The sequence below is a fragment of the Amblyomma mixtum genome, chromosome 2 (genome assembly GCF_055824585.1).
Source record: "Amblyomma mixtum isolate Tamu chromosome 2, ASM5582458v1, whole genome shotgun sequence".
Lineage (NCBI taxonomy): Eukaryota > Metazoa > Arthropoda > Arachnida > Ixodida > Ixodidae > Amblyomma > Amblyomma mixtum.
Genome location: NC_143013.1, coordinates 150,069,333 through 150,141,421, shown reverse-complemented (window position 1 = coordinate 150,141,421; position 72,089 = coordinate 150,069,333). Strand labels below are relative to the sequence as shown.

The 72,089-nt window shown below is 46.4% G+C and overlaps 2 protein-coding genes across 3 annotated transcripts; both read right to left on the bottom strand.

The window, feature by feature from the left end:
• Positions 1-12,527: 12,527 nt before the first annotated feature.
• Positions 12,528-30,233, bottom strand: LOC149361250 (uncharacterized). Of its 2 annotated transcripts, XM_089569476.1 has the most exons (4): positions 25,630-25,663; positions 20,241-20,301; positions 14,061-14,227; positions 12,528-13,047 (listed from the first exon to the last, which is right to left on the bottom strand). In XM_089569476.1, exons 3-4 carry the CDS (start codon positions 14,154-14,156, stop codon positions 12,661-12,663), a joined length of 483 nt encoding a protein of 160 aa, XP_089425602.1. In that variant the 5' UTR covers positions 14,157-14,227; positions 20,241-20,301; positions 25,630-25,663; the 3' UTR covers positions 12,528-12,660. The 2 variants fall into 2 exon arrangements, with proteins under 2 accessions (XP_089425602.1, XP_089425603.1); XM_089569477.1 differs by lacking the exons at positions 20,241-20,301; positions 25,630-25,663 and adding an exon at positions 30,003-30,233.
• Positions 30,234-49,060: 18,827 nt separating this feature from the next.
• Positions 49,061-51,320, bottom strand: LOC149361249 (uncharacterized). The gene is made up of 2 exons (XM_089568034.1): positions 51,309-51,320; positions 49,061-49,396 (listed from the first exon to the last, which is right to left on the bottom strand). Exons 1-2 carry the CDS (start codon positions 51,318-51,320, stop codon positions 49,061-49,063), a joined length of 348 nt encoding a protein of 115 aa, XP_089424160.1.
• Positions 51,321-72,089: the final 20,769 nt, after the last annotated feature.

Genomic DNA, 72,089 nt, shown 5'->3' with positions numbered 1-72,089 from the left:
GAACCACTGCATCAAACGGCAGGGATGCTAATATGCTACCTGTCACAATTATAGATGAAAGAAAATTGGATATGCTGATGGGGTCCTTTCGCTGGGCACAATTAACTGAAGGCGAACCGGTGGAGATAGTATACACAAAGCTGTGTAATAAACTTGACCAGCTGAAAGAAACGTGTACTCGGAAACTAGTGCGTAAAAAAAGGCGCAATCACAACTGGTTAAACCCCGAAATTATGCGGCCAATCGCAAATCGTGATTGGGTTTGGAAACGCTCTAAACGTGTTCCTAAAAATAATGACCTTCGTTCTGAATACAGAACCGCCAGGACCAGGGTTGTGGCCCTTATCCGATGCGCACGACGGCTGTACTTTCAGCAGCAGTTCCAACGATCCTATAAAAATCCTGCAAAAATGTGGTCTCTCATTAAACACCTTCAGGGAAATGATAGGAACCTGTCTTGTTCGGACGTTTTGGTAGACGAACTTGTGTCAAAAGGTGATGATCTGGATAAGTATTTCACGCTAGCGGCCGAAATGGCAGCAGCACGGCAAGGCTTGAAATGTACACTAAAAAATTCTTTATCAGCTTCCGCATATCTTCCAAGGCTATCAAGGACGATCTTGCCAGGCTAGTGTTTAGCTTCCGACGAAACAAGCCCGCCGGAATAGATGGTATATCGGATGCGCTGGTACAGCGGAATTTTCACGCTCTTTCGGACATACTGCTCTTCTTGATTAACGGGTTTCTGTTAAAACGCCGTAATACCTGAAGATTTGAAAACTGCTATCGTAAGGCCGCTATTCAAGGGAGGACAAAAGAACGCTATCGGGAACTACAGACCGATCTCTATCCTGCCAATTTTATCACAGATTCTAGAGAAATTCCTATTTGAATGTATGACTTCCTTCTTAGACAAATTCGGTGTTATTTCAAACCGTCAATACGGATTCATTAAGGGAAGAGGTACTACTTTATTGCTTGAGGAATCTGCTGATGAGTTGTATGCTGCTTTCGATGAAAGCTCGTTTAGCTGTGCTCTTTTTCTAGACGTTAAGAAAGCGTTTGACACTGTTAATCATGCTATTTTATTAGAAAAACTGTACTTTCTGGGCTTTCGAGGTCTTTTCTATGCTATTGTAAAGAGTTTCTTATGTGGACGTTCACAAGTGGTCAAAATTAACAGCCAAATGGAGCACAGTGCAAAGCTCGCTGTGAAAGCAGGTGTACCACAGGGATTCATTCTATCTCCATTGCTGTTTAATATATTCACAAATGATCCCAGCTCAGTAATATCTAAGAGCTTGATTTTTCAGTACGCGGACGACACAGTTCTGCTCACGAAGCATATTAACTACGAGACGGCAGTGAATGTGTTGCAGGAAAACATTAATTATGTCATGAAATGGTTTTCCGAGAATGGAATCTCGGTGAACATAAACAAAACCAAAATGATATATTTCAGAATTCCTTTAAAGATGCTACTTATAGACAGACAAGTATTCTTGCATGATCATGATTCCCTTCCTTGTGGTTGCAAGCCAATAGAATATGTAAACTCGATCAAATATCTTGGTGTTGTTTTTGACAGCAGCTAATCTTGGCATGACCACTTGGCATATCTGTGTGCTAAGCTACGGAAGGTTACATAGTTACTCTTCAATATGAAGTCTTTGGCGCCGATGTCAGTGAAAAAAACTATAATTCATGCACTTGTGTACATTGTTGTCAGATACGGCTTAACTGCATTTGCGCCATGTCCTTCACGCTGGCATTGCCGTATTGATAGTATACTAAAAAACATGTTGAAGAGCATTGTGTACAATTGTCGCATGCCATCCGGCACGGACGTCTTTCAGTTCCTAGGTCTTCCGTCATTTCATTCTCTTTTTGTGCAGACAGTTGTCCAGCGGCATTTTTGGAATTCAGACTTTTTAATTATTAATACTCCTAAACGGAAATTAAGGAAAACATTTCGTTATTATGTACCGCGGAGTGTAACTAGATACGGAAAAGTAAGGCGCTGTGCTTATGTACCTGAAATCTTTAATGAATTACCGGATAAAATTTTTGCTGTAACTTCTAGGCGTGACCTGAAAATGCATCTGAAAGCCCTGTGTTGATCTTGGTGTTCTTCTGTTAGAGTGAAGTTATGCTTAAAATATTCGTTATTTCATTTATTTTTATTTTTATTTTGACGTATACTCTGGGTTTAGAGTTGAATTTCTGAATACTTGAGCTGTTAACCTGTGTTTTCCAAGTTTTTTTTTTTGCTCTCCTTTGGGTGTAACGAGAAGCGTTACTGTATCTATTGCCTTTTTTGCAGTCCTGGCCGTAACTGCCGGGCCCAGTCACTCAAGCCTCTTGTTGGCTTTGACGGGCCTGAACCTTATTGTATTATCTACAAAGTGGCAATAAACATTATTATTATTTTTATTATTTTTTTTATTGGAAAATCTGCTTCTGAATCTCATGTCATTTTCAGAGAGGCTGTAACCAACCGTGACTGGGAGACAGACAGACATGAACGAGCGCTACTTCACACTGATTTATTGAGTGAAAACCACGCGCGCTTTACGCGTAACCTTAAGCACTCGAATGACAATAGCAGCAAGAATAAATATGAAAGATTACTAACTCACTCTATGGCATGCTATGAAAGGCCAGCTCTTTTCTGGTTAGTAAACTTAACGATGAAGTGACGATGTTACTTCTAAGTTGAGCTATATTTTGTGCTTCAGTGTTCTTTCGAGTTGGTTGATTTCGACTTCTTGCAATGATACGGCACTCGTCTCCCCTTTCTGCGTCATTCGTGAAGTTTGCGCTGTTTTCCTTGTGATGGAAAACCAACTAGCTCGTAATACGTTGTCTTCAGGTTCTGTGAACCGGTCTGAACAATAGGGATCCGCCACTCTTATTTTCACCAGTTGCCAGAGGATGCTTGACTTAACTACCTCAAGGGTGTCTAAGAATTCGTTCTGCTACTGAAACCAGTAGTGAAACAGGGTAGTCTACTTTTCCAACCGTTTTACCTAGTTAGAAAAATTTGGTTGGATGCAATGATGACAACATTTTCCTAGAGAAGTTTTAAAGCAAAGTGCGATTATGACTCGGTTTATTAACTTAGAGTGGACGAAGCGAAAAGCTAGTGAGGCTTGTTGGTACGGGGTTCATAAAACCAGCAAACATTGCTGCCCCTTAACTAGAACTTCATGTCTAGAAAGAGCATATCGCTGTCGCTGGTAGTTGCTGGTTTAGTAATAAAGGACGGGGGTGACCTTGAAAGGCTTCTAAACTCCCGCTAGCTTCGTGTTGAAGGGCTTTCTGCTCACACAAATAAATGATAAAAAATCATCAACGATTCTGAAAATCACAAAGTCCCTTGAACCCTCAAAGTGACGCAGCCGGCTTCTGTCAAAGTTGCTTAAAAAACTCGTTAAAAACAAGCGCTGAAGAGGAGCCAATTCAAACTCCTTCCTTTTGTAGGTAGAGCTTGTCATTACAGGCTATAAAGTTGTTTTCCAATAAAACTGTAGCACCAAAAACCAGCGCAGGCAATACCTGGTCATTTTTGGAACACTGGGACACCAAAGCGATGAATGCTGTCTTCAACACGAGCTACCAGGGAGTCATGCGGCAGAGAAATATAGAACTCATTGACATCGACTGAGAAAGCTTGAAGGCTGTCGTCGGAATGGCACGTACAAATTCCAAGCCTTGCTCAGAGTTTTTAGCTAGAAAAGGTTCCTCTATGCTGAGCAGCCTCAGCTTTTTTTCAAGAAACAATGCGACATACTTTGCAAAGCCCTATTTTCATGAATAATCACCCTCAGGAACACGTCAGTTTCCTACGTTTCCGTTATAAAAAATACTTGCAGGTCGTTTCGCGAACTATCCTGGATGTCCTTGGTCAACATACCTGAACTAAGCTTATTACATAGTTTCTTTATATGGGCCCTGTGCTTGGAAAGCGAGATCTCACTGCGACACTTGAAACTTGTGGAGACGGCATCTAGTGCTTTGGCGTTGAGCATACCGTGGGAGAAAACAGCAAAAGCCAGCTTCCTCAGCAGATGGTATGAAGCACAAACAGAACTCAGACAGAAAGGCCGCGGCGAATTTCAGGGGAAGCTTGGAAGGGGTTCGGACTCGGGGGATTCAGGTCGTCTACGCTGTCCAATGTATAGCCATCAGAACGCTTAACACGAAGGACAGAAATGACGGGAGCGGCTTGCACTGACGCCAGCGCCGCGAAGTGTTGCGCGCTGTTGCCGAGATAATAACTCGGTATGTTTGCGGCAGGGTGTCGAACCGGAATTTTTTTGGGTTCGGTTCAGGTTCGGGTTCACGCCTTTCGGGTTCAGCTCCGGGTTCGCCTCCGGAGCGACATTCCGTTCCGGTTCGAACCGCTCCGGATAGCGTCGAACCGGTTCAAACGGGTTCAGACTATAAAAAATTCTGAACGAGGCTTTTATTCAACCTTGTTTTGTTGTTTACTTTTCTTTGTGGTAGTCACCACTACGTAGTCACCACTGCAGTCACCACTACGTGACAATATAAAACAGCACTGCAAAATTTGCCCAATGCGAGATGTTTTACTGTCCGCGGCAAAAAGATTTCAATTTACACAAGAGCCGCGAAATCAAATGAACTCAGAATTAGTGTACACCGGCTATGTATGTTAGACTCTATCTGATGAGATACATGAAAAGAAAAGCTGATGGATTTTTCATTTACAAAACCTTTCAGCTTCAGCAGTTTCGGAGTCCCCGTCAGGCGAGTAATAGGTCTTTCTTGAAGGTAGTGCCAATCGGGAATTTCTCCGGCGCAAAATGCTTAAGCGGGCGCCGTCAGGACCGCTGCATGCGCCCACTTTGAGCGGAAGTTACCTTGTATTTGCAGGTATATACACCCAAGACATCTTTCTGTCACCCCAAAAGCGGCTTGCTTGTCACCCCCCCCCCCCCCCCCCCCCCCCGCTCTGGAACACCTGACGCATACATCTAGAGAGTTTACCAAAAATGGTTTATTTTCATCACCTGCTCTACATCGCTTTTGTAACTCGCATTATAGATCTCGACCACCTATAGCTCAGTTTCTTCAAAACCACAGGTAATCATGGCTTGTCGCTAGTACAGTGTAAAATTATGACTTTAGCCTATGCTGATGTCGTCTCAGTCTCTTGCTCTGATGAAAAGAATATAATAAAAACGCGGGCTTGCCTTGGTTGGGGGCACTTCGTGTCTGTACGAACAAAAACTTGCGACGTCTTCGATGCGACGTTGCGTTGTGAAAATGTTGCAATTGGTGCATTACAAGAGGAGGACGGTAAATTCGTTAAATAGAATTTTTGCGACCTTTCTGGGGAGCTTTAAAAGGGAGCCCATACGTGGACAGAATTTCATGCTACCTTGACACAGTACGGTGAGTCTTTCGTGCAGTTTTTGTACACTAACCTGTTTCATGATTTTCATTTTTCGAAACCGAAAACCACCGCTTCCTGGCAGCAGTGCTTATTAGGTGACTAAATGGTCATCTGTATTTTATGTATATAGTCGTGAGGGGGTTTTGTGCTGACACACTCGATTTTCTAAATATTCGTTTTTCCTGAGAATACCTGCACGACTTCTCCAGAAGACACCTGACACAGATTCTGCTCAGTCAGTACTTCCTCTACGTGCCGCCTTACCTTGCCTTTCTTTGCGGCCTTATATTAAGGCGAGTTCAGAGGATGTACATTCAATAGGCCCAAAAACCTTTCTTAGACTTCAAACGTCGACCTTACGCGTTAGGACATGCCATCGAGCCAAGCGGACGTTTGTGCCATGATCAGTTAATTTCTACATCTGCAAGCAAGGAGGAACTATTAAACAACGAAATTATTTGTGACGCTATGTTCGATTGAGGCATAGCTCACCTCATCAGTCTCTTAAAAAGGACATTGAGGTCATGCCTTAAACTTTAAGATTTGTGCTAGTAATGAAGGACACCGGAATTCCGTGTGAACTTTTCCTGTTAATAAGACTGCTTAGCATGTGAAGAAGCCACATGATTGATAAACACGCACAATCGCCACTTTCGGCGAGGTCACTGTTCAGAGAACAGTTAATTTTAGCTGAGAACGTATATGCTGCGAAAGTTCAACCTCCTGACTGATCGCCCTTTCTTGACGTGTGCGCCTTCAGGAATTTTTATGCGCGGGCAGAGCAAGGGAGTGATAGTGGCATGAGACGGTATGCTGAGGTCGCGGATTTTGATCCAGGCAAGTAAGGCAAGACGAGGTCAGGGAGGTTCCTGATATTCCATGCTGCAACAATAAAAAGAATCTTCGAAGATGGCCGAGTAGAATAATAAGGCATCAGTAAACGAAGCTTCTCTGTTGCGCCCACCGCCACTGGCTCGATTCCCCCTCAGGGTTAGAGTATTGAGTTGGTTTCTTTACTGCTTTAGCAGTTTAGTCTCCTTTCTCAAAAACTGAAGAATTTCCGTGACGCTGCCTATCATGCTGAAGATATGTTTGTGTCATGGACGGTAAATTTCCGCCTGCGCAATGCGCCAAAGACCGTTGACCATTGTTTTATTCTGTGCAATGATGCTACGTTCTTCTAGGATATAATTATGGCGAACGTACACTCGAGAAGGACATTGAAATCACAAGGATTAGTATCCGTTTTTCGCCAGTGGAGAAAAACTGTTGTGTCGTGTGATCTGTTTATGTTGCGGTGACTGTGTAGTCTCCAGAACCGTATGACGGACCGCCGCCGGATAACCGCAGTCATCGAAATCTTTGTTCCGTGAGCAGTGCGCTTTGGTGAGGGGAGTATATGTCGCCCTGGACCGGTCGCCTTGCTGGCTCCCCTATCTAGATGCATGGGTGTGCCTCTCAGACTTCCGATGTTTGGGGAGGTGGGGATTTGCAGGTGTATGGTGGGCTCGTATTACACAGCCTGGTGTTTTGTGGCATGGGCTTACTCCGGTTTTCCTTTTCGGCACTATTTCCATGCAGTAACGAAAAAATCGTCGCCGTAGCTCAGTTGGTAGAGCACCAGACGCAAAATTCGGAGGTCAAGGGTTCGGATTCTATTGGTGGCATGTGTTTATTTTCAGTTTAATCAATTATCGTTAAAAATAATTGCTCTTTAAGCTCCAGTTGATGGACACCACAAATTACTTTTAAAAAAGTACATCCCCTATGCTCCTTGGTTTCCGATATTGTTGGCTTCCGTCATGTGCGGCAGCGAGACGCAGATATAAGCCGCCCGTCAGAGAACTAAAGATACAGCAGTCTGAGAACAGCGTGATGAAGCTGCCCGCTAGCGAATGGCATTTTTTTTTATATAAGCAGAACAATTTCAATGCATCGACATAACAGAAAATCACTTCATCGCAGTAACATTTCATTTCAGTAGCACCTTTCTAGGCGTTTTTCACCTCTCAGCGAGCGCATGTATTTCCGCATTGCCTCTTTTTGTAATCACTTTTTTTTTTCTAAGTATCGTACCGCTGCTACATTCCCGCCTTTCATTGCTTATATCCGTCGCGTGCAACAAAGAATGTTCGGATTCTTTAAAAAGAAAACTCATATGTATATTTCTTTGCTTTGTAATAATAGTATTATGTGTGTTCTAACGCGTCAAAGCGGCGCGGAGACTATCGGGAACGCTGTAGGGGAGGACTCCAGATTAGCGTAGACCAGCTGTGGTTACTCAGAGTGCACTCACATCCCACAGCTCACAGGCATTTTTCCATTTCGTCGCTATCAAAATGCGACCTCGCCACCGGTATCAAACCCGCGACCTTGGCATTAGCAGCCGAGCACCACAGCCAGAGCCATCGTGAGGGGGCTTATTCATTATCTGCTATCTGAGACAAGGAATGCCTCCGAAAGTAAATGTTGCATAACGTGATTGGGTCATTGCGCCTATGCTTCACATATTTATGGTACTTCACACAAAGAAAAGAAAACCATTCTCACCCAGTGCTTTACGAGTTAAAGCAGTGCTAACAATTCGATTAAAGCTGTACGTAAGCATGTGAAAGGGGGATACTATAAAATTCAACATTTCACGTAAATCTGGCCTAACATACTTCAGAATTACCAAAAGCACATTGCGGAAACGCCAATTAACTTTCTTCCTAGCCACGAGACTTCTTTCAGTTTTGTTGTTGACCTGGATGCCATTTTCGCACTCCATAGCGCCGACAGCTTTCCCTGGGTAAATCTACGCGCTGGCATATGCCATTTGGTCTGAAAAAAAAAAGAAAAAAGTACGCCGTGTAGCCCAAAATGTGCGACTGAACCGAGTCACGAACCGGTTCGGAACGGTTCCTTTGAATCGTTCCGGTTCGGGTTCAGTTCCAAGATGGCGAAAAAAAATTGGGTTCGGTTCGGTTCCAGTTCCGGGCGAAAATTCGGGTTCGGTTCCGGTTTCGGGTTCAGGTTCGGTTCCGGTTCGACACCCTGGCGGTGGCAGGCGATAGCAGGCGCGAACTCGATTTGACTACTCACCTTGTTATTTCGCTTGTATCTAGCCGGCGTTGTGAGTGCGCTCACTTGACTGTCTCGCGACTTTTCTCCACTGGCCACGGCTCACGCGCGCGCTGAAAAATACGTCGCGGTTTGCTCATCTCCAAAAAGTGTTGAAGTGGCGTGGCTTCAGATCGCTCGAGCGCTTTTCTAGGCTCTTTTTACTGCCGAAAAATGCTCCATCCTTTGTTTCTTGTTGAAACCAGGACTGGTTTGTTCCAATTTTGTGCTTGTGCTCAAACTCGGCTCGTTTCGGTTTTGTTGGCGCTTCTCGCTAATAACCAGGCATTACAATCTTAGTTTGAATGGCATCCACGTGTCTTTATTGCTAATGACACGAGCAGCTCTTACGCACCTGCACTGGATCTCCAGTGCAGCGTGGGCTAAACAGGAAACCAGACACTAACCTGCGAGAGCACAGCGACGCACGCTATCCTAGAATATGAGAAATGAAGGAGAACCTGCGCAACGATGTCACCGGATTTGAAAATTTATTGTCCAGTCTTTACAAACGCCCCAAACCCACCTTTGTTGTGCTTTTTCGAATCTTCATTTCTTTCGATCACCGGCTTCGAGGTCGACCTGGAAAAGTGCTCGAGGGGTCTGAAGCCACTCCACTTCAACGCTTTTTGGAGTAAGCAAACCGCAACCTGTTTTCTGCGCCCGCGTGAGCCGCGGCCAGTAGAGAAAAGCCCCTAAACAGTCAAGTGAGTGCACTCACCCCGCCGGCTAGATAAAAGCGAAAGAACAAGGTGAGTAGTCAAATTGAGCTGTGCTCCAGCTATCGCCAGACACCGCAAACATACCGAGATATTATCCGGAAACAGCGCGCAACACTTCGCGGTGCTGGCGTCAGTACAAGCCGCTCCCGGCCACGCTTTCCGTCATTCGTGTTAAGCGTGCTGACGGCTGTACCGCGCCTAGCCTTTTCCGCGCCTGAAGCCAACCTGTAAACATGGGTGTTGTCTGAACAACCGGCTATGTGAGAACAAACTACATAAAAAAGTTCTTCACGGGGCTTCCTGTCACTGGATGCAGAAAGTGCCACGGTTGTGTTTCGTTTATAAATAACTGCCACGTCATACAAAGAAGTCCAAGTGAATAAATATGACAGATTATCGAAGCACAATAAAGAGCATCACTTGAAAGTAACAGCGTAAGTTCACCGTCTGTTTCTATATCAGGAAAAACGAATGCGTTTCTTAACAGGGCATAGCCAACTTTCAGATGTATTCCTGCCTCAATTGTCTTTCTAGTCCTTGAGGATGCGCACAATGCCAATGTTGTTTTCACTGAATCAATCAGCTGAATCCAGCGCTAGTCCTTTTCTGTCTCTCTCTGTGCACATGTGGATTGCTTCGCTGCCAAAAATGGCGTACATGCAAGAGCAGGTCTGATCCGTGGTTCTTCTGAACCCTCTATGCTTTGGCTTTTGTCGTGCGCTACCTAAAGTAAGCTCAAATGAAGAAGCATGCAGGCGGATCATCGTCAACAGATTATCTACGTCCTGTGCATGGTAAGGGCTCCATCCATACTCCTTCTATTAAGCAGGCTCGGTTTCAGTGTGGCCACTTTATCCACAAAAACTTCCTAATCTCTGCCTCGCACCTGAAAATCTTCCGCTGCATGCTTTATTTTTCTTCTCGTGGAATAAAAGACCATCGGATATCTTCCTTTACCACTTCTCCTCTTCCTTGCCCTCATTTACTCTGCTTGACTTCAGCTCGCAGCGCTCTCCTCAAGCTCACTTCGGCCCTCTTCGCGCGGACGCAGTCACAGTTTCCCCACCTCTAATTCAAAAAATAGGGCCGAAATAAAATAACAATGGCTGGCTGCAAATGGTACCATACCAAACAAAAATAAGTAAAGAAAACATCACTCTTCAGGTTCCCGCTAATTTAGGGGCTTGAGGAAATTAAAAAGCACTCGAAGGAACCAGAGGTCGAGATAACCCTGTTTGAGAACTCTTGCTTTATTCGTAAGTTTTGCGCATTTTTTTAAGTTTCGTTCTTGGAACCTACATCATCAAAAAATTTACTTGCCGCCATGGTGGCCCAGTGCTTATAGCGCTCGCAGGCAGTCCTTAAAAGCGCGAGTTTAATCCAGGCCGAGGCGGCCGATTTTCGATGGAGGCGAAAATCTACAGGCCAGTATAGTGTCCTACGTCGGTGCATGTTAAAGAACCCCAGGTGGTCGAAATTTCCGGAGCTTTTTATTACGGCGTTCCTCATCGCCTGAATCGGTTTGGGAAGTTAAAACCGGAACAAACGCATAATTTACTTCTTCAACAAATATGTAGCAATTAAAACGCATAATTAAAGTAATCAAACTCCACTATTCATATCGGAGGCCATCAGGCCAGCGCACGGTTCACTGACACACGTGAACCTCTAGTAAGACACATATTGACCGGGTGGAGTTAGCGCACAGCGAATGGTACTCGCCATTTACTTTGCTCTTATTTAAATTTGTAGAGCACTCATTCTAAACGCGTGTTTTGCATAAAATGGCTCATTTTCGTCTGAAGGTGGTGTTCTTAAAACAAATGCCAGTGCCAAATCCAAATAGAAATGCCAAATTATTATAGAATAAGGATCTCGCATAGTTTTGATTTTGGTATTCGGCGGATTTTTAAAGAGAAAGTATTCCAACTGTTTCCGCTGTGTACTTTCGTAGCAAACATTAGGAAAACTTGCCAAGCAGCTCGCCGTGCTAATTTTGTCATCGCTCAGGTGTGTACTCGAGGAGACGGCCGAAACCCTCCCTTGTAATTAATCCTTGCTCAAGTTGGGGGCGAGTGTAGCTTCGAATGTTCTTATTGGATTTTGCCTGCTCTATACACAAACTGAAATTTTCTACTACGAACCACGGCGTCTGCGACGCCTACAATTACAGCGCTGTCTTTCTATTGCCACTTATTGTTTGAGATGTATAGCTGCCCGCCAGTTCCTTGTGTATGCTGTGAGCGCATGTCTGTGTTCCTGTGAGTTAAATCGAGCCGCGGTAATCATTCAGCTCAAGGTGTGCTCCTAAGCCGCACTAGGAGCAAAGAGATGATGAAATGAGTTAGACAACGCAGAGAGAAAGGAGCGCCTTAGGGGAGATACTGCAGTGATTTCGACCACTTGGGGTTCTCACACATCCTCCGGGTTTAGCACGGAGCGCTGAAATTCAACTACATGCGGCTGTTCTTGCCGATATTTGATCCTCCGGCATAGTCCAAAGCAGCCGAACTCCAAAGCCTCCAAGCTGCGACCGGAGTTCTCTTCAATAGAAACAGTGATGCAGTGTGCTGCAGGGCTGCAGTCTTTTTGATTATCAATGAACCGCTAACTAGCCCAGCTTTCTGCCTTGACAGAGTCACCAGGCGTGCCATACAGTAATGTTGCCGCCGCAAATGAATGCTTCCACTTCAGCGGCGCGATGTCCTGCAGGAATTCCTGATGAGGACTTCAAGAGCATACAGAGCCCTACCGGTCAAGGCCATAATAGTTTACAGCGCGTGGTTCTCACAAAGAAGGCATTTGGTGACACTGAAAACGTTTATGAAACTTCGCTGTTTCTGCGTCCCTAAGCGTGATAAGTTTTATTTTTTTATTAAGCAACGCTCGTTTCAGACAACAAGACTTTCTTTAAAGAACGAAACAGCGCAACTAAAACGAAGGACCAAGAAAAAGAGAGACACGATTAAATTGTCAGTTGTAAGTCAGCGCGTGTTCGTGTCTCTCTTTTTCTTGGTCCTTCGTTTTAGTTGCGCTGTTTCGTTCTTTAACGATGCAATACCAACTCGCCCACTATGCTATGTTGCTACAAGACTTTCTTGTACTGCATGGTGCTCTTTCCACACAAGCCCCCAGAGCCTGAACGTGTTCACTGCGGTATGCACGGCATAGTAAAATGTTTACAACGTAAAAACTTGTTTATTGAACTTTGAGGTAGATGTGCAATATACAAAGGAGGAAAACAATTTGCTTGTTCTTTTTTCATCGGTTCTTTTCGCGAACGTTTTTGAGTATGTACAGAATATGTACTTTGATTTTTGCCTCCTATACTATTGAATTTCTCCCTGTTACGAAATCTTCTTTGTTGCATTTCGCCTTTTGGGGGAACACCAAAGGAAGGAAAGTCCGTGGGCATCAGCCCTTGTGACCGTAGCCACCATATCCGCCATATCCGTATCCGCCGCCATATCCGTATCCGCCGCCGTATCCGTAGCCTCCTCCAAGACCGGAGTGGGCGAGAAGGGCTCCTCCACCGCTGACCTTGTTGACATGGTGCACCGTCTTCACAAGGAAGGCAGGTCCAGCCACGACTTTAGTGAACCCTGGGCCTCCACTCAGAAGAGCAACGCTGCTTCCCACGCCAACACCGCTCACGCCGTAGCCGAGGCCGTAGCCGCCATAGCCGCCGTAGCCACCGTAGCCGCCGTAGCCGCCGTAGCCACCATAGCCAGCCCCATAGCCCACTCCGAGGCCACCAGCCATTGCAGTAGCCAGTGCGGCGCAGAGGACGACGGCAATTGTCTGCAGCACGAAGGAAAATTTTTCAAAGTACACTTGTCTAATTCTGAAAAGATTCTGATAGTAATCTGACACCGGAAACACGGCGGCAGTAGCCGACTTTACGCACTAATAGTTTTCGAAAGTGTTCTATATTTCTCCGTGCCTCATATTTCCTGATGCACTCTTGCATTATAAACCGCTCTGTTACCTACGTGCAATAGCTTTAAAGTGAAATTATTCTTTCAAAAATCCAATTAATAACAGCTGTGCACAATCGTTTCTGAGCGAAGATCATCAAAAATGTTTCCTCTTTATAAATCTGCGGTGGTCGTCGTGTCAATTGGATCACTATATAATTATGACGACATCACATTAAACCTCTCGTTTTTGCCATTTGAACAGCTGAGTTTCTTTGAAGCCAGGGAATAAGGCTTGCTAAAATACGAGCCCTTACTATTTCACCGTAAAGCGCCTTGAATGAATAGCACCAAAAACACCATTAAAAATAGAAAATGAAGAAGTTCGCGCTGTGGAAAGCATATTGTTTAAGCTGGTATGTATGTTTAAGCTCTCGAGGCGCGCTTGTTCTGTTCGGTGTCCTGGAACCTGGGTCTACAATTCTTCGGTTCTTCCCGACGCCTACCTTCACGGATTCTCTGGTCGTGACAATATAAAACCAAAATTCTTGCAATACGCAAGTTATTTACCATATATAGCGCTGCATGGTTATATAGCGTTGCAGATATTTAGCATCAGCTATCACTAAAGATTTGAGTTGCAAAGTTTGCAGTTCGTATCAGCCGCTTGCGAACTGTCTTATTTTTCGTTCCACATCAAATGAAGCGTCTATTTCGTGTCATTCGCACTTGTTTCAAGGGACGTCAGTTGTTCTTCAGAGCGGGCTAACTGTGCTTACCCTGATTAGGTACTCAGCGAAATACCGGCTGAGTTCGAACTTTTTCAATTTATCGATTGCCCATTCGCATAGGGTGAGCAACCACACCCGCTTCGAAGAATTTTCAAACCGAACTCACCAGGGTGTTCATGGCAACGGTTGTTTCTTCTTCTGCTTCACGGCAGTCGATGTTTAGTCGTCCTTTCTCTTGCTGCTTATATACGCCGCACTGCATAAGGAAGGCCCGGTCAGCTACGGACGTGGGTCACGTATTCGGCGACGGTATCGCATGTGCCCTGCGTGCACCTGCGTCGTAAAATAAAAGCACAATCGGCGCACGTTCGTTCCCTCTTTCCTGCAATGCTTTTAAGCGGCCTGCACTGCCTTTCCGCTCTGGAGGAGAAAACAGGACAAGCAGAGCGGGCCTGCTTTAAGATGGAAGTGCGACAGCGATGGCTTCGCGTCTTCTGTGCGGGAAGAGGGTTCCTTCCCTGCTCTATGTGAATAAAATGGTCGAATGGACGGCATATCTGAGTACGCTCCCCACGTTTGTTCGAAGGCGGAAGGTTTCAAGCCGGCAGGTCTGCAAGGAAGTGCGTTCGCATCAGTGGAAGCACCGATAAAGTTTTGGGGAACGCCTTGCACCACGTCAACACGTGCCACAATGTTGCAGACTGCGTGAGTAGAACATAGAAAACCTCCTCCCTCAAACTCGTCTATTGAAAGTTCAGTTTAAAATTGCAGATGACAGCAGATGAACTAAATAGTCATCTATCTGAAGCAATACGAACGCTCAAGTGGCAGGACCTATGCAGAAAAAAATATTCAGCACAGCTGTGTTGGCAATGCTGTCTATATCGTTATCACCACTCGCTCTTTTAGTTATCATATCTTCAGTCTTTAAACCAAAGTGTCTGAAATTAACCAATGTTGGATACCCCACAGTGAATCTAAGAGTTTAATGGGAACGTTGAATGGTGGGAAAATGAGGCGCCTGTTATGACATTCATAGGAAACCGACAGTCATTACAACAGTCATGACCAAGGCAAAAAGGCGTCAACCGTCACCTAAAGGGCGACAGTTCGCTTCCTTCATACGGATTCATAACGACGGTTTCATTCCCCTACCGTTATATTCTTAATAGCTATCGAAGGCCTTGGTTATGACGGTCTTGATGCCATATTGGCATAACAGGGTTCTAGCATAGCTGCCGCTCTCAACGTTCGATCACGTTCCACATGGCACTTGCGGTAATGAAGGGCATTTTATGTCCGCCGCCATAGAAGGTGATTGCGCTGGTGATCACGTTCAAGGATAGGTTGCACACAACAAAGATATCCCCGAAAAGAGAATGCTGAGTATCGGCAGCGAAACATCAGTTATGCATAACGTGGTTTCGGATCGGCCTGGTGGTACGTGGTTGTCTTTTCAAGTGATTTGTATTCACTGATCTTTCAGGCACAAAAGAATTGTACTAATAAATTTTCATTTACGGATGCCAATAATATAAAAAGCAATTCTTCAGTGCTTTCTTTACTGTCTGTGACTATAGGCTTCCTTCATATTAAAACACCGATAAGGAAGGGCTGCTCCAGCAACAGCTTTCCGGATCTTTTTTTTTTTTATGAAAATCAGCTCGCGCTTTGTTGTCTAAAGTCCGGCGATATACATCTCTCAATTTTTAATACATAAAATAAAACATGTTGCGGTGTAGAACTATAAACACTGACTAGGTCATTAAAAAAAGGAAAATGTAATCACCTTCTTTAGTCTTTTAATACGAAACCTCTAGCTAGGAATGGTATATCAGCTGAAGCAAGCCTTCCGGTTCGCTACAGAAGGCAGTGTCTTGCCTGTCTGGATACTTTGTTTCTAGAAGAAACTTATCCTTTCGGCACTAAAACAGCAAGGTTTGCTTGACGATCTCTTATTCCTGATTTTTCAAGGACTGCTCCCTATTGCAGACTGCCTTGGCTGTGAGTGTGGTGAGATACTGTTTACAAAAGCCCGCCACACAGCAGCATCACCACCGTACGCAAAGAGCGGCGAAAAGTCGGCGCTACGATTGACTGAGCAAGTTTTGCTGGCGTTATGCTCAATTTAGTATCTAATCGAGCCCGCTTAGGTACAGCTGCCCTGGCGAGCACTCGGATTGCTTTCTTTTTCATTAAAAGTTGTTAGCGTATGCCCTTCTCATGTTGCTTGTAAATATACTAAGTCTGTTAAAGTGCTGTTTTATGTGCTTGTATTACCTCACAGCATACCATACAGCCGCGCTTTTCAAGCTCATTAAAGTAGTCATGTTATCCTCGCGATACCCGTGATGCCAAGAGGCAGCTGCTTGCAGGTAGCCCTCTGAAATCAGATACCCGGAAGTCGGGAAGTGCTCGTGCTTCCTCAGAGCATGGTCCTGTTATGTTTTCGTACGCACTGACATAGTTCTGCATCTACGATGCCGAGTTCTGCATAGTTCTGCATCTACGCCGTAGAAGCATAGTTCTGCATCTACGCCGAGTTCTGCATCTACGACGCATTCCTGCAAAATCCATGCGTCTGATCACCTTCGTTTTTGCACGGCATAATATGCCGTTCATTACTTATGCTGCAACCATGGTATGCCATACCACACGTGCGTAGAATAAGTATCAGCAACACCAAAGATGGGGAGCCGACTCGGCAGGCCACGCATACATCATGAACGACACGGCCAGCAAGATACTCAAACTTTTAAAATCACTACCGCTGATTGATCTACCTAGCGCAGAAGCTTCGCTTTCGACGGTTCCAGTCTCCCCACCACTGCTTTAGTCCTTCTATTTATTTATTTATTTATTTATTTATTTATTTACAGATACTGCAATCCACAAGGGATTTTAGTAGGGTGGGAATATAACGCAAACGCAATCAAAGACAACACAACAGGCAAAGTACACTGGCAGGTACAACAACAAACGCCATAACAATCGCCATTTTAACAGAATGCACTAACCAGCATAATATGAACAATTAATTTTTTTTTGCTGGGGAGGGGGGGGGGGGGGGTTGTCAGCAAAGACTGGCGGCAAACAAAGAAAGGGAGGATTGAGTTACTGCAGTATTATTTAAACTATTCCAGTCAGTTACAGTCCTGAGAAAAAAAGAATATTTAAAACAATTATTTCTTACTTGGAATGACGTCATAGTTAGTTTATGCCTCTGCCTGGTGGCATATCCGGAAGAAAATGTAATTATATCAGAGATGTTAACGTTGCAATGTCTATGTACAATCTGATCCATAAACTTTAATCGGGAAACTCGATTACGCTGGGTTAGTTCAGGCAAGTTGGCTTGTCTTAAAAGTTCTGTGACTGACGTACGGGAGAAATTATTATCGATAAAGCGAACCGCCTTTTTCTGCACTCGTTCAAGCTTTTTAATGTTAGTTTGTGTGAAAGGGTCCCAGATAATTCTACTGTCAGCATTATGCCGAGCCAGCGCACACGTATGGAATGATCATACCGAACACGCTTGGCCAGTTGTTGCTTGCAGTTTCAATGCTGCGTTTAGATTGCTTTTTTTTTCCAAGAAGCTACCTTCCCGGGATGGTGTCACAGGAGCTGATAGACGCTCTGCGGTCTCTGCGCTTGCATAAAACACTAGTTTTTCGACTGCGTGAGCAAGTCAGCGGCGCCTTCTCGTTCAACGTAACTGAGGAGAGCGGCCACAGTTCCTGGTGGTATCTAAGGTGCATTGCTATTTCCCTAATACATATTTTTATGGTAGAACAAATCTTATTTCTAACAAACAAGCTTTCGTTATATCTGCGGTCTTTGTAAGATGACTCAACTGTGAATGCTTTACCTCTTCTACCCTCCATGTTCTGTGCATCCATATCTGTTTGTTGCATGATTAAATATCACGTTAGATAGCATTTTGCCCTTTCAGGAACGGTGCATTTCTCTCCGTATATCTGCCATTACACGATGAAAAATTCTTACTCAACAAATGTAGACAACCCTACAGAAACTGCTGCCTGGCCATCAAAGTGTAATCATCATCAAATGCCCTCAGTTTTCACATACTGAGGGCATATATTGAAAATAATCTTGCCGAGTTGCATGACAAGTTACGTACTATAAAAGGAACAAGATTGATACGCTCGATAACCTGCCTAGAGAGCTGCAACGAACGAAACACAATTCCGTTCACTTAAAACCCTAGATAAAACTCGAACTTGATGTTTACAGAAAACCTCAGAAACGTAATCATCGCAACAATTTCCTTTTCTGTGCTTACACTGAATCAAATCCAAAACACCTTACTGCTGACTAGGAAAAACTTCCAATCAACATGTGTCTTCGCTCGCAGTTCGAGGCGCTAAAAGAGTTAAAGCTAAAAGGCCAGCCAATTTTCCCTCTGCATAAAATCGGCGTGTAATTGTTAATTAATGCAGTTTAAAAGATATTACGTCGGCAGTCTATAAACAGGGGAATTAAAAAGGGTGTTGCCTCATCTCAGAGGATTTTCTGGTCGTAATGCGATAACAGAAAGTATTTGTGGGTGTACGCGAATGCGCACGGTAAAGACAAACTGAAAGCATAATTGTTTGTTTATACTTGAATTGCATTAAACGAGAACCGTCAATCGGAAGAATTTTCGGCATTTTAGCATGAATGATACTAGATTCGGTGCAATTTTGAGAGCAATATAAAGTTTTAGGCTAGCTTTAGAGTAGTTGATTAATGAAAATTACTTCGCTCTTGTGCTATGCGCGCGTTATTAAATAATTAATGAGAATGAACGGGAGTATCAGATGCCAAATTGTTCACAAAGTCCTTTTCTTTGGAACAAAGGTACCAGTTCTTCTCTAGACGTCAAGTTATAAAAATAAAAGCTTAACTTTAACGCCCATATCTACGTGGCAACATTTCTTAAATAGACAATATGGAATACTCATTGCGCGTATATGCAGAAAAAAATGACGGACGATTTAGCGTCGTTAGTCCAAATACGAATTAGGAGCGCTAACATTTCGGTTTTCATTCTCTCATTGGTCATTCTCTGTCTTATTTTCATCGATCCCTGGGAGTTCTGGTGCAGCTACGTAATTCGGTTTATGAAAGTTTAACGTTTCAAAGCTACTCATGCCATGAGCGATGCCGTAGTGAAGGGCGCCGGAAATTCCGACCACCTGGGGTTCTTTAATGTGCATTGACATCGCACAGCAAGCGGGCTTCTAGGTTTTCGCCTTCATCGAAATTTGAACCCCACTGCCAGGATCGAACCCGCGTCTTTCGGTTCAGCAGCCTAGCGCCATCGCCACTGTGCCACCACGGCGGCTAGTTACGTAATTTAGTTACCTAAAATGTATCAACGTATGAGGGAATATGCATGCTCCATCAGCTAGTAACAATACCACGCCAGTCGATAGAGCGGCAGACCTACAGCAAACTATTTACAGCTCTGCTCTTAGGCGCCCGTTCTCCTTTGAGCGTCGCCGTCCGCCTCGGCGTAACCGAGCGAAAGAGCGCATTGGAGGATGAAAGAAAGCGAACGCAGCGCAGCGGAGGATTAAATACTTAGAAAGGTGATGGTTTGGGCTAGTGGGAAATTCCCAAGAGGATCCATACTGCAGAAACAACGAAGAGCCAAGATAGAAGCGTGAAATTCCACTAAAGGCAATATTTTGCGCTGACAGAGATTATAAAGCTACAAACCAGGTGCAAGAGGGGAAGCACATGAAGGAGAGAACTAAAGCAGCTTAAAAAAAAACTAAACCAACTGCAAAAAAAAAATCCTAAAAGGGATGTGCGTTTCACAACTTTGCATGCATACAAGAAGTCGATGTGTTTACTTGATAGTGACAGTGGAATGGGGAAGTCTATCTGCAAAAGAATGCATTATGTAATGGTTCATGCATTCCTCCGTCTCTGACTGATCTGTACCTTGCGAGACTGGACAGAAGGCTCAAGGTAATAGTCTTGACACTAAAGAATTCGGTAGAACTTTATGATTTGTAGTTGACTTCTTAGTAGAGGTTGGGAAGAGCAATAAAGGCGTTTGTGCTGTAGCAGAGAACGCTATAATCTCTTTCACTAAAAGCCTTAAAGCGCTGAAGGTCGCACCTGAGGTTCCTGTTCAGGGCACCATACGATTTCTTGACTCAAAGCAGGTTTTCTTGAAACGCATTTGCTGGGTGTGTGCGCCTTGGAATGATCAGCCCATCTTTCCCTTTTCATCCACACATACGAAGCTGGTCAAGAGAGATGGGGTGAATACATGCCTTTCTAATGCGATGAATAAGACGTCTACATGCTTAATAAAGCAAGTTCAACAAACCGTCTATCGTGTTCGGGCAGGTCGTTTTGCGAGGCACTTAGTAATCGCGGTTGCAGAGGGCCTGCACACAAAAGACAAGGAAACAGAAAGCACTGCTGAACGCGAGGGTGTCAGCAAAACAGCGGTCATGACGTGTACCCACTAGCTGTCATATGCTTTCGAAAAGGCTGGCCCGAAAGTGGGAGTGAAGGTTTTCATTTCTGCGCCAAAGGAGTTGTCAGCGCATTTGCAAGACCGCTAGCCCCAATAGCACCCACCGGAACAATTAATCAATATGGCACCAGAACCCGTTTGCACTGTCCACTGAAAACACTGCGTACAAGATACCGACAAGGTTTTACCTTGGCCTGGCGTTTTTACGCTCTTGCTTTTAGCTTCTACTCAATGATTTGGCCTTTGCACAGTTTTTTGCTATGTATATTGTTGGCTTCGCATCACATAGTGGTATCTAGGTTTTTTAAATGTTGCGCTACCGAATTAACTATCCCCTTACCCTCCGCTCCTTTTTATATTTTTGTTATTTTCTGTTCATTCGGGCGTGCCACTTCTCCTTTTGCCTTTGCCACCGTCCCTTGCATGTAGATTGTTGGCTTCGCATCACAGCGTTGTATCTAGGCTTTTTAAATGTTGTGCCACCAAATTAACTATCCACTTGCTTTCCGCTTCATTTTAATATTTGTTGTTTTCTGTTTTTTCGGGCGTGCCACTTCTCGTGTTTGTGACGATAAAGGGAGAAAACATGGCGACTCTTGCGGTTCTTGGAGTGTTAAAATCTTGCAACAGCTCTGTGAATGCGCATATTTTACCAGTTTTTGCTCGTCATTTCTCGCTCAAACTATGAAAGGTGTGGTTCGGCGCTTTCTGAAGTAAAGCTGTTAGTTCATCGCAGTTGTGTCTATTCTCTGTCGTCTTTCGTCCGGCAGCGCTGCATCACCTAGACATGACAAGATACTGCTATCAAGCGTCAAGTCGTACTAAGGCCAAACGGGCCGTTGCGTAAATGTGCGCTTAAGCCTACACAGCAGGAAGGTTAGGGACGGGAGGTCTGGATATTTTACACGTCATTGCCGTTCTAACAATTACAAAATCTGGCTTCGAGTACTGCCTGGTTATGAGAAAAAATGCGGATAACAAATAACAGAAATAATTGAGGCCTTTGCAATAAAGAGTGCTGCGAGTGAAAATTGTGTGAGCGGTCTCTCAAATTGAATTAAGAAAATAAATCGCTTTCTTTAAGCACGCCAGCTCGCGAACCAGTGAAACGTGCCTTCCAGTTTTTATGCTTTATTTTGGTTGCAGTCACTTCAACTTTCGTTTGATATTGTGATGCCAGCTGTTAAATTTCACACTGCTAGCCTGATAACCGTACAAGTGTTTTTTCCGCACTCGTATGTGATTAGTACCTTTATAAACCCTGTGAGTGACAAATAAAGCCTTTAGTTGCAGTTAGCGCTTCTGCATTGTCCTTTAGTAGCTTGGGCGCTATGAAACCAATTGTGGATTGAAGACGACGATAGCGAAAGAGCGCGATGAAGAAAACTGTGGAGTGAAGGCAGGAACTGCGGCGGCGGGCCGCGGTAAGAAAGAAGGAAAAAAATTTCTGGAGCACGCCCGATAGCTTTATCTCTCCCGCTAGGGCATCTCAGCTCACGGCCCTGGCCCTTCACTACCGGGACTTTGGCGGAGCGGAGTTCATGGACATGCCGCTCGAGATGGTTCGAGCCCTCCCAAGAGGTGAGGGAAAGGAGACACAGCTTGACGACAGATTCAGCACATGCCGAATCGGGCGCGGGCGGGAATCGGGCAAAAATCGGGAAGCGGGCGGTGCCGCCGCCCGCTTCCCGAAATTTCGATCTTGGTTGTTTACGAGCATATTGAGTGACGTCAAGCACTTATTGGTCGGGCTGCGTCGAAGAAAAAGAAAGACAGGCACCTACTTTCCAGCAGACGTGAAGAGCAAGCGTTTAGCTCGAATATCACTGTGTTAGCTTTGATAGCTGGGCGGAGCTTCTGCTTCTACTGTGTAAGCATGGATAGCTGGGCGGAGCTTCTCCTTCTACTGTGTGCAGATATTCTCAGGCAGCTCTCCCTGAACATGAGCGAAGCAATCAGAGTCAGTGTTTTATCCGTCCCTGCTGCTAAACGAGCTTTCTACATAGAGACCAAGAAATAGTAAGGGCCTGTTTCTTGAAGATTATTTTTGAAAAATAAAGAGCACTCAGTAACTGCTCACAAATGCATGTCTCCCTCAAAGTATTTGCCTCAGTATATCAAAAAATCGTAAATCTAAAGACCTGTGCACAAATTTTCCATTAGGAAGTATCGTAGCTGCCGGTGAATTTCGTTTGTGAACATGTGTCCTTTAAAATTTCATTTCCCATAGTAGATTCCTCCTTATGCACAGACGTGAGGAGCAGTGGAGACCGCCGGCGCGGAAGCAGAATTGCTTGTCAGCATTATTGACAACGATGCTCGGCTGCTGACCCGAAAGACGCGGGTTCGATCCCGGCCGCGGCGGCTGAATTTCGATGAAGGCGAAATTCTAGAGGCCCGTGTACTATGCGACCCCAGGTGGTCGAAATTTCTGGAGCCCTTCACAACGGCGTCCCTCATAGCCTAAGTTGCTTTGGGACGTTAAACCCCAATAAACCAAACCAAACCAAACCTTCATTCACGGGGGCCATTTTAAAGCGAAAGCTTTACTACTTGCACTTTCAGCCTTTGCCGTGGCGCGGCGGTGCCACCACCAGCGCCTAACGCCTGCGCTCTCCGCTAGGAGCGCAACAGGTGCTTTGTGACGTCACGCCGAAGAGAAGGGCGACCGACTCGCGCCGTCGCAAGCCGCGGCAGTGCCACCACGGCGTGGCCTCCGCGTTCGAAGCGCGCTTTTGAGCAACGGCGCGCGCCGCCGTCGGAGCAGATCGCGGCGGCCACGACCACGGGCGCTTAACTCCTGCGATTTATTCTCGACTCACGTCGCTAGAAAGCAGTAGTTGTGCCAACCACCAGCGCCTTAACATTGCTTGGCGGCGATGCCGCCTACCACTAGGGAGGCTCGTCGTAATGCGCGTAAAAGAGAGCGGCGAGCTACAGAGACAGAGGAAGAGCGTGAAACAAGACTCGCTAAGCGACGTGCCCAGTATGCGGCTCGGCGAGACCGTGCGAGCTCTTCAGTGGATGATGGGACTGATTCGCTCAGTGTTATCGACAGTGACCAAGTATATCCTCACAGCCGCAGCGATTATAGTTTCACTACTAGTTGTACATAGAATAGCCAAGTGATCACCACAGCAGCACCAATGTATACATCAAGTTTCATACAAGCACCACAACAGCACGACTGTTATGTGAACAAGGGCGTAGCCAAGGGTATTGCTTTCGCAATTTCCTGACTTAACCAAGTTGAGCCACAGCCATTTTTTTTGGCACATCTCGCAGCTTGAGCAGAAAAGGCCGGAGAAGGTATCGATAAGGCGGTTAGATATGACCGCAGTGTTTCGCCGTGCACCATGCACCACACAATGGTGGCCACTGTGAGGTCGTAGCATACTCCCTATTGTCGCGGCCCACTCGGAAATGGGTGTGCAACATGGTGGATAAGTAACTGCTTGCCCGCCAGAAGACAGTTTGTAATGCGTGCAGAATATTCTTCCGCTCCTGTTTCGGCTCTTCCAGTTGGGCCTCAGGGCAGCGTTATAGCTCACATCTTTTCCTTGCTCTTCATGAATGGTAACGCGAAAGAAAACAGTTGAATGCAAATATTTTCTGATGACTGCGCACTTCATTAACAGTAAAAGAATACCGATCATGAAATTGAACTTAACAAGCCATTAAAACGTAGCGCAGTGGCGCAACAGCCAAGAGTTACCAATACATTTATTCAAAAAATGGTTGCAATGCATGTTACAAAGAAAAAAGAAAATCAGATTATTCTATTTCCTTACCACTGCCATTATTCCAAAGTGTAACCGAGCATCCTCATTTGGTATCCATCATTTCTTCCAGCTTAACCTAGACAGCGCATGCGCCGCAGGTAGCCAACAAATGCAGAAAGTGGGTTTTTTTGTTAAATTTTGTGGCACTCGACATTTCGAACTTAATAACTTGGTGCTCTCACAGATATTTAGCTGATTTCAGAATATGGAAATAATTTTTGGTTGTGAGCACGAAACAAAAATCTACACGATCAAATTGATGTGCATGAAATAACATTATGCGTGATCAAATTGATAAAGGAAAGGTGTGCGTTTTCTTAATAGCCGTCACAAGCATGTTTACTCGCCCACCTAGACCCCTTTCAGCTGAAAAGGAGGTGTTTATAAACTTTAAATGCATTAACCAGACTTGAGAGATGCACTCAAATAGGTTAGAAAAAAGAGCCCATAATATAACTTTTTTGTTCTGCTTTCCACAATCACTATGCGATTATAATGAATTGCATCGATATATTGCTGAGCAGGCAATGGTTTACGAATTTTTTAATGATGTTTGCTTTTCTGTACACGTTCCTGGAAAATTTGTATTTTTATTTTTATCTAGAGTGCAGGCATAAAAAATTCTAAATAAATGGGAGTCTCTGTCCACCCACTGCTGTAATGACCCCTCTCGATTGCAAGTTAAATTAGCCCAAGTTGGTGGAAATTTCTGGAGCTCTTCATAACAGCGTCTCTCATAGCCTGAGTCGCTTTGGGACGTTAAACCCCCGTAAATTAAACAAAACCCTCTGGAATTGGCAGTATGCTTAAAATAAATAAATTAATAAAGAAATAATTTACAAATGAATGTGAAGTAGCCCTATATATTGGCCTACCTGTTCTCACACACATTTCCTTTTGAAACAGTTTTTTTACCAATACCTGCGAGGGAGCGCTCTACCCTTCCGCAGTGCTACTCCGGGCTAGTGAGTTTGCTGGCGCCAGCCGTGTGACTCTTTTTTCAGCGCAAGAAATGTTGGAAATAAATTTATTCACATTATCTTTGGATTTTTTTTCCATTTTCAGATCATATTAGCGTAGCTAGTCGAGCTCACCATAGAATTAAGTAAAAAAAAACGGGTATATATTTCTTTTGAGCAAAGAGGCAAAATTTGAGACTCGCACAAAATTTTAAAAGCATGAATATATTGTCAGAAAACAAGGGAACAAAAATCTGGAATGTAGGTTTTACGCTCTGCTATTTCAGAGACCAGTATACAGTCACAAATCCCTTCATGCTCAATTTAATACTAGCAAAAAAAAATAAAAATCAGTCGCTCGTGCGAAGCGTTTCGGTTACTGGGTAGTGCAGCGCCAAGCTCGACTGCGGGCCGCCTTGAAAGAAGATAGTCGTGTGAGTAAAAAAATCTCTAGCTCTCCCGTAACCGAAAGTAGAGTAAGCATGAAATGTTTACCGGCATAACACGAAGCGTACGCGGACAGGACGAGACGCAGGCCTGACAAGAATGTATATGCAGCGCGTTCGAAACTATAGAAAGTGCGCAGAGGCGAAAGCGTTTTCCGCACCACTTTGCCTATGTGACACTGGTGACGTCACCACTGGATTACGTCACACATAACTGATGATGAAGTAATTACAAATTACTAATTAGTGACTAATTGCTGATTAATAACTAACCACTAATTAAATTGCTAATTAATGACGCTTAAGCTTCGCCTTTAGGAGTGGAACGCGACAGCGTGTTGTAGCGCTGCCAGGCAGTTCACGGAACGCCACCATCCGTTCGGCGCGATGCATTGCCCTTTGAACGCAACGCTTTTTGAGGAAAGGAAATGGCGCATCTCGGTGGACACCCGAACCGCACCGTAAAGGCAGGGAGGAACGCCACCACACGTTCGGCGCGAAGCTATACCGGCGCTTGTACGCCGGTACTGTAGGAGGGCTTAGAGAGTCTCGTTAAATCTCGTACGGTGCCCGGATGCTCTCGTTTCAGTGCCCGGATGAGTGGAATTCAGTGCACGGATGTTGGCTCTCGGTCTCGGCGTGACGTCACCACACCGCCGACAACGGGAGCTAAAGGCATTTCATGCTTAAAAACGTCAGCTGTAGATACATGCCCGGAAAAAGGCCCCCCCTAAGGAGCTTCCCGGAGAAAATATCCCCCAGGGAAGCGCCCTCTAGGATCAAATGTCCCCAAGTCTAAAGTTACGCAAAGAATGATTTTTCCCGGAGACCACTCGACAAACACTTGGTCTCTATATCGGACTCTTCCTTGAGTTTCAGAATACATGTAAGCATGAAGTATTTTGCAGCACCTGACCACTCCATGGTCATGCAGTCTCCATTCTGAAAATAAACCCCGCAGCATTTAAATAAAAAATTGCGAAAGTATCCAACATTTAGCGCTCTGCAAACCGTTCCACCACGTCTGTTAACGCATACACATACCCTGCAATCGCTGCTGCAAATGTGAAGCTGCTTTCTGCAGGTGCAGTTCGTAGGCGCTGAGCTACCACTTCCTATATGTTGCAGTGGGTTCATGTGATAGGTCGATGATATTGTACAGGGCATGCGCAGTGCTTGTCCCGCGCCCCCATTAAAGTATGAGTATGACGCCCAACATAAAAGGTTTCTAGCTTATATCTATTCTGTGTATTAAGATGTCCTCATCTATTGTTGTTCCGAGCTTTAGTGATAAACCACAGCCGTATTACCTTTGCGTTCACCACACCATTGCGTCACGGGTCAGTGATGCGTTCCGCCGTTAAACAGCTTAAATCCGCCTCATGGGGTAAGAGCCCACTAGTGGCATCTCCCACATGCAAGGCCGACGCTCAAATCACTGCGAGTTACGAGGCACGAGGTCTTTGATGGCATCTGTTTGGGGCCTTTTTCCCTCCTTCTTGAATGGGGACATTTTTGCCATGGACGTTTTTTCAGGGGAATTTTTTCTGCGGACGTATATTCCGGAGACATTTTTCCGGGGACGTTTTTTTTCCGGAAGCAAGAAACACGATTGCCTGCAAACATGGTGGTACAGATTGTTCTTAACATGTACAGTGCCTTCAATACGGAAGTTACATAAGGGCAGCGGTCGATAGTCTGTGCTGGGCGGAGCAGTCATCTCCATCCATCCTTTGAAACATAGCTATCGCGTCCACATACAAAGTCAACTTTCGATGCTGTGAAATTGCGAGAACACCGTCATTGCTGAGCGCGGTTTCACCGAGAATAGGAAGCACCTTAGGCACCATGCTCGCTGCGAGGCGATTGGCTTCTACGGATGTTTAAAAATGCGCCCTCACGTGACTGACGAAAATGATCGAATACTCAACTCACGACGAGATGTTGTGGAACACGGTTGATAGAGTTACTTGTCCAGAAGAGGCCCGGATCGTACAGAATGGGCACCTCACGCCATCGCTCAAACTCATCGGTTCGAATACGCGTGGTAAGGAAAGCGTTAAACAGCCACTTTCTATCCAAAATCTCTCTCACAGCAAGCATTGAGGCGCTTGGCAGAGCGAATTTTTCCGTTAGTCGAACCCTGCACGGGTAATTTCCGCAAAGCCACTTGCAGAACCTACGAGCATAGTTATGCCGCGATAGCGAATTCAGTGTTGATAAGACTGCGCGCTCGCTGGCTTCCTTGCGCTTACTAATTCTCCAAGACAGCCTGTCAGCGCGGAAGCGATAAGCGGCCCTTGCGGCTTTTCTGCAGGAAAAGCCTGGTGTGACGGATGTGTGCAGGCAAACAGGCCAGCATATTAGGAAGGGCGAACCCCGCATATCTCGCCAAACGGCATGCAACATATTAGGGAGGGTGAACTCCGCATACCGGCATGTGCGGTTAAATAGCGGTAGCAAGAAGTTCGGCCAGCTTTACCGAGGTAACACGTTATGTTGGGCTAGTCGGTTCATGGTTAGACCAAAACAGAACTGCGCGGAGACGACGGGACAAAAGAACGCACGAATACACACGAATACACACACACGCTGCGCTTTTTTTTTGTGCGTATTCGTGCCTTGTTTTGTCCCGTCGTCATCGCGCAGTTCTGTTTTGCTTTACCGAGGTCTATCCACTACTTCTAAACCTGGACATCGTAGCCCTCCACACGCCGTAACAAGCCCGGGATATCATCTTTCTCCTAGGCGACGAGATGCAACAGCGTCCGTTGTGTTTGTTCGCTAATGGCTCGCTAGATATTCGATCGTCGTGTTGCTTTAGCAGATGCAAAAACTGTGAGTATATTTTCTCTCCCCTGTCTCAGAAACATGTGAATGAAGTAAGTCGCTGCACTCATTGAGACTGGCGAATATTTTCTTGTCTGCATTCGCGGCTGTACCGAGTTAGGGAAATGTCAAGCAATCAGTGAGAGGTTTCTGATTTCTTTCTGAAACTCTGATTTCTTGGCGTGCTTAAATTTTTTACGCACTTCGCAATGTGCATGTCTGCAAAACGCGACATGCAGGCCGAGACTTACAAAAATGTCACTTTTTCTAAGTATAAGATTAACTTCTTCCTCTGAAAGACAGTTAATAATGCCTACCTTGACCCCAACATACTTTTAACTGCTCTTTATTAACACCTTTGTTTGTCATGATCCTGTAGCGCCCGGCGACGCTATAAAGCGCAGGCGCTGAGATCGGCGTTCCCGCGACAGAAGAAAATAAAGAACGACAGCGCGTGCTCGGAGCGCACGCCCGGTACACGTAGTTCGGAACTGGAAGCCTGCCACGCTGGTCGTCTCTCTCTTGCGCTCCGCTGCGACCCCGCAAAATCCTCAACAGTGGTGACCCGGCGAACCGTGCCTTCTATCCCAGCGGCGTCCTAGCATGGCATACTGGCAGCACCCAAGTTTCGACCCGCCGCTCCCGGCGTTCCGGCCTGCAGGCGTCTGCGGGTGGTTCGCCCAACTGGAGGCTGCGATGTACCTGAACGGCATCACCATCCAGCCGTTCAAACACGCAGTCCTTTGCGACATCCTCCCGCCCGACCTCCTGCGTCGGCTCACCTACTCTTCCTTCGGCTGCCGGCCATACGATGAGCTGCGTGCGGCCGTCTTGGCGGACTTCGGAGCCTACTACGTTCCGCCGCCCCTCTACGACGCAGCGGACCCGTTTTCGCCACCGCCAGCCTCTGGCCCTGCGCCGGCCTCGCTCGCGCCCACGCAGCCTTCATCAGAACCCGGCCCGCCTCAGCAGCCCCTCGCCGCCTCGCCGCCACTCCAGTCCAGCGTCTCCGGCCCAGCTTCTTTATCACCGACCGCACCAGACGCTGCCGCATCGCTTCCGGCAGCACATCCTGCTACCCCGGTTACGCTAGCAGCACTGTGCGACGACTCCACGGCACCAAGTCCGCACTCATTCCCTCAGCAGCTCGGTGAGGTGCCTGGCCCACCGCGGTTTGCCACGTCAGCGAACTCAGCGACAGATGCGCCTCGCGCTACCCTATTCAGTGCCTCCGGCCATACCGCCTCCCATAAGGACGATACAGCGTCTACGGCACAGCCAGGTGAGCAACTTCACTCAGCTGCAATAGTGCCGCCGACAGTCGAGCTCTTCCTCGACGAGTGCCCCATTCTGCCAACTTCTGTACCCTACTGCGTAGCATCGCTGCCAGCCGAACGCTCAACTGCCGCCTCATCGCTCATTCCGCTCAAGCCGTCAGTCATTGACCTGAGCGATTGCGCTAAGGGCGAAGTGAGATTGCCGGCACAGCAGCATCTGTCAGATACCGGCCCCACTACCCCGGCGGCCACACCGCCTGCCCAAGAGGCCCCACCCCAAGCCCTGAGTACTGTCACCCGCTTCTCGGAGTCTTACCCTGGCAGCTCGACACTGTCGCAGCAAGCGTCTGCTTTGGTGCCTGCCTTGTGCCACCTTCAGGAGCGAATGGCAGAGCTATCCACACCGAGTAGTGCAGCAACTGTCCATCCACCAGCTGTGTCTGTTGCTGCCAGCCAGCCGTCTGATGTCGCAGTCTCAGCTCCACGGCCTGTCACTGGCACAACCTTCTTGCAGCCACCCGCAGCCGACCATGCCCACACGCACATCACCACTGGCCCGTCGCTCCGGCATGTCACTCCAGCTTCACCCAAGCACCTTGCATTGAGCCCAGCAACTTCCTCCGGCATAGTCACAGCTGTCACCGTTGTGTCGTTGGTCAAAATACAGCTGCTGTCAGTCCACGGAGCCGTTTCGCCCACTCCAGCGCATGTGACGACGTACTCGGCGCGCCAGATTCCCACCGACACCAGCTCCAACGTCCCCACACCGACGACACTTGTGTCCGCGGGCAGCACTACAGTCGGTGACGGCCCGACCATGGCCTCCCCTGCTCCCATGTCCGTTGTCAGCTCGGCACCCTGCATCATTCGCCCCTTGCGCAGCAGCCCGGCTCGTCCACCTGAGCCGGCGCACTCCACCCGACTGCTCTTCCCGGCCCCTGACCTGAATTTACCGGACCTTGTAGCGACCCCGTGGGGACACTGTTACTCTAGCTGCCTGCTTGCCTGCCGTGGCTACTCCATCTCTGCCCCGTCGGCAAGTACATTCCGACGCTCCGTCTAGGCGGGGGGCCCTGTAGCGCCCGGCGACGCTATAAAGCGCAGGCGCTGAGATCGGCGTTCCCGCGACAGAAGAAAATAAAGAACGACAGCGCATGCTCGGAGCGCACGCCCGGCACACGTAGTTCGGAACTGGAAGCCTGCCACGCTGGTCGCCTCTCTCTTGCGCTCCGCTGCGACCCCGCAAAATCCTCAACAATCCTATTCGGTTGCATTGCCTTTGACGTAAGCTATCTTGTCAAGCAATGGTTTCCCTTCTTAACAATTACAGTCCAATGGAGCTGTGTCAGTTCTTTCATTTATTAGTCAATTCTTCGTATTGTTCTTTTTGAAATAGGAGATTTGCATGAACTGTTCATTAATTAAGACTTTACAGTGGGGATCTCTTTTAGCTGCGCTTCATAAGCGCAGATGACCACAGGTCTCAAGGACGCAGTTTTTCAGCACCACGAAAAAGCCGAAGACAGTGAAGAGTGTGTATACATTCACAACCTGAGCAGTGACCTACTACAGGTTTTCTGGTCACATCTGTACCTTGATGTTAATGAAACAAAAAATGCAACAGTTAGTGAGCCTCCCGATAACAATCTGTGTGCGCGCTGGTCTCCAAAAAAGGTAACTTCACTTACTGGATATGAAGTTAGGCGCAATGTTCAGGCCCTTTTCAGTGTGAATGAGGGTAGCATGTTGAAAACAACATCGCAAGACTATAAACGGAACGACTGCCGCCGAAAAGATACGGTTTTGCGTTAGAACTCTAACTAAATCTGTTATGGATCTAGGATACGTGGTTTTTACGTCCCCTTGAGTTTATCACTTTCACGATGTTGAGCCATTGTCAATGTTCATGTAAAACTTAGTTCGAATTTTATTATTTTGATGACTACAGCGAAAAGACTGCAACCGACTTTGGAAAATGCAGGACGACATAGACGATGTGCTGAATTTTCTATTTTTATTTCAGAGAAAACAGAGAATGCATATTTACAGGTTTTTTTTATCAGGGCCCACAACCAAGATCGCTGGCAAGACCCATTTAGTACGAAAGCATTCTGTCAGGAGATACCAGGACATCAAGAAACATTACAAGGACAGTAAGCCTAAAGCCGAGAAAGATTGGAAGGGACACTTAAGTTCCGCCTAAGAGTACGACCCGGTAGCGTAAGGGGGAAATTCCAATATACACAGAAGGCCATTCTCGTATATTCCAGTACCCTGGTAGTCCTCCTACCCGCTCTGACGCAGTGGAACAGCGGTTAAGTGATGCACCGCTGCCCTGAGATGGAAGGTGCTCTAAGGTGTGGGCCTTACATGTGCGAACCAGGTTGCTCTTCCCCAGCCACCAGTCTTTAAGGACCGACTGCCACGGTGAGCAGTTTGCTTAGTAACCGGTGGGCAAATTGTGGTGACGCCGCAATGTCACGTGGCCTAGGTGGCCATAAGTTGCTCTCTGGGGCCCATTGGTCAGAGCCATGCACGTTATTTTTCGCTTCGCAACGCAAACGCGGACACCGGATTGTCTGGTGAACGGCGCCATTAACGCTGTCACTATAGAACGGGCACAGCCCATAAAAAAATATGCAATGCTGGATTTTACGACACAGTAAGGCAAAAAAAAAGCTAAATGCTGTGAACGGGACAGTAAGGGAAGGAAGCAGAGGAAGCAGAAGGAAGCTCTCGCGTACGACTGGCTACTTGCGTCGCTACTGTTCATCTTTTCCTACATCAGTTAACGTATTGCTATACAATTCCCTTTTTTCCTCGGTTATGAATTATGGCGCGCTTGTCTGGGGAACCACAACGCTTGATAATATTAATAAACTTTTGCGTTTACAAAAACATGCTATCCGCATTATTGCAAAAGTCCCTCGTTATTCACACACAGCCGAATTGTTTAAGAAATTTAACATAATCAGTATAGAGTCTTTATATTCCTATAGACTAATCCGTCACTACAAATCAGAAATAATTAAACACGACAATTCTTTAGCAGTGCTAGCCGCACTTGCTGCGAACTATCCTGTGTATTGTACACGAAATCCGGAAAAATGGAAAGTTGATGTATGCCGCACAAATTATGGTAAACAAATGTTGAAACATCGTCTGCCAGCTATCCTGAACGAACTCTCCGGTGATGATAACCGAGACGTCCTCAACAAATCGTTCAGGGATCTACGCAGCATGTTTCTGTAATCAAAAGAATTGTACGTGGCGATAAAGTGAACTTCTTTGTTTTTGTTTGTGAAAAAAGCACTGTTACAGAGATGTGTGTTATTTTGTTCTCGTTTTTTCTTGTCGCATCTTTTGTTTGTGAAATAAGCATGGTTACAGAGATGTGCGTTATTTTGTTCTCGTTTTTTCTTCCCTTCTCTTTCGTGCCGTGCATTTTTTATACTTAGCCAGCTTTGTGCACTACATTTTTTTTTTCCGTGATCCGGACACCTAAAGTTTTGTTTGCCTTTCGTTTCTGCCTAGTGGGCAGCTGCGTTTTCTGCGTTTTCTGCAAATTCACTGCCTGTATTTTAAACATTCTGCGTATTCCACTGTATGCCTTGTAAGGGGCACGGACCTCGTCAAGCCACCTTTGGCTTTTTGTCCGTGCCCCTAAGCATCTCAGGATGTTTGAATAAATTTGATTTGATTTGATCTTTTAATTTTTTAACCTTAAGAATATCGCCTTAGTTTCCAACATGCTAAATTTAATTTTCCCGGTTGTGTTTTTTTCTTCCTTTCAGCGGTGCTTCTTGCGGCACCCCTATGCATTGTTTGCCTCTCTCGTCCCTTTGTGTCGTTACAAAGGAGGATTGCAGATTCGTGCAGCTTTTAGCCTTTTTTTCCGGTTTTAGGTTGTGCTTGTCGCATTGTTTATGCTCTGTTATCTCCAGATCAAACGTTTTCATGCTTTATGGCTACTGCCTTGTTTTGATGGCCAAGTGGCCTGATAGGAAACCATGCAAATATGTGGCTCTCCGCTTTTTTAAAACTAAATCTTGAGAGTTATGTGCTTCGTTCGTATCATCTCCATCTTGTCTAGTCCGCTGTGCTCTTTGCTCGGGTTCAGCAAAATCAGCGCATGTGTGCACTATGTGGTCTCATTCTTAATTTTTTATTTTTGATTGGAAGATGCTGCCGCACTCTTATGGGAGCCTCAATCTGAATAAGCATTCTGTGCTGTGTGAGCGCCGTGTTGCTTCCATTGCTGACCTTTATTTGTTCGAGTGCAGTTGCGTTGTTTCGCCATAGGGATGCTTTGACGTTGGGGCTATCACGGTAGCCCACCTGATAAACAGGAACAGATCATCGGATTGACTTGCTCCGTAGTCACTAGTGCGCTCCATCTTTCTCGGCATGCAGTTAAGAGATGTGGCTCAGAAGGCAATTTTTATTACCAGCGAAAGCCATGGACGTCTGAGGAAAACAGCGACCGCGTTCTTATTCTGCGTTTTGCTAGAAAACAGCACTGGTTGCATTCCTTTTTATTTTGAGTCGTGAAAATTAAGCATAAGAGCAATGGCTTACTTTATTTCTCATGTCGGGGTGGAACAAGAGGTTTGTGCTTAAGAAGCGCTCGTCCCGTGTGATTCTTCTCTCTTGTCCCGTCCTTGGCGCACAGTTATTTATTATTATAATGTAGTATGAACTATCCCCTCACCGCACTCTTCGCGTATCAACGAGTTAGCTGTATGAGGGAAATCAGATGAATTCTTATTCTTGCCGGAAATGTGATATTCCTTTTAAGAGAAAATGATGACAGTTTTCAGGAGATTAACGATAATCTTTATGTATAATTAAGGAACGTGCAATACACGTATGGTGTACGAAGGCTACACAGGATACCGGCAAACTTTTGCCGGTATCCTGTGTGCCGATGTGCGGTAGGCCGCGCACATCGTTTACAAACACCATTGCTGCACATCGCGACATTCTGCCGTCCCAGTTTACACCTGCCTCTAGACCATCCACGCCACTTTGGAGCCTGCACAATCCGCGTGTGCTTCTTTCAATACGTGGCATCAGGAAGAAAACGGATTTATCGCCGATAGAGCTAAAACATGTCCCTCTGGAATATTTCCCTGAGCACCATGCAAACTGGGTTCACGTCTACATCGACGGCTCAGTGAACCCTAACAGTTCTTCGGGCTCCGCGGTCATCCCTGCAAGGACTAGAGAAATTAGAGTTAGGATAGCTCACCAGACTTCTTCGACGGGTGCAGAACTCACCGCTATTCGTGTCACCGATGAACACATCAATCAGCAGCGCTCTCAGCAGTGGTCTATTTTCACAAATTCCAAAGCTGCCCTCCAAGGCTTACAAGCTGCTCTTCCCCGTGGAGCAGTTTCCCTTAGCGAAAAAGAGGATGTGCTAAAAATGCATTTCAAACGTATTGTATTAATTTCATATTTATTTCGCAGTTTTTGTCCCTAAGCTTAAACTACAATATGAATGCTTTCTAAGTACACTAGGAATAATGTTTTAAACGTTCTTAAAAATACGTGAAAAGTACATTTTTGCCCGCTTAGCATATTATAATGCATTAAAAATATACATTAGAAATATACTAAAATATACATTTAATACATTAAAAATCTGTTTACTCGGGCTTAAAAGAAGTCTACTGGGCGGCTCCACGGAATGACACGGGTTAATTCAACTGCAGAACAAATCGTACACGGGTATTTAAAGGAGTCTGATATTATAAGGTGACGTGTTTGAATGGGAACGGCAGATACCTACACACAGCATACCAAGATGACAGTGATACAGCAAACAACAAATCCTACGACAAGCGCTATACTTGGCTTGCCGTATATATACCCACCGAAAGCGACGCACTGTTTTGCACGGTGAGGCCTTTTTTTGCGCAAATACTGTGGGCTGCCAAATTATCGCAGAAGTACCCTACTGGTCGCGTTCGAATCTGGGGTTAATTGAGAACGAAATTGCTAGTTGAAACTTCCGTCAGGCACAGGTCAGGAGTCGAACTGTCAACCAACATATACATGGGCGTGTAAGGGAGCCGGTCTGCCCTGCCAGACGGGGTCCTGTCCGCTGGCTTATCCGGACCCAGAAGTACCCAAGGCGCTTTTGCTGGTATAATGCTATCACGTTCTCTCACGGAAATGTTCGAATGACATTGAGTGGAATGACATTCGAGAATAGGAATGACATTCGGACTCGACGGACTGCCGCGGTGCTGCACGACACTTTCGAAACGCATTCGAAAGCCTCAGCTCGTTTTCAGTGTACAGCGACGACGACGACGGCGGTCACACTAGTCCAACAACGACAGTATATATCACGCTGAACAACAGCATGTAATTATAGTGAAATATCTAGTTTACTATAATATGATTCTAGAGGGACACGTTTTTCAGGCCAACGACACCGACGAATCCGGTCGGCGGACGGTCAGCCTTGTCGGCGGCTGAGCGAGAGCACGGTGATGAGGCGGCGGTGTGTATATGCTCGCGCTTCTAAATGAGCGAAACGAACGGCTATATTTCACGTGTGCACACCTGAACACTCACCAGCGATAAGCGCTTGCCAAATCAATTTCAATCGACGACGGCTCTGTTCCCTTCCGCGACGGCTAGGCCCAGCGAGTTCGCAGGGTTGGATCTGTGATTTCGGCGGTTGTGAAGAGCGAATCACAAGCTTTAGCGTATGCAAATGGTCACCAGGTGTAGTTTTCGCAACAGAGACCTGAAATCAACTATTGCTTACATCGCAGGGCACGCGTACGATGAACGGGAATCGCCGGTGTGACCCAGACTGCCGAGCCGTGCTTTACTGCCAGCAGCAGTCGTCGCCGTCGCTAGCTTGTAGATAACAAGTTAGGCCGTTTCAGTTAAAGCGAACAGTCGCCGGACATACTTCTGGATCAAGTAGTTTAAAAAAAAAGTACTGGTCACGTCGGAGAAAGCCAGGGCAAGAAGCCAGAAGCGCCAGTCCTGCGCGATGCCAACAACCCGGCTTTCTCAGGTGTGCGATCGCATCATCGCTTCCCACACATTGTCGCACTGCATAAACAAGCACGAGTACAACCAGTAAAAAAGAAAACAGATTGTTTAATAGAACGAAAGCGCAGATTGCGTTTTATGTTATGTAAACAAGCGATGTAAACAACAGTATGAGTGCAGTCGTCCTCATCGGCGCACTCCCGGGGAAATTTCATGCTGACGCGGTTAATATTCATTGGCGTAATATTATCTTCAAGCACTCCCTTAGACAGAACACGTGTAGCTTCTTTAGATGACATTCATTCGAGGCATTCGAAGCGCCCGTGTAGCAGGGCTATAAGTGGTGATCACCTTCCTGCTAGAAGTTACCATAAACGAAAGGATGACAAGAAAGGAAAAGTTTTCACTCTTGGCTGAAACGTCATTTCGAGCCCTATATTGTTCCACGGTAGCTTGAAGTGTAATGCAAATATGTTTACGCGGACAACCCATTTGGTAGAATTTAAATATACTTCAGACGGATTAATTGCGTATTTACGAAAGTGCACTTTAAATAGATGGCCAGCACCAAAATGCGATGTCCCGAAACTCGCTTTTGAGCATTAGATTGTTCAACGACAGCTTGTAGTGCGCTGCAAACATGCTAATGCGGACTGCCAATTTGCTAGAATTTCAGTGTTCTTTGGATGAATTAATTGCGTATTTACGGAAGTACACTTCAAATACATTGACGACACGCAAATGCCATTTCCCGAAACTCGATTTCGAGCACTCGACTGTTCAACGGCAGCTAGAAGTGTGCAAAGACGTTTAAAAGGACCGCCCGTTTGTTAGAATTGAAGTATATTTCGGATGAATTAATTTCGTATTTACGAAAGTTCACTTTTAATACATTGACAAGATGCTAAAACTGCATACATATACGTTTACAAGGACTGCCCGTTTTCTAGAATAGAAGTATACTTTCGATGAATGAATTTCATATTTCCGAAAATACACTTTTAATACACTGACAAGATGCTAAAACTGCATACATATTTTTTCACGTATTTGAAAAGTTCTCGAAGTATGCTTTAAGTGAGGTATTTTTGGCACATTTTAAAAATATATTTCGAATACCAAGCATGAAATTTCAGAAACGTATTTCCGACATATTTTTAGTGCATTCATGAATACAAAATATGTTTCAAATACATTTTAAATAGCCCACCGTATATTCCAAATGTACTAGTTTTTGCTAAGGGTTGTAGAAGAGAAAAGACAGGAAGATATGCCGTGATGGAGCTCTGTGCCTCTGTTGGCCTCGCATTCGCTGACCACAACAGCACACAGACGCGTACATCGCAGGCGTTCGGCGGTGGTGGTTCCATGACATCACAATGGCTGACATCCGCAAAAAGCATGACGCGCACAGATCTGGTCGCCGCTGCCTGCCCGTCTGAAGCCCGAAGATGTAGCGAAGGTTTGCACCCACACTGCCGCCCACGGAGGCGAAACCATCGTGTTATCACCGGGCTCCGTGTTCGCACCAGTTGATGTCTTCAAAGGTTTCGTCTGTCGGTCCTCCATGTTCCAATCCAGAACCCCTGTGCGGTGTCAGCGCACGCTAAAGAACCTCAGGCCACTTAAATTACCGAACCCTTCCACTACGGCGTCCCTCATAGCCCGAGTCACTTTGGAGCATTGATGTGCATAAACCCAAACTCAAACCAAAAACGCTAATTTTTTTATTCTGATTTACAGAAACCGAAGCGAACGCAAAAAACAAGAAGCCTGACAAAGGTCCCTGCTTCGTATGCAGTTCAGCAAATAGGCATGTTAAAAATAGAACCACAACTGCGAAAAAATCCTTTTAGGGGACAAAAGGGATAAAGCAAGCAACACTGAAAGGCCATAAACGCTCTCAAAGCACAGGAAGAATAAATCAAATGAAATCAATGCTTTCTTGCATTATTACATTCATAAGGAACTTTACGGGAATTGGCTAGCTGAAATCAAGTAGTTTTTTAATGCCGTTGAGCAGAGACGGTATTTGAAACTGTACGTGGGCCCTACCGTAGTTTGTCCGGACTGTAGGCGCTTTTCTGCTATGTGGGCGGAAGCAATACTCTGCAGCGGAGTTTGCTGCGCCGCAAAGTTTCGGGTTCTGGACATGTTGTAAGAGCTTACAACAGTATAATTGGTTAGGCTATTTCAGTGAATACTTTCTGAATAATGGTTCTGTCGCTAAATAATGGGGAATTCCTATGGTAGTTTTCAAATACGCGCGACTCGGTTCTGCAGGGTAATCAGCTAATGAAAACTGGCCTGCGTGGTTGTTCCCTAGATCAGCGAGCAATAAGACATTCAAGAGTAGAAAAGCGTATAACATTGCGACGTTCTAAGAAACTGTGGTACCAATGAACTCACCTGTAGCAATAAACCACTTGGTTGTTAGTCAGCGCTGGTGTTTTGTCGTTCTCTTGTGTCGCCTTTCATTGCGCTGTTTTTCCAATTCATAAAACAATGGACTTAATTTATGAAAAAACCTACTGCTTTCCATAACTCTGCCGCAAATTTCGAGACGTCAACATTCCATGAGAAGGTGTCCTGAAATCCCGCACTCAAAAATTTTTGAACCATAACCCACTCTAGACTAACACCATGAAAATTAAGCTGAATATTACAGGTGCTTGGTTTATTTGTGGGTGCGAATGTCATATACTTTTTCTTGGGGGTATTCAGCTGCAAGTTATTCCAGTTAAGCCAGCCCGAAAGAAGTTTCAAATAATGATTAACATCACACTGAAGTTGAATAAGCGAATCACTCAAGAAAAAAACGTTAGTGTCGACTGCGCGCATAGTTATTTTCAGAGAGTTTGGTATGCTGCAAAGATAAGTAACTGCACATTAAATCTGGAGTGATTCCGCGTGCCCCATACGTATTTAGTTTACACAAGAGAACGGTGTAAGACACAGAATCAAATACTTCCTTGAAGTCAAGAAATAAGCCGAGTGAATAAAGTCTAAGCTCGAAATTATTGAATATGTCATGTTTGATGTCTACTAATGCTAGTTCCGTCGATAGTTTCTCTCGAACCCGTATTACATGTCATTTACTACATTATATTTATTGAAAACATTTCCAGCCTATCGTTCAAAGCACTTTCGAACACTTTGAAAAGGACCGGCAATACCGATATAAGTCTGTAGTTATTGACCGCTTGCTCATTATCACCTTTAAGAATCGGAGAAACGCCTGCTATTTCTAAATATTCTGGAAAAACTCCAACTTCAAGTTTTCTGTTGATAATATGGGGTAAAACTGGAGATATTATATCTGAGTTATATTTTATAGGCACAGGTTTCACGTCGTCGAAACTAGCAGCAACGTTGCTTTTTATTTTGCTTATAAATCGTTCTATTTCGAGTGGAGTCACTGGGATTAAATGTATAGAATTTACCACACCAGGCTCCTGCAGCACAAGTTCGTCTACGTGATCTACATTTGCGTTGATGTGCTCAAAACTATTCAGACAATAATCAATCAGTGCATATGCGACTTCCTTCACGTTTACCAAACCTGGCGGTGTTATAATGCTTACAACTGGGCTTGTATATTTTCACAACTGATGTTTTTAACCCCGGCCCAGATCTCTCGAGGATCGTTTCTTATTCTTGCGAACCGTTTTTCATTATAGGTTGGCTTTGATTTCCTAACCTGGCTGTTGACTTCATTTCTGTATTTCTTGAAAGTAGCGAACGTGCTCAAGTCCCGATATTTTACGAAAGCGTGATACATATTGTTTTTCGTTGTTATCCTTCTTAACACCAGCTATCGTACGCCAGCAGAAGCTACTCGCATTCACTTCAATCTGTGCAACATAGATGGCGCTGCTCTGCCGCAGCTCGTTGACAGTTGACAGCTGTGCTGTGCGGACGCATGTTTGGGTGCTCCTAGGATCACGCGTGACGACCGGACCGACTAACGAGTGCGCCAGTAGCGCGACTGCGTAAGTTAAATGAGCACTTTTTAATATTTTGAAACTAGAGTGTGTTTAGATTTTAGGCTGCTAGGGGAAGTGCAGGATAAAGAATAGCATTTAGGTCAGTGACCTATAATCGGCCGGGTCTGTTCTGGCTGGCAGCTATAGTTTTTCAGTGCTTACGTTAAATTTTTTAGAGGGATAGTTATTCCTTTCCTAAGTGATCGATTTGCATTTGTGGTAAGCAGAATTTTATTTTATTTGTGCACGTGTTTTTAAGTGTTTTTTGTTTGAAGCCTGTAGATATCGTAGCATTTGGTGGTAGCAATAATCGAGTGCTGCTAAGACAGTTAAGCTACTGAAGGTTAAATGTAAGGAGTGTAAGGCGTCGGTGAATTTAAAAGAAACGCGGTTCGAATCGGTGGAGGAGGCCGAAGGCGCAGATTTTATGTGCAAATTCTGCATATTAGGTGCACGTCTAAACACGGCTGAACAGGCGAACAGCAAACTAGTGCTACGTATGGATGCTCTAGAAAGAGAGTTACAGGTAGAGAGGGCAGAGAAGCGCAAACTTCAAGAACAGCTTGGTCAGCTGGAGTCAAAAACGGCTGACACCGCTATTGGAAGTCACATCGGCGGACATTCCAGCTCCAGCCACGTGGATGGGGCTTACACTACCATGGACAGCGATAAGCAAGTAAGTCAAACCGGTTCAGGCAGGAGCAGCTACGCACAGGTGGCTGCAAAAGAGCTATAATGGAGCGTGTAAAAGGTTATAGGCGAGTAGCACTCGGGGTATTCCCAGAGAGGGCATTGGATGAGGTACTGAAAATGACAAAAAGTGAGCTTTCTGAGAATGTTGCAACGCGTAACTTGGTAGCGGTAGCGGCGGTGCTAACTAACGTCCTTAATGGTGACACCCCAGAAGTAGTGAAAAGATTCGTTGAGGGAGTTGACGGTATAAGGGCGATAGCACAGCAAGCGCAGATCGTGTTGTGCACACTGAGGGGAGGTGCAAGGAAGGAATGGAGAGGTTGCTAACGACGTTGTGAATCGTAATCGAGAGATAAGGCAGTTAAGCGTCGAGAAAGCCTTTGAGGTGGCAGACATAAAGAGAGAAGCGCACAGAGCAGGTTTGGGCAGAGACTTTGGACGAGATGGCATCCATTTCAGTGGAAGGGTAGGAGAAGAGAAAGGCGGACGCCTGGGAGGCCGAGCGGTAGCTTTTTAGGGGGTCCACGGTGGCTCAGGGCGTAGGGGTAGGTAGCAGCGATGTAGTAAATGTAACAATGGCGGCTGAGCCCAACAAAATGGCTACAACGCGGCCCAGAAGAAAACTACAAAAAGAAATTTAAGGCCAGGATCAGTTATATAAACACGCGAGGGAGTCGAAAGAGAGTGAAATAAATAAAAATAGTACAGCAGTTAAAGGACGAAGAAGTAGGTGTGTACGCTCTATGCGAGAAACATCTGAGGGATCTAGAAGATCCACCTTTAGTCGATGGCTATGTCTGGGAAGGGTGCAACAGAACAACGGAGAATGAAGGGGGCGTAGGTATGCTGATGCATCAAAGAACAAATTGGCAAAGAATAAAATCAACTTGTAGAGGACATGTCTGTGTTTCAGGTACAATTGCTGGTAAAAGGACTTGGCTAAGGGTGTTTATTTGGGGACCAGGAAAAAATGAAGGCAAGAAAACAAGAATCTAGTTAAGTACCTCAATGACGATATGAAGTAGTTTGGAGAGGGTGGCGATATTATTCTGCTTGGTGATATGAATGGCCGCATCGAGGATCTGGATGAATACACAGATTGTAACGGGAAGTTAATGCTAGTCTTCTGTGAGCGGCATAACCTAGATTGTCAATAGAGAAACTAAATGTGAGGGACAAATCACGTGGGAATCCCGGAACAGGCACACAACCATTGACTCCTGTCTAATGTAGCAGGGCATCTATAGCAAGCTCGCAATAATGGAAATAGACGAAGAGGGCACGTACAGCCCAGGAAGTGATCATGAACGTATTAGTCTACAGTTGGGAGCCCTGGTCAAAAGAGAAATGCAGGGAACTCAAAAAGACAACGCAAAATTAAACGACGAAGAAATAGCGCTAATAGCAGCCTAGATAGAGGATTCAATCGAGTAACGCCTCATGGAAAATTGGGATTATAATAAGTTAGAACTACTCATGAGTACAAACATGAAACAAGTAAAAGGAGTAAACCGCTGAAGAGGAAAGCGGAACCGACGAAGCTAAAGGAATATGGAAATTAGGAAGGCCATCGAAAAACGACGGGTGACTTCAAGGAAACACAGAGAAGCAAAGAAGGCGCAGCCATCTGAAGAGGAAATAGGCGAAAAATGGGAATATTATCAACAAAAGAAACAGCAACCTCAGGTCCTAGTCATGGCTAAAATAAAGCAGTCCTCTGATAAATAGATGGCTGAAGTTTGCGAGGCAAATAAAGGGGGGCCAAGAAGATTCTAAAGTTATATAAGCTGGTTGGGTGAAACAAATCAAAGAAAGCAGGAACAGATTAAAGATGCTGAGTGAAAATTTTTAGAGGGAGACGATGCTCCGAACTAAATTACGTCAGTTATAGCTGCGTCTTTTAGCAACGACTAGAGGGTAACCTCCCCAAGTGAGGGAGCAACACAAGTCAGCACAATAGAGAAAAGCTTAAAACGGACCAGTCCTAACTGAAAAAAGGCGGAAGCAAATAATCCTAAAACCACATCTGCATGGATAGACAAAATTCAAATTAAGCTGATTAATGAACTTGGACCAAGAAGCAAGGAGACGTTGATAAACTCATTGGAGACCGTCATAACAAATGAGCAAATTCCACACAGCTGGAGACAAAGTAAAATTAATTTGATTTATAAAAGGAAAGGAGATTAGATGAACATAAAACCATTCCGACCGATTACAATAACATCTGTTATATACAGGCCGGCATTGCAGGCGGTGAAATTAAAGTACAGTCATTTGTAGAAGGTAATAGGATCGTCGGAGAACTTCAGAATGGGTCCAGAATTGGTAGGCGCTTAGATGATAGCCTGTTCCTGCTTAGCCAATGCATGGATATAGCTAAGGCAGATAACCGACCTCTATAATTAGCCTTTCTAGACATTAGCGGTGCACACGACAACGAGAACAGGGAACTCCGGTGGAACATATTAAAAGATGTGGGTATCGGTTATAAGGTAAATGATTTTCTGCAGGAAATCTACCGAGATAATAAAGTAGAAATTACATGGGAAGGAATAGAAAGTACCACAACTGTAGGGGTACACAAAGGATTAAGGCAAGCTTGTCTTCTATCACCGCTGCTGTTCATGCTTTATATGATAAATATGGAAAGAAGGCTACAAAAATAATCTAGGTTGTAATCTTTCGTGCAGATTAAGCGGAAATGTAGTTGAGCAGCGGCTTCCGGGTTTAATGTATGCGGACGATATTGTACTCTTAGCATATAACCAGGAAGATTTGAAAACCTTGGGGAATTGCTGTGGAGACGAAGGAGAGGCTCTAAGTTTCCGTTTTAGCTAAACTAAGTCAGCTGTGATGATTTTCAACGATACAACTGATCAGGTACTTACAATACAAGGCCACGAAATACGCAGAGTGGCCGAATACAAATACCTCGGGATATGGCTAAACGAAAGGCAGATATACACGGAAAAGCATGAACAGTCTCTTAGGAAAAAAGGGCGAAGAGGCGCCGGCATAATGAAGCATAGGGCATTATGGGGGAACAACAGATATGAAGTACTGAGAGGTATTTGGAAAGGAATAATGGTGCCGGGGATCACTTTCGCGTATGCGGTTCTGTGCTTAAGGGCAGAAGTTCAGCCGAGATTAGACGTAAATCAGAGAGCTGTTGGAAGATTAGCACTAGGTGCCCACAGAAAAACAACGCGAGGAAATGATGACCACCCAGCACAGCATCCGTAACAGAAATGCTTTATTCCGAATATGATCCACGAAAACCGCTCTACTTCGAGCGATGTTCAACAGTAGCATCAAGATGGCGTGTAATACACGGAATGACGGTAAGCGCTTTCCACTCGCAAGGCTTTGCGCTGCACAATACAGAGTAGCGGTATGTAGGAGCGTAAGTCGTCCTTCTGTTCCGTTCCTAATTCGACCTCGGGCGCTCTTTTTACGAATTGCCGCACACCTTAACTTACGAGCAGTGAGGTCTCAGCACACTGCTTAGCAAATGTAAGCACGAAGTGAGGGTTTCGGTGGCGGAACAGCTTGTTCATGCGGCTATGTTGTACAGTTACCCTCGAATGTTTTCCAAGATCGAAACATTTCTTTCTATATTGGCTATCTAGCGCTGGAGAACGTGCTTATTGCGTTCGCCATTTCAGAAAGGGTGCATGCTTGAAGGGGCACAAACAGGGGTAGTACGTCTTTGTACAGTTCTGTTCCTTGAAGGTCGAAAACGATCGCATCCCACGCCTTTAACTCTCTCTCGCACGTCTTGCAATGCGAAACACAGCACGTATTTTCACTGCGTTTTCACATCTTCGTAGGAAAAACGCATTCCGCGGCCACCCGTGATACTATCACTGCGGCGCCGAGGTGTACACGCCGACGGCTTACAAGGCTCGTAATGGCACCGTGTTCTGAGCGCACCTGTGGCGCCAATGGTCTGACACGGAAAAACTGCGCGCGCTGTAAACGGTCTATAGAGAAAAAAGCTATCATTATCCGGTCCTGCTTCAAAATTCGTACACTCAAAAATACTCATGTATGTGTTAGCACACAAGAGAGGGAGAGAAGCAACTTTATTTGTCACCTAATCAAATGGCGAAATGTCGGGTCTACTGGGTTAATTCAGCCGCTCCAGGCGGTTGGTAGTTGTGGTCTGTCGGCGACCTCTAGCCCACCTCGTCGTCGCCCTGAAGTGAACGCCGGGGTCCGAACTGGCGAGAACAGCTTCCCATTCTCCACTAGAGGGAGATGTAATTAGACCTACTGGAGGCGGATCCTCCAAACCAGCCTAGATTATGTGATCCAAAGTTGCAGGCTCACCGCATAATTGACAGAGCGGGTTTACCAGAACGGGGAATATGTTAGAGTATGTCCACGGTTTCGGCTGCCAGCGCATCGGCAGCTACCGCCACGTGGTAGCCTGTTCTGTGCTGAGCAAATCGTCCGACGACTTCAAGAAGTCGAAGGAGATAGGGGGGGGGGGGGGGGGTATTGTCAGGAAAGGCAGAGAGGTTGGCCTGAAAAATGAACACCTGGCCTGCTATTCTGAACTCGGGAACGGGAAGAGGAGAAAAAAGAGGGTCACCATGGGGCATGATAATGATAGGAGGAGGCAGGTGAAAAAAAACAAGGCGCACTTGCCAACATTACAAACGTCAGTGAAGGGGTACGGGCCTTGATTCACGAAGTGAACGACCACAACGCATTTACTAGGTTAACTTCCACTCAGTTCAAAGCAACCAGCTGCGCGTGCTCGCCTCGCGAGCTGAAAGACCCGTGTTCGATTGATCGTGTCCCCACAAGATTTTTCGTTTAGAGGTTCTCGTGTTAGAAGGCCAACTCCACCAACGCCGACACCGCTTTTGTGCGACACGTGCCGCTTAGCGCATTCGCGTTAAAACAATAAATCATCTCTATGCTTGCGAAAAGGAGTTTCCAGACCGATAAGCGCAATATTTGTTGTTTACAAGTTCATCTTCATCATCATCATCAGCCTGACTACGCCCACTGCAGGGCAAAGGCCTCTCCCATGTCTCTCCAATTAACCCAGCGCAACTAAGGCCGTCATGGACGCCGTATTGGGAACCTAAGGATAATTTGGACCATCGCGTGTTCTTTCAGGTGCCCTTTAATTCTTTCCTTCACGTGGGCTTTCTTTCATTGCACAGTGCACGAGCCTCTAGCATTTCGCCTCAAACAAAATGCTACCGCCACGGCCGGGATCGAGCCTGAGCCGTTTGGCTCAGCAGAACATCATAACAACTGAGCCATTGTGGAGGTGGGATCTCGGAAAGGTGATTCCATGATTTCGTCTAAACGTTGAAGGATTTTGACCTATAAAGGCTTGCAGGCACTGAGAAAAGTTTTCGGAATGCCGAAATAACTAACCATCAGTTTCCTTGCTGACTAGAAGCGCAACCAGGGACTGAGGGGTGCATTGCGCAGGTCGGGCTGGGAACTACAAAGCACACAATTCACTGCAGGGCTGCAATGCTTATGCGCTGCGGAGTAATTACGCTTTGCTGCAATTTTCCTGTTCCCAAAAACTTTTGTGGGCACCTGTACGCATGAATTTCACTGGGGAAACAATATTTTACTGAAGTGGGACATTGCCTCGATTTTTTTTTTTTTTAAGAAAGGTTTCAATTTTTTGTACCAGATCACAGAAATATTGCTTCTTGCTTTGGTGTTGCTTGTGTTGCTGCCTTTCATGTTCGGGCAGGCTTCGTGCGTTTCATGCATCGGATAAGGCTGGTACAAACCTGGCAACGCCCTGATATCTATGTGGGTGCACAGAGCTGGCAGTTTCGGCAATAGGTCACTTTAAACGCAGACCACATCACTCTCGACTGCCGAAGGCGAACAGCAGTAAAGTATTACGCGATAAACGATAGTCATGAGATTAAAGCTGTAAATATACTATGCAGGTGTTTGCAGCGAGTTGTTCATCTTAAGGGTGCAAACATATATGAGCGCGCGGAAACACCGAAGCAGCACGATGAGTGCTTTCGTCATTGAAAAGAAGTTTTGCTCATAACCGATGTACCATCGGGCGTGTCAAGTTGAGTTTCTTTATGGATACTGTGCAGTCGAATACTTCGAGTAGGGTTTGTTTGTGAATTGTGTGTCGTGGAGTGTTTAAAGAAGGGCTTATTTACGAACTCTGTGGGTTCTAGTACTTCAAGCAGCGTTTGTTCCTAAATGCTGTGTAATGGCAACGAAACCTACGAATGACAGATTTTTAGGAACGTTCCACGAAGTTGAATTCATTTTTTGAAGACTGCTGTCGCTGTTTATTTATGTGTGATTAAGTGAAAGGCGGTGGGATTAGCCCTAAGTTGTGCCGCTAAAACTTGATTATAGTTAGTCGACGTAGTTTTCACCTGTAGCTTACAATATATGCCTCCTTTTGGTATGTAGAAAGTCAAAATGTTGAGTGCTTCTAGCCACTGCTTTTCACGTGCCTTGTTTCCTCTGCTTAAAATTAAATTAGTGCTTTGACCTTCCAAATTCGAATGCGTTTTATTGTGTACCTGAGTAGAGGAGGGAACTCTGCTGCATGACTGCATTGGGCTCACTCACGCAATATATGAGGCTTAGATTCAAGTGCTCCCTAGGGTTGATAACTGAAAACGAAAGGGAGGCATACCTGTACAGTGCGTACATTTAATTCCAGATTTCCTGCCCATGTTCAAGCGCTGGTCCTGTTATGTTTTCATATTATTTAGAGAGCACTGCATGGCGAATAATTTGTTTTAATTCGCTTGGTCTCTAGTGATTTTATCATTTTAAGTTTTATGATAGCACCACCACCTTTCATAACTGCTTTATACTCGAATCTTTTCCCAGTAAGCATTCCCTTCTCGTATTCCACAGAATCCAACTTAGACCTTCCCTATATCAGTAATTGTTCTTGCGTTTTCTCTATCGGGAGAAGGAATTTAGGGTATCTAGCAACGACTGGTTATTGGGGAACGTATTTATGTCTGAGTTGAATTTCTCGTGTACTGTGGACATGCCGAAGGTCTTGACGCATTTTTCTAGTAGTAACCTTTAGAAAACCGTTCCGCGCATAGTAAGTTTCTAGAGTGCACTGGTCGTTTACTACTGTTCGCCATTTTCGGCCATGTGCATTACTTCGCGTGAAATCACAGCATGTAGACAGCGCGACAGAAAACACGCAGGGACACGTGCAAAGACCGCCTTGAATAGGCCCGAACTCATGTTCCTTGTTCAACACTCATAGTAGCAGATTACCAACCAGCCCGGTCAAAAAATCTTATCACTAAGCATCGCGCCTTTTTCCCGCTGCTTACTTGTTTAAAACGGATGGTAAAATTTGCTACTGAAGTGTCACAGCGTGCCTGACACAATAAGGCACCGCAGTGTTTCCGTCAAGTGAAGAAAGCTGCCGCGATCGGCCGGAGCAGACAATCTGCACGTTTCTTTATTTTTCATTCTCGCGTGCTGACAGGGTATTCTAATGCTGTCGGGGATCTTGGACGGTACGTAGTGGTTCACACTTTGCCTTCGAATGGCTTGGAAAGGAAAGCGATACGTTTTCCTGCATTTTAAACTCTTTTTTCGATTGCGGTCCTTACTCCGAGAAACTAAGATTTCTGTAGCACTTCTCTGCAGAACGGCCTGACTCTAGTGAGCTTTAGAAAGCATGTACGGGCCAGTTTATACGCTTCTTGTATCCGTAGCCTCCGTGTCCTGGACCGCCGTATCCCCCTCCTAGGCCGGAGTGGGCAAGGATGGCCCCGCCTCCATGGAGCTTGTTCACGTGGTGCACAGATCTGACCAGGAATGCCGGCCCTGCCACAACTTTGGTGAAAGCCGGACCTCCATGAAGAAGCGCTACGCTGCTCCCGACGCCAACACCGCTGACGCCGTAGCCCACGCCGTATCCACCCCCATAGCCGAGTCCGTAGCCTCCAGTGAGGCCGCCGGCAAGTGCAGCGGCAAGCGCTGAGCAGAAGACGAGAGCGAATACCTGCGCCCAGCGTCACGTAGCGATGCATAAAAGAGCAAAGTCACCTTTCCATTCAATTATCATGAATAACCTCGCAACTATTCTATCATGAAATATGCGCTTCGAGATATTTTCTGCCTTATTCTTTTGATTACGAAGGTTTTAGTTCTGAAAAGCATTACAAACGGTAGAACCCATGGCTGCTATTGTTGGAAAAGAAACAGCCACTCCAGCGCGCACGAAGCACTTCATTCACAAATTCTCCTACGTACGTTTGCACAATGTCGCACTGGAAGGTGATAATAACGGTTGTTACTATGGTGCCGTATTACACACATCCACCAACACGGTACAATGTCCGACGAGTGGGAAAGTGAAGACGTGCGTTCGTTCACGCTTACGCAAGCAAGCAGCAAAAGTAAAGTAAGTTTGATTCGCCATAAAAAAAATTGGGTACCATCAGGTTACCATAAATATTGCTGCGTTCATTGTCACCGCCATAGCATGACTGAAAGCATGGCCGTATTCAAAAGTCTGATGCTAATATGAGCAAACGCAGTGAATAATCAACGATAATTTCATACCAGTGTCGAAGGGTGTGTCATGTGACTTTTGTAGTTCACGCTGGCGCCTGATGGCAACCGCAGCAAAATTAAAAAAGCGCTGGTAATTTTCGAAAGCACAGGTTTTGTAGCATAAAAATGGGTTTAAAACATTGTTATTATCACCGTCATCAGCAAAACAACGCCCTCTGCCGGGAATAGGCTTCTCTAATATCTCTCCAATTAACCCTACCTTATGCCATGTGCGGCCACTTTATCTCTGCAAACTTTCTAACCTCATCAGACTCTTTTAACCACAGGCGCAAAGTACTACTCTTTTCTGATCTTGGAATAAATTATTTGACTGCTGACAACCATCGGTTATCGCGTCTTCAAACTACTTGCCCTGCATATGGGAATTTTTTCTTCTTGATTTCGTCTAGAATATTATTATTAACATTTCTTTCCTCAACTACACTGCTCTATTACTGTCACTTAACGTTATACGTATGATTTTCTTTCCTTTAGCTCACTGCGCTGTCATCATGTCAAGTCGATTCCTTTTTCATGTCTTTGAAATTTCTTGTCCATGGATTAGTACCTTGAATATTCAACTCTTTTATAGTTCTCTCTTAAGGACTGCAGCCGTCGCGGTGGATCAGTGGTTATGGTGCTCGACTGCTGACCCGAAAGACGCGGGTTCGATCCTGGCTGCGGCGGCCGAATTTCGATGGAGGCGAAATTCTAGAGGCCCGTGTACTGTGCGATGTCAGTGCCCGAAAAAGAACCCCACGTTATCGAAATTTCCAGAGCCCTCCAATACGGCGCCTCTCATAGCCTTAGTCGCTTTGGGACGTTAAACCCTATAAAACCAAAACCAATCTTAAGGACTACAGCCAAATTGATAGTGATCCCCTGCGTCAATTCATGCGTAAGCCGCCTGCACCAATTCAGATGCGAATTTTATCTTCAGGAAAATTATATCGCTTCGTATTTTCAGCACTACGTAAGGGCGCCCCCACGTTGTCTGACATAAATTCCTTCTGCTGACAGCACGACTTTTTTCTCATTTCTAACAGCTCACATGAAACGGCAGAGTGTACGGCGATCCCACGTTTAATTTTCTTAACCGATCTGACGTATCCCTCATTCCAAAATTCATTTTAGTACCTCCATCATCCACTTCTCTCTCCCCTTTTTTTAGTTTCTCGTGTCTTCAGTATATCCCGTCTATCGAAGTGACTCACTAAGCACAACAGCCGCTACAAACAATTCTCTCCAAGATGATACGAAGAAATGGTTTTCCGCCTCGGCACTGTGCGTAAAAGTTTCACATACATATACGTCTTGAACACCATCTTCAGATAGACCAATGCATCTCCTATACTTACCAATGAGTTCATATTCGCTACTGACTTGGAAACTGCGGGGCTACTGCAGAGAGCCTGTGACCACTTAAAACTTGAGGGTCCATCGCCCACTTATATACCGGCCACCCGCGCTGGGAAGCGTCCAGATGTAAACTAAATCCAAACTCTGATGTGTGGCCCACGTACCAGGATGGCACGACAAAAAAAAAACAAGCCTTTGCTACTTCCGCGTAAAAGTATGCCGTGTATCAGATTAATGAGCTAGAAAAAGGTAGATCTTTAGCGCGGGCCAGCTGCGTAGAATGCTCAAACGCAGTGCGACAGATGCCTATATAGGCGGTGTCTACCGATCACGTTCCGTGAAACCTTACGGAAGACACGCGCGAGATCGCGCACACGATAGTGCAGGTCGGTCGCAGGAACCGCCGGCGGCGCCAAGCGCTGCGAAGCGGGTGTGCTGATATTGTCTTGTATTCGTGACGATACATAGGCTGCGAGGCAAAGCGTAGTGAAGTTCACGAAAGCCACTCCTTCACGGAGAGAATTCGTGCCCAGAATAACTTGTCAGAGACGATAGCCACACGGGTTGTTCTCGCTGCAGGTCGGTAATGACCGAGAATGGCACCAGCGCTCGATTCGCTGTTCGAAAGAAGCATACATAGACACTAGCAATTCTCAACATAGCAAAATTACGCGCACCTGTCTTCGATTCTTCACGGGCCATCAAACTGCATCTACCACGCATACGTAGTATACATCGCCTCGCGAGCCCAAAGCAATAAAGCACCACCCAAAATAATAGGACTGCGCAAGCACAGAAAGTAAACAACACTGACGAGGCACCCAACGCATCAAATTTTCGCCGCATCACTCAACTCAGAAAGATCCATTCACCTCTGGCCGAGAACTAAATATACTCGGCAAACAAATGAAAGGACAAAGTTTGTATTATTTTGGTCAATTAGCCGGCACAGTTAATGTTTTGAATGAGCAAACAGCACAATTTCTTCGCTTCCTCGGCGTAGCTAGATGCTGCCGCTTACTAGCGACGATTTAGGCGAGTCCAGTTCATTGATCTGTCAGATCATGTGTTAAAGTAAAAAAAATATATACTTTAAAAGCGGAAGCTACCAAATACTTATTGAGTGTATTTCTCGGAACACCGCACACGCATATTCATGCTCAAGGATAGAATGACGCACACTGAAAAGCATTACAAGGGTTTACTGACCTTTCGAATGGAGACCAGTCCTCCTCCTAATCATGAATGATTATTAAACGCGAATTTTAAGAGGCTATGGAAAGGATGTTCAACAATACTCCTGGCTTAGGACAAAAAAAATGGAGTACTAGGAAAAAAAAAGAGGAATACAAGACACACAAAAATAAAGAAGAAAAAGACTATAAAGCTTGAGCACCTAATCAGTGTGAAAAGTATACAGCTCGAGAATTTCTTCATGGGCACGGCATGTGGTCGGTTATGCATCCCGCGTTGCTGCGAACCTCTTCAAGGCAAGAAGAGCTCTGATCCAGACCCTTCCTATGGTTAGCACTTCAGCGGGTGCTGCGCATGCCCCAATACACGGCTTAAAACGAAACTTATGTGAGCTGCAAATTTCTGGCAAAGGGTATACTTACATACACGAATATGTAGCTACAATCTAGAGACAAGTCCGCTGTCAGCACTTTGCGTTTGGAACGCACACAAAATCGCACATGCACACATTACCACATCCGCGACTTTCTCGGTAACAGTTCATTTGAGAACCATGTCGTTCCTCTTTTCTTTCCCCGCTTGGCATGCCTCTGTTGAGGATGAACAAAAGGAGTATGTGGGTAAAGATAGTGCCTTTTGGCCTCGTTGAAATGTGTGTGTGCGTGTTTATTATTCCTTGTTGTTTATTGGGTTTTAACGTCCCAAAGCAACTCAGGCTATGAGGGACGCCGTAGTGAAGGGCTCCGGAAATTTCGACCACCTGGGGTTCTTTAACGTGCACTGAAATCGCACAGCACACGAGCTTCTAGAATTTCGCCTTCATCGAAATTCGGCCGCCGCGGCCGGGATCGAACCCGCGTCTTTCGGGTCAGCAGCCGACCGCCGTAACCACTGAGCCACCGCAGCGGGGCATGTGCGTGCGTGCGTACGTGCGCGCGTTTACCAGGTGTTCTAGCTATCAAATCAAATCAAACCAATTTTTATTCAAACATCCTGAGATGCTTAGGGGCACGGACAAAAAGCCAAAGGTGGCTTGACGAGGTCCGTGCCCCTTACAAGGCATAGAGTGGAATACGCGGAATGTTTAATATACAGGCAGTGAATTTGCAGAAAACGTAAAAAACGCAGCTGCCCACTAGGCAGAAAGGCGCACAACATAGGCGCACAGAACATAGAAAGGCGCACAGCTAAATGTAACCAACCTTTTAAAAAAGACGAAGTACGCTTGTCCAGTGAAACCAACTGAGGGTTGTTCACAGCTGCGTGGCCTAGTCTTGAGTATTTTTTCACTCTTCAAAATTAATGAACTAGTTAGGCTCAATCAGCTGAATTTTTAATTAATGAGTTTACGAAAAACGTATCAATGGCTAATGTTGGCAAATAGCTTTTCACGGTCCCTTTAAAGGTAATTTTATAAAATGGCAACCATGAAGTTATCTCTGTTGAAATCTTGGAGGCGTTATTCATCCCAAAATCGCGACAAGATAGTGCGGCACCTCAACTGTACTTTACAATTACAGAGGTAAAAGAGCTTTCGCTCCTGGCCGGATAATCTCCTGCTCGTTGGTTTCTAAGAATACCACCCTTAGCGAAAAAGTGAACGTGCTAAAAATGCACTTTAAAAATATTGTAGTAATTTCATATATATTTCGCATTTTTTGTGCCTATGCTTAAACTGCAATACGAATACATTCTAAGTACACTAGGAATAATATTTATAAGGTTCTTAGCAGTGAAGAAGGTGAACAGCGCATTTTTGCCCGTTTAGCACATTTATAATGCATTAAAAATATACAGAAATATACCTTAAATACATTACTTTACAGTAGAAATCGACTAAAAATATACATTTAATACATAAAAAATATATTCACTTGGGCTCAAAAAAGGTCTACTGGTCGGCTTCACAGAATGCGACGGGTTCATGCTTGAACTGCAGAACAAATTATAGGCGCGTACTTATCATGAATCACTAGGTGCATGACATGGCCACGTGACGGATCAGGAACGGAAAGATACCTACACACACCAAATCATGACGTAAGTGAGGCAGGAAGTGCTCCGAAATATATACCCACAAAGAGCGACCTACTATCCTGTCCGGTGAGGCGTTTTTTGCGCAAAGACTGTGGGCCCCCATATTATTGCAGAAGTGCTCTACTCGTCGCGTTCGAATCTGGGGGCGATCTAGAACCGAATTGCTAGTTGAAACTGGCAACAGGCACAGGTCAGGAGTCGAACTCTCAACCAAGAGATTCACGGGGGTCTAGAGAGCCGGTCGGCCTTGCCAGTCAGAATCCTTTTCACTGGCAGGTTTGGGCCCGGAAGTACCCAAGGCTCTTTTGCCGGTATAATGCTATCACGTTCTCCGCGCGTAGTGCAAATAAGTGGGGATTACCTTCCTGCTACAAGTTACCACAAACGAAAGGACGACAGGAAAGGGAGCCATGTTGATAACGTGGCTCCAGAAAGACGCAAATAGAACTTGAAGAACACATCACGAGCTAGTTGTATTTCCATCACACGAAAACAGCGCAAACTACACAAAGGACGCAGAAAGGGGAGACGAGACACAGGCACTGACTAACAACTGATATTTTATTGCTCTGGCACATCGGTAAATACACACAAGGCATCAAAAACAACAAGAAGCATAAGACATGAAACAGACAATCGTAGCAGGAAACGAGCAGGGAATCATGAATGCCGAGCTGTCGCAAGGAAACTAAATTCCTTATTCAGAAGGGCTATGGCTATGGATGGGGTGCTGACACAGCGGTCTTTTAGTCTTGCGATTTTTTTGGCCTCAATTATCTCTCCTGGGATTTGGTCACTGCACCTGCTCAGCACGCTCGTGTCACTCCAGTGAAGAGTGCATTTACAGCCGTGGCAATGAACGCACAGATGGCCCGAGATTCGTGTGCTTACATTGTATTTGTGTTCTGACAGTCTTTTGTTAAGGCATCCCCTGGTGAAAAAAAGTTCTATGATACAATAACCTCATAGATCATTCATCATAGAATATCATACAACTGTATGACATATCATACAATCTGTATGATATATCATACAATTCGTATGATATATCATAGAGATTGTATGATATGTCATACAGATTGTATGATATTCTATGATGAATGATCTATGAGGTTATCGCATCATAGAACTTTTTTTCAGCAGGGTCTGCCGGTTTGTCCTACGTAAGCATGACCACAAGACAAGGGAATTGAGTAGATTACGCCTTGATTGCAGGCAACAAACCGATCCCGATGATTCGTGGTGTAGCCAACGTAACTGTGACCAATCTGGTTTACACGCTTGCACAGGCTTGACAGCCGATCTGGTGCTGAAAATACGACATATATTCAGCCCCAGATCCCACTCGAAGCTTCAAAGGTTCTTTGCAATTTTTCTAGCATTCTGAGCCCTTTCATTGCCACCCACGAACTACCTTCTAATGGTTTCACACGTTTTTTAGAATTAGGACTCTATTTCGACAACAATCATGTGTGAGCCTTTGAGCCTCGAGCCAAAAAACCCCTTCTGCCCTTTGATTCAGCTCACTCGAAGTTAATTCAGCGCAGTATTGTTAACTCTTGCTTCTATAACGCCGTCAAAAAATCATGCAATCATAAGCTTGAAGGTAGTTTTTTAAACCAGACGCGCCGACTTGTGCAGGCTGGTTACCCTCTCACGCTCTTGTCATCGGTGGCCGAGGCCATGTTGACAAAATATTCAGGGGGCACTTTGACTGTCTAAAGTGGGTAGAGGCGGAAGCGTTTTCCGCACCACCTTCGCTGTTTCTGTGGCACCGGTGGCGTCACATATAAGTGAGTACTAATTACTAAGTGATGACAAATCACTAATTAATGGTTAATTACTGATTCATGTCTTAATACTAATTAACTGCTAATTAATGAGGCTTAAGCTTTGCCTTTAGGAGTGGAACGCGACAGCGCGTTGTAGCGCTGCCAGGGAGTCCAAGGCAACAAAGCGAGCACTGGACCTCCCGGTGGCTACCTCCAACGCCAAACTGAAGGCGTTGGGAGTGGTTAACTCCTATCAGGAGTTGCGGGACGCCCACCTCGTGAACCAATATACGCGGCTATCGCAGACGGTTCATGGGCGCCGCCTGCTAAATTGCTTACACATCCAACACACATGCATACCAGAGGGGACGGAGAACATCCCGGTGCTGTGGCGCCACATGCTCTGGGTCGCTCCGCTCCCGCGTAACATGGACATGGCTTCACATGAAGGCAGACGACAAGCGCGGGTTCGCACGCTTGAGAGGCAATATGGATATAAAGAGGGCGTCTACTACGTGGACATCACAGGGCCGTCGCCCGCGGGATTCTTCACGGCTGCCGTAGTCCACCGGGCAATGAATGTCCATGGGCTATCTTTTCGGGCCCCAAATTCAACACGAGCGGAGGAAGTCGCAATAGCACTCGCTGCCGCCGATCCAAAATCGAAAACGGTTATCACAGACTCTCGCCGGGCCTGTGAACATTATCTTGCTGGCGAAATATCACCTCTTGCCTCGCAAATTCTAAGACGCGCTCTCGCCGATCCAACTCGCACAAAAGTGATCTGGGCTCCTGGCCACCAGGGTCTACGAGGCAATGAGGCCGCTGATGCGGCCGCCCGAGCGCTCACACACCGGGCTCCTCATCCTAGCTCTCCTGGCTCAGAAGCTCATAAACCGCTTCTGCGGTTCCGCGAAATCCTAAATCATTATTGCGACAGCCACCGTCTCTACCCGGCACCTGCCAAGGGGCTGAGTAAGGCGGAGGAGCGAACTCTGCGGCGCCTGCAGACAGGAACCCTTCTCTGTCCTGCCATAGCACAACACTTCGATCCGAACACAGATGGGCGCTGCCCGCACTGTGGAGAGATCTGCGATATCTTTCACATGGTGTGGGCATGTACTCAGAATCATCACCTTCCCCCACCCCCACCCGAGAGGCATGGGAGACTGCCCTCCTCAACTGCTCCACGCTGGAGTCCCAAAGGGCTCTGGTCAAGCGGGCGCGAGACGGGGCCTCGTCGTGCGGTGTCCCGGACTAAGGATACCGACCATGCAGCAGGGTTTTTTAGCCCTGAAGCTCTCTTTGAATGAACGTTTTTCACCACCACCGCCACCACGGAACACCACCCGTTAAGCGATGCCTTGCCCTTTGAAAGCAACGCTTTTTGATGAAAGGAAATGGCGCAGTAATTCTATGTCATCTCGGTGGACACCTGAACCGCACCGTAGAGGAAGGGAGGAAGTGGGAGTGAAAGAAGATAAAGAGGACCCGTAATGAAGAAAATGAAAATTGTATTTGAGGAAAGGAAATTACGCAGTAACTGTCTCACAAAATTCAGGGGGGCACTTTTTTGACCTAAAGTGTGGTCACTGATGCCCCTAAGAGTGGAACGCGACAGCGTCTTGCAACGCTGCCAAGGAGTCCATAGAACGCCATCGCCCATTCGGTTCTACGCCTCGCTCGTCGGTAATTTGGTTTTTGAGGAAAGGAAATGTATCTGTCTCTCATTTGTCGGTGGACACCTAAACCTCGCGGGAAGGGAATGGAGGAGGATGAGAGTGAGTGAAGACACCGTATTCACTAGACGCGCCTTTGTTCATTCCAAACCATCGAGCAGGCATGGCGGAGTGGGTAGCATGCTCGTCTCTCACGCCGAAGACCGGGGTTCGATTCCTGAGCTCGACCAATTTCTTAATCTGCTGTATTTATTTATATGGCTTAGCTAGTAAAGCTAATTAGGCTAATTGGGTAATTAAGCAATTAACTAAGCTCAGTCCCACTTACTTGGAGCACCACTATACGATCCCTTCAATTGGTTGCATGGTTACTAGCCAAAGTACAATTGGCCCGGTTTGAAATTCGCGCACTGTGACGTCACGACCGTTTCCACCAATTGAAAAGCGTGACATTTTCTGTCGACAACTGCTGCTTACAACGATGAGACATTAAAGGCTTCCGCCTTAAAAGAAATGACAAACATGGGCACATCAACAAGGCGACATGCAGTGTCCAAACCCGTCCTAGGGTTACAGTTCTCACACCGCATTCCGCACAGCGTTCGCACGCGCACAGCTGGCAGGTTGATGTCCCGGGACGCACACTGGTCTCAGTTCACACGGCACAGGGACGATGACACGTGCTTCAGCGTCACCCTGTTTATGCCCCTAGGGAACGCTCCGGGTCTCGAGTGAGTCATTACTCCCAACAACCATTTGGGAGACGCGAGAGTGCGTCTGCATTCGCGTGAATTTTACCACTGCGATGCTGGATCGTCACATTATAGCGCTGCAGCGCCAAAGCCCAGCGGGTAAGTTTCGCACCTCGGGGTACGCTCCTCGTGAGGTACGACAGCGGATTGTGGTCGGACACAACAGTTACCTGGGCACCGAACACCCACGTCTCGAACTTCTTTAATGCCCAAATGACCCCGAATGCTTCTCTTTCGATCGTGGCCCACCGCATCTGCGTCGGTGTAAAACGATGGCTTGCGAAGGCGATCGGCTGTTCCGAACCGTCATCGGCAGTTTGCGATAAGCAAGCACCTGCAGCTACAGCTGAGGCGTCCGTGTAGAGTACGTATGGCCTCTGAGGGTCAGGTGTACTTAGCGAAACGGCTGCACAGAGATCTCGCTTGAGTGCCTCGAAGGCGCTATCGGCTTCTGGTGACCACGGCAATTGGGTCGGTACACTTTTTCCCGTCAGCTGCGTTAGCGGGCGAGCTATCTCAGCGAACTTCGGAATGTAGCTACGGTAGTAGCAGCTGAGACCGAGCACGCTCCTCGACTCTTTTTTCGTCTTAGGGACCTGGAGCCTCTCGATCGCTTCCAACTTCTGAGGGTCTGGGCCGTGCTTGCCCGAGCCTACAATATGTCCCAAATACCGGACTGAAGCCTGAGCTAACTGACACTTCTCTGCGTTAGCGCGCAATCCTGCGCTCTCCAAATTAGTGAACACCCCGTGCAGATGCTCCACGTGTTGCTCTAGCGATTGACTGAAGACGGCTATATCGTCTAAATACGCGCACGCGTACTCTTCATGAGGAGCCAACACGTTGTTCATATCCCTGTGAAAAGTGGCAGCTGCATTTTTCAGGCCAAAGGGCATGACCCTCCATGCGAACTGACCGCAAATGCGACACGAAGGCTGTTACAAGTTGTGATCCCTCGTCTAGGGGAACCTGCCAATAGCCTTGTTTTAGGTCGATGAGTGTAATGAATTTCGCGGCTCCTACACGCAAAATTAGCTCCTGTGGGCATCCCATTGGGTAGGCATCCGTCTCGGTTTCTGCATCGAGCGCCCGGTAATCGATGCACAGACGGATCGACCCATCTTTCTTAGGCGCGCATACGATTGGATGCGCGTATGGACTCTCGCACGGGTATATGAGATTCAAGTCTAGCAGCTCCTTAATCTGCTTGGCGACTTCACCTTTCAGAGTCTCAGCGATTCGGTACGGGCGACTGCGTTTCGGCTTGGCGCCCTCCACCAGCTTTATGTGATGCGCGCCCACACGCGCTGCGCCTGGTTTCGCTGCGAAGAGTGCTTTGTGCTGGTCAAATACAGCGCGTATTCTAGTAGCCGTCTCTACATCGAGATGTGCTGTCTTTTCCACCCCGATGGCTACGCATGACACTTCGTCCTCGTTCGCACTCGGGGTATATTCCACCTCCCCGAAATCACTGTCATCATGAAACATGACGCTCACCGATGCTACCCTGCTCACGTAAGGGCGCATCTTGTTAGCGTGAACCAGTCGCTGGTGACCGTCACGCATTTGCACGTAGTCTTTGTGATAGAGAAGCCCATCAACCGTAAACATTCCAGCCTTGCCCCTTTTTGCGCCTTGCCAGGCCTGACGCAAGGAACCCTCGTTCTGCTGTTCATCACGGAATTTCTGCGCGTCGCTGCTTTGTACCGGCTCAGCTTCGCGCGCCTCGCCCCGCACTTCTACCGCTTCTGACGGAGTTGCTACGTTACCAGCGATGTTTTCCGACTCTGCTCTCTCGGGCGTCTCCGGTCTACCGATTTCGCACCCCTTCAGCTTGTTTTGTTCCGTCACTGCTAGCACCCGGGCCTCGGTGTTGGCCTGGCATGCGTCAAACAGTTGCTCCCATGTGTCACCCGATATTAAACAATCGGCGCACTTCAGCTTGTTTGTAAGAGCGCACATTATTTGTGTCTCTTCCGCTACCTCCTGTATTGGTGATTTTTCGCTAATTAAAGCTAGAGGCAGCAGTGCTAGCTTAGCACTCACTTTCTGGCCAAACGCTGACACCAGCTCTTTGCTGCCGTGTGGTGTTACGAGCTCCTCCGGCACACTGCTTTCACGAATCACAGTGATATCGGCGCCGGTGTCGACAATAGCGTCAATTACCTTGCCGATGCAGTCTAGTTTTACCTCCCTCAAGTTAGTACGCAGAGAGGAGGAGTCATCCAGGGCTACTCTCGCTGCTAGCCTGTCTCCATTCGCGGGCCCTACTGATTTGATTTTAGTCTCCTCGCGAAGAAGTGGGCAGTGCGCAGCATAATGGGTGGAGTCACCGCACCGAAAGCATTCGCCCCGTCGAGCTGACTTTTGAGCTGCCTTGACTAATTTGCCCTTTCGTGGCTCTTCTACTCGAGGCTTAACGCTCCCTTGTGCATTGAACGGTTTGTTCAGCTCGCCTTTAGCCGCGCCCTTCTGTTCAATTGGCTTAAGGCCGCTGCTCCTCCTTTGTGCGCTACCCTCTCCCACAGCCTCTTCGAAGGTCTGCAGAAAGCGAGCTAGCTCGTCAGCCTTAAACCATTTTTCGCCTTCTCGAAGCTTAACGTACTTATTGGCTTCTTCATTTAAGCCCGCCTTCAGCTGATCGGCAACGAGAAGCTCCAAAAGGTCTTCAAAAGACTTCACGCCGCGTGCGTCTACGTAAAAGTTCGCGTAGCTGCGCAGACGCGTCGTGAACGCTTTCCAAGTCTCGCTTGCATGTTTGGTAGCTGACTGGAGCCGTCTTTGATATTCGGCCGCAGACAGCTTTAGCTCTTCCAGCACAATTTTCTTCAGCACCTCGTAATCACGGTGCTGAGCCGGCGTGAGTCGCGTTGATAGGTACTGCACCCTCTCCGCAACAAATGGGAAAACAATCTGTCCCCAAAACTCTCTCGGCACTCCGTACGCCTCCAGCGAGCTCTCTGTGGATTCGAACCAAATAGGTACTTCCGCACCGATGGAGAATTTCGGAATGGCACCTGCTAACAATTTAGTGTAATTCCTCAATGCCATCCGGCTGCCTTGCGGTTCTCCTTCGCTCGCATCGTCACGTGTGCGCCTTCCGGTGGGACCATGAAGTCGAGCGAGCTCAACTTTGAGTTCGAAGGCTTTGCGCCTCTCCTCCGCCATTTTCAGGTTATATTTCATTTCCCTCTCAGAGAGATGTGTGTGGGACCCATCACTGTTGCCCTCGCCGCCCTCGCTATCGACCTCCGCGGTGTCAAGTCGGTCGGGGTCTAGCTCAGGAAACTCATCCTCACTGTCCTCCCCACCTGCGCTGTTTCTGCCTTCAGCGTTTCTAGATATTTTGTGAGGGTTCAAGTGGGGAAATCTCGTCTCCATATAAAACCACTGACTCGAGTAACCCTGCGTTCACCCGAACATAAACAAGAGGACTCATTTGGATCCACCGGTGTGAACGTCAGTCGGTCGGAAGTCGCTCGCCGCCAAGTCCGCCGCTTTTCCGTCGCGATGGTGCCGGCTGCCTTCTGGTTGACTTCTCCCCTTTTGCCTGTGTGTTCTTCTTCTGACCGTGGCTGTGGGTTGACGTTCCTCGCCGATTCCGGTGACGACCTTCTCGCAGTTACCCTCAGCAGGTACACCGCCTTTGGTGTCCTACGCTTGGAGGTGCTTGATATTGTCTTCCACTTGTTGTCTTCCGAGTCTCCTCCGATGCAGTTCTTCGTTCTGTCGACTGCGCCAGTAAAGGGTGGTTCTTTTCTCTTCTTCTTTGTACGGAGAGGTTGTTCCTCCGTTCTTCTTTCTTCCGACGAAGTACTGAGCCAGTAGGAAGACAGGGGACTCTTGTCGAGCACTGATATAGGTTTTATGTACACAGACGACTATTTACAAGGAGTATGTACATGACAGCATCATGTCCCACCAGCCGCCCCGTGGACACACTCCACGGCTACTCGAGAGCACGGTCTGCGTGCCTGGATCCGGTCGAGACCAATATCTCTGTCTGTCGCGATGGCGGCAGAGCATCGCGCGACCCCGCGCTCTCTCCCCACGCGAAAAGAAAAAAAAAGCAAGAAGTTGAATTATTCTTAAGCCGCGAGCAGGAGGAGCCTCGTCACTACATGTGTTTTTGCTCTCTCCCTAAAAGCCCCGGCCTTGGCGCCATACACAGCTCGCAACGCGGCGACGAACGCCCTCCCGCAACAGGGACCGCGACACCCCCCTCGGGCCAGGTAAGATGCCGCTAACCGTTCCCAGATGAGGCTAGCAAATGGGCGCGCAGCCACCGGCCCTGTCAGAGAAGGGATGCCTCCGATAATCGCAAGCGCGCCCTCCGCGAGCCTAACCCTTTGAAGAAAGACGCGAGGCGCGCATATGCTGCCCTTCCCTCTCCCCACAACAGACCTGTGGGCGATCCGCATTCGGCCACGGAGGATGCTTTCTTCCCGCAGGCCACGACCGGCCGGAAACGCGACCTTCAACTGATAGGGGAGACCTCTCGTTTACTTTGGGAAAAAAGAACACGGAAACGAGCTTCCAGTGAAACAGCGAACGCCGTCCAGACTAACGACCGCGATGCTTTCGCCGCGCCGCTCGTAGAGCGGCTTTTTCAGTCGTTATTACGGCGCCGGTTAAAATGGAAAGAGGCGATCGAATGGCGCCAACCTTACAGAGCCTTTGAGCCTCGAGCCAAAAATCCCTTCTGCCCTTTCATTCAGCTCACTCGAAGTTAGTTAAGCGCAGTATTGTTAACTCCTGCTTCTATAACACCGTCAAAAAATCATGCAATCATAAGCTTGAAGGTGGTTTTTTAAACAAGACTTGCCAACTTGTGCAGGCTGGTTACCCTCTCAAGCTCTTGTCATCAATGGCCGAGGCCATGTTGACAAATAAAGAACCACGTCAAAAAGACAGAGATAAGAAGATCGCCGTAATTCCTAAGCGACACTAGATTTCACATTCCCTGAGAAAGATCTGGAAAACAGTAGGAATAGATGTCGTATCTCCAGCCCCAGATCGGCTGTCAAGCCTGTGCAAGCGTGTAAACAAGATGGGTCGCAGTTACGTTGGCTGCACCACGAATCATAGGGATAGGTTTGTTGCCTGCGATCAAGGCGTAATCTACTCAATTCCCTTGTCTTGGGGTCATGCTTACGTAGGACAAACCGGCAGATGCCTTAACAAAAGACTGTCAGAACACAAATGCAATGTAAGCACACGAATCTCGGGCCATCTGGGCGTTCATTGCCACGACTGTAAATGCACTCTTCACTGGACTGACACGAGCGTGCTGAGCTGGTGCAGTGACCAAATCCCAGGAGAGATAATTGAGGCCAAAAAAATCGCAAGCCTAAAAGACCGCTGTGTCAGCACCCCATCCATAGCCCTTCTGGATAAGGAATTTAGTTTCCTTGCGACAGCTCGGCATTCATGATTCCCTGCTCGTTTCCTGCTACGATTGTCTGTTTCATGTCTTATCCTTCTTGTTGTTTTTGATGCCTTGTGTATATTTACCGATGTGCCAGAGCAATAAAATTTCAGTTGTTAGTCAGCGCCTGTGTCTCGCCTCTCCTTTCTTCGTCCTTTGTGTAGTTGGCGCTGTTTTCGTGTGACGCAAATAGGACGAGGACCAAAGGAACGCGAAGCAACAGGACAAGCGCCAACGATCACCTGTTGCTTCACGTTCTTTTATGCCCTCTTTACACTCGCACTTTACTTAGTACTATACTTACTTTACTTAGTACACTTTAATTAAATTCATTGCCCACAGCAAAATGCGAGTTCCCGAAACTCGATTTCGAGCATTCGATTGTTCAACGTCAGTTTGAAGTGTGCTGAAAATATGCTAATGCGGTCTGCCAATTTGCTATATTTTAAGCATTCTTTGGGCGAATTAATTTTGTATTTACGGAAGTACACTTCAAATACATTGACAACATGCAAATGTCATTTCCTGAAACGCGATTTCGAGCCCTCCACCATTCAACGGCAGCTAGAAGTGTGCTGCAAACATGTTTAAAAGAACTGCCTGTTTGCTAGAATTGAAGTATACTTCGGATGAATTAATTTTACATTCACGAAAGTACAATTTTAATGCATTGACAAGATGCTAAAACTACATACATGTTTTTTCACGTATTTGAAAAGTGCTCGAAGTTTGCTTTAAATGAGGTATCTTTGGCATAATTTAAAAATATATTTCTAACACCAAGCGCCAAATTCCATGAACGTATTTAGGTTTAAAATTTAAAATACAATTTAAATAGCCCACCATATATTCCAAACGTATTAATTTTCGCTAAGGGAAGAAAACGGCGGCGCTGCTATCACACTACGAGAAAAATAAACAGCACATGTCACCCGTGCGCATTTTCGTTCTCTTTTTTGCGCTCTCGTAGTTGCGCCGCCGTTCTCTTTCATCGTGCACCAACTCGGGCACCAGTCTGCTAGTCATATGGTTTTGAAGTTCTGTCAATTGCTGCGCCTGCGCAGGCCTGTGGTTCTATATACCAAAGGCTTTACCTTCAATAAACCAGTTGCGAGCATCGCTGGTGTTCCTCTTCCTTCATTTTGTGCTCTCCTCTGTGCTAATTTAGATGAATGCGATTACTGAATTTAGCATGAAGAACTGACATCAGATACGCCCTCGGGCACATAAGCAAATTCAGCGGATGCACATGGTAGGGAGCGTACGTGAGGCGTTGGAAAATACGTGCCGGGGATTTTTTCGTGATGAAGCTTCGCGTTTTAAAAAGAAAGATAATTCACGCAAATACCTCGCGGTGCCTTCTTATTCCTTCTGCTTTTTTTGTTAAGGGGAGAGCGGTCAGTACAATATGCATTCAGGCATGCGCTTTGGAAACCTAGGCTGAATTCGGATAGAAAACAAGTACGAATTTGACAACAGTTGTAGAGTACGGCCGGAATGGAACGTGACCACGCATAGGCCGTACTTTCCCACTTTGTAATGAGAAATTCCTTTGCAGCCGTGTCCTTCGGCAGGCCATTAATCCTGGAACCAGAATGAAGCTGGCTGTAGGCTGAAGGTCAGAAGACACAGGTAAAGCAACATGTTTTGCACACACGGGCTGTTCGCGTTTAGTTCCGGCCACACTTTATATGCATTGTCCCCGAATATACAGCACTGTAAATTTAGCGACACTGCTTTTAAACTCGAATTATCAACGAATGCTTAATAAAATCGGTTGGACTGTTTTGGTGTGGTTTTGCATAATTGTTTTTTTTTAGAAAACAAATGCGCCGTAAATAGCTACAGTTAGCGATAAGTTGGGTTTTGTTCTAAACTCTTTTACATCTCTGCCCCCTCAGCGTAATCCTTAACCCTTGCCTTCATCATACGCTCCATGCGCCCACCCAAATGAATACTACAGGCAATGAGCAAGACCTGCCGGTAATGTCCAGCCAAAATTACAAGCTATGAAAGTCTGACAGGACAGGACTATCAGTCAGGCTGAAGGACAAAGGTGTTTGAAGACAGCCGATGGTTCACAAACATTGAACAGCCGCTGGAACGTGTTTTTAGAACAAATCTCCCCGATTTGAGCATGGCCTATTTCATGTTCTAGATGGCAACTGGCCTGATGGGCTCGTCGGAGGGCATCCCTGGAACGAGGAAAGTAATCAACCAGCACTCATTCCTATTGTTTCATCGATCCGTTGACTACAGGCATGAGGTTCATGAACTTGGGTGGTTTCGAAGGCAGTCCATGATGTCGAAGTGTTTGTTCGACAGGACAATGTTGGCCTCTGGCCAATGTAAGTTTAATGTATTGGGCAAAGTAAGTTCAGCGCACGCACCATGCGAGCACACTTCTCCTGTTGAATACGTTTGTCGCATGGAGAGGAAATGAACTGTTTTATGGCAATTCGGCTCCTCTCGAGGTAAATTAAAACTCGCAATATTCGGCCTATTCTACCCTACACTCCTGGCGGCGACATTTTTGTGAGAATAAATGAAATAAAGTTATAGGTAGCGTTCTAAACTTTTTCAAAGCACTTAGTAGGAGCCCTAGCTCTCCAATAATTTGAGCCCTTGCAAAACATTACAGTATATTGTACAACTCCTGTCGGACATAAATGGTTAAAAGCCTAACCTCAGTAAAAACAAACTTTAATTAAAGAGGTTTCGTTGTTTACCGTTCGAATTATAATATCACGTTTCTTTTATGAACGCTGTTTTCATCTCATAAAGGCTTTTTTTAAACAGTGACCTGTATATGCCTCGTCATATCTCTGGATTTCTCTATAACTCGTTTCATGATGAACATCCGAAAACGCCTTCCTCTGCAACAGTACTTTCGCTTTTACCGGTGTCACTTAACACGGTAACAATTATATACACTAGCTCCGCCTTCTTTGACACCATTTGACACCATAAGGGGAATGGGGTGATCGGACGATACCTCTACAAGCTCTCATCAATAACGCTTCCATATACATCCCGGTTGGCAATATGGACATAAAGGACGGCATAGAGGAAGACTTCTCCTCTCAACCTGTTTTTCTACTTTTCACTTCCTCGTCACATTCCTAGAATAAAAGCTGCCGTCAGAGAGTACTGTGCGCATGTGTTGTCCGTTTCTGTTTCGTGTTTTCTTGGCGCTGCAATATTTTCAGTAGTGGAAAAGTTCATAGTGATCACAACTTTCTCTCTTTCTCTCTCAGCTAGAGAACGAGAATCTTTGTTTCGGCTATACATTCCGGACTATCGCTGTGAAGGTGCTACATGTAATCTGCTGCCGCCATAGCTGAATAGTGCGCACTCTAGGGAGTAAACTCTGTCAACGCGGTGTCGTAGCGTGCTCTTACCAGATGCCTTCAATTGGCTGCAATGACTAGTGGTAGTAATATTCGAGGGGATGGATGCGTTAATTCATATGCGTCTGTCTTCTGTTGGCTGTGGAGCGGAAGAGCATGAAATTTCTGACTTGTCCTACCAAAACTTTTTTAATGGTACCGCGTCCCCTCTGACTGATCTTTTTTTTGTATTCTCAACCCTCGTGGGGTCATCTCCGGGCCAATAAAAACATCATGCTCATTGCCTGGGCATTGGCCGAGATGTCCCGTTCTCTCCTGCCTCCTTTCGCCTCGTTAAGTCAGCGATTGGAAAACACATTTGGCCTCTTTCCTCAGTGGGCCCAAGTGATCCCGTGGAGCAGAGCTCTTGTTAGCTTGGCAGTTGGCATTCGCAGACAGTAAAAGAGGAGAGGGTGGAGGGGTGGCGTCAGGGTGACTGGTTCTGCTCTGGAGAGTGCTAAAATTACAGAATTGTTTTTACATTTAATGCGTTTCTCTAACTTTTTCGTTTTATGCAAACGCCCATGCGATCGGGACGCTTCATAATTCCTGGAGGCTGAAAATAGAATATATTTATGTTGGTTGTTGCACACTAACTGTAGCGCACAACACAGTTTGTATTGCAGGAGCATGGCCAGTGAACCTAGCTATGCAATAATCTCATGTCTGTAAAGAGCTTAATTTAGTGGCTCCAAGAGGGCTGACATTGTTCAAAGCCTTTCTGCTCCATAGAGTCTGCAACCCTGCAATCCTTGCATACTACCTCTGTACTGTGCAGTTAAGCTCACTTTGCATGCTAAAGAACTGGTCCTGCAAAATTGATTCCGCATTAGTAATTGGAAAGAAACAAAACCAATGTGATGCTTGCTAGCACAGCGGCTTTACTTTTTTCTCTTTATTCTTATTCGTATTTATGAAATGGGGATTGTTTTAATCATGGGTACAGTGCTTACAACCAATGCTCGGGGAAGGAGCAGAGAGAGAACAACACTCTTGTATTTTCTTTATGTTTCTTAGTCATGTAGCAGCCAGCTGAGGCCCCGAGAGGCGGTATTGAACATTTATCCTCCGCCCCCTTTTAAGCAAATGTCTAAGCAACGAATAAAAAAAAACAGCAAGATATCTTCACTTTCATATGTCAGGTTTTGAAGGGTGAACTGCGGAGACAAAGGATATAGTGCTCTATATAAATGTAGTATAGTTTACGCGAGTGTTCACAATTAGGCCTTCAAAATAAACGGTCCTGTTTATTTCTCCACTCTGCACATACACAAATAATTCATTCTTTCATGACTTGTCACAGTACAAATATGCGCAGACACATCCAGCACATCACTCTTCAATCAAAGTTTGACATCCTACATGAAGAGTACTCATCAAGTACTATAGTAGGGTTGAGTTCCCCGCCAAGCACGCTCTTGAATGGGCTAATTTGTTGCTGCCATACCTGAACTTCTCGCAACCGAACGTGCATTCTCCTTCAAGACTATGAGTCGCAAGACTGCTAAACTCAATGAATGGCCATATCGTATTCAGCTTTTTGTAGGAAGGCTTATCTAGCTGCAAGTTCAGCAAATGTGCCCTCATATCACACAGGACAGGGTTGATTGGAGAGACGCAAGAGAGGCCTCTGCTCTTCAGGGGTGTAGTCTGGCTGCGTTTGTTGACGATGACGATCAGTAAAGTCCTGAGGCCATCAGAACACATTTGCGTCTATATACATCCACACTGATAACGCACCTCGTTTTTATCACTCTTCATAATAGGCGGCATAACCCCCGCCGTAACCTGGGTCGATGACTCCACCATAGCCGTAGCCGTAACCTCCGCCGTAGCCCGGCCCCAAGTCACGGCGGTAGTACCCATCGTACCCTCCTCCGTATCCCCCGCCATATATTCCACCGTAGCCACCTCCATACCCTCCACCATAGTTTGCGCCGTAGCCTCCACCATCGCCTTGGCCATACCGCCCGCCGTTCTTCGCCTTCCCGCCGTTGCCTCCGCCGTTACCTCCTTCGCTGCCTGCATCATTGCCTCCGCCGTTACCTCCTTCGCTGCCTGCGTCATTGCCTCCATCATTGCCTCCATCTTTTCCGTCACCATAACCTCCCCTCTTTCCTCCACCGTATCCACCATCGTAGCTTCCACCATAGCGACCGCCGTTTCCTCCACCGTAGCCTCCGCCGTAGCCTCTGGCATAGCCTCCCCCGTAGCCTCCGCGGTAGACTCCGCCGTACAGTCCACCGTAGCCTCCACCGTAGTCTCCATTCTGGCGTCCGCCGTAGCCGCGGCCATAACCTACACCGTTGCCTTTGCCATCGTTACCGCCGCCGCCTCCTGCGCCCATTCCGCCGTTCTCTAGGGCGTTGCCGTCACCATTGTTGTTGTAGTTGCCAAGAAAGCGCTGGTTGCCACCTTTGCCGTACCTGGCAACCCCGGCTGCACCGTAACCTCCGCCATAACCTCCATATCTTCTGCCGTCGTAGCCGCCGCCGTAAAACCTGCCATATCCCATGTTTTTGTTTTTGCCGTAGCCCAGAACGTTGTCCCCTCCTTGGCTTCCATCATTTCCGTCACCGGCCCCTCCGCCGCCTCCAAAGCCTCGGCGGTATCCTCTGCCATAACGTGCAGCGTAGCCGCCTTTGTAACCTCCACTGGGTCCAGTGGCAACAGTTGTCGCCAGCATAGCGCAGAGGATGACCACAACACACTGGAAATGAAAAGGTAAAACAGAGCACGTTACATGTCGTACATCATTTACGTAATTTTTTATTGGCTCCATCGCATAAAACATCCAAGCATTTAACCTTATCGCCCTTGGTTTTTTTCCGTGACAGCAGCGATGGCGCAGTATTTTGTGAATCCACCTCGCATGCGCGATGTGCGCGGTTCGATCCTCATAGCCGCGGACTACACACCAGTGACGCAATTGATATTGATTTATTTTGATATTGCCTTTATTTTTAGTGCAAACTTTCCCCTTGCCTGGTGCTCGGCTTCCTTGGGGTAAAATGCTAAAGAACTGAGTCCCTGACCCTATCCTCAGTAAACGAAAATAATACGTCGTGCAATTGCACTCTTTGGCCACAGAGGTGTTAGCGCCATAAACATAAACCATATTCACCAGTTTTTTGGAGGTTCTAGTCGCCTGCCATTGAGACCTTAATAATGACAATTAGGAATTTTTATTCAGCCAATAGCCCACGCCGCCTAACCGTTCCTCTAGAACATGCAGTCCAGAAGTACGTATAACAATTTTTGGGCGGGCAGGCAGACTGCAAAGCTTTAGAAAACGCTGGCTTCCAATGGTTATCTCTTATATACTGCTCCTCACTGGGGTTACTTTTGCTAGCGTTTTCATTCAGAAAACCTACAGTATTTTGTGATGGTTTTGCTTCCGCATGGAATTCTTTATTCATCTTATCTCTATGAATATGACTATCTTTAATCAACTTCAGACAATTATATCAACTCTCCAAAAGGAAGGTATATGCAGGGGCGTCAATGAATTCCCTCCGAAATTCTATAGAAATATATGACAATAAAATTGTCAGTTATTATGGCGAAATATATTGACATCATAAACATGAACACACGCTTAGTAACGGAAGCGTGTTTTGCAAAAGCTCAATGCAAAGTCGCGTCTCCTTACATCTGCGAACGAGACAAAATTGTAATGTTCATAAGTGCACAGCTTGCTGCAAGACCCAGGCTTCCTTCAGCGCGAATATTAAATTAGCGCAGCCATCACGTTCACCCGTGACATTGGGAAGCTGCATCTGCCCTAATAGGAGACTGACGGCACAGAGACGCCTTCGGTCACCCGTGAGACCGCATATACGCGATGGCGCGAAACGACACTACATTCGGCAGAGGTAATATACATTGATTCTTTGCAAATTTCAATGACGGAGATGGTTAACGAAAACATACATAATCTTCCGTCTCGACGCCCTCGCACGTAAGCAAGCAATCGCCTCGGCTTCCACCCGATGTCACTCTACACCGACCGCTGAGGCGCGCCGATACTGCCGATCATGCGCCGCTGACAGACCAGACATTAAACTGACTTATAAAGCGCCGGCGCGTTACCTTCTCGAACATATATGCTAGCCATTGCTTATAGTGAAGTTAAATGTGCATGTTCTAAAGATAGCGAACCTGCCTGCCTCACAGCCGCGCCAGAAAAAACAGTGCATTAGGTTAAAAACACCTGCGGGTGTTCAAACGTTAACAAGCATGCTCGGCGCTAGGATGACGATGGCCAGGGCGGCACTCTTAAGAAGGTCAGTGACATACTCGACCACAATACATCAACTACTACACCACAGCACATACGATTGGCTAGCAGAGCCAATCACTTCCAGATGACCGAAGACACTTTTTCCAAATCCCTTCCAGAGCGACGAAGCAAGCTGCCGGGAAACATCTACGCGCAATGAACGAGCTCGTCGCTCACGGCTGTAGTTTAACTGTTTAGTGTTAAATTTGGGCCCATGAATTTCAGCTTCGACTCTTTCTCCGTTCTG

What these genes read in the sequence shown, in the direction of transcription:
- LOC149361250 (XM_089569477.1), bottom strand. Translation starts at nt 14,156, where the DNA reads ATGCAGTGCGGCGTATATAAGCAGCAAGAGAAAGGACGACTAAACATC. An exon ending in CCGTTGCCATGAACACCCTG is followed by an intron (nt 13,048 to 14,060) that starts GTGAGTTCGGTT and finishes TTCGTGCTGCAG; the next exon opens with ACAATTGCCGTCGTCCTCTG.